The sequence below is a fragment of the Triticum aestivum genome, chromosome 4D (genome assembly GCF_018294505.1).
Source record: "Triticum aestivum cultivar Chinese Spring chromosome 4D, IWGSC CS RefSeq v2.1, whole genome shotgun sequence".
NCBI classification, from domain to species: Eukaryota; Viridiplantae; Streptophyta; class Magnoliopsida; order Poales; family Poaceae; genus Triticum; species Triticum aestivum.
The window spans coordinates 120,346,433-120,418,521 of record NC_057805.1 but is presented as its reverse complement, the minus strand read 5'-3'; positions in this window follow the sequence as shown (position 1 = coordinate 120,418,521).

Below are 72,089 nucleotides of genomic sequence, written 5' to 3'. Positions count from 1 at the left end.
CACTAGCATCGCAGGTGCTTGCTCTAACTTGGCAGCGTGATATGTGGTTGCATGTTGCATATGGTGTCTAGATTGTAATTCTTCTAATCTGGTTAAATTGCATGTGCTATTCTGCTTAGTTTATACATTATACCTGTTAATGTGACATGCCTTCCTGTTTTTAGTACATAGTAGATCTCTCTATTAAGCATGTCCTCACATAAAACTATTGTCTTTCTGTATCCCGCATAAATCAATATGACGAGACACCTTCAGTATATGCAGTGTGATATTAGTTGCATCTTTGATATGATTTATAGCATGCGCTGCTTCTAATTTGTTGAAATGCCATTTATGATGGGACACTTTTAACTTGGCAGAGTCATATTGGTTGCATCTTTCACGTGGTGTCTAGCTTGCATTGCTTCTTATTTGGTGAAATGGTTTCTGCTTAGTTTACACAAATAGTTGTGAATATGCCATGTCATCCTGTTTTTCGTATTATTCCATCCTGGAATCATGTGTTTGCCTTACATCAAAGTAGTGATTGTCAGTATCATGCACGAATGAGTTCTGAAGAGTGAATTTTATTGATTTTTCTTGTCGGTTTTACTTGACAATTCAAAATCAATAAAGCGGAAGGAAGTTAGCAAGGCAGCGGATGAAGGTGCTCCTTGCAAATGGAGGGCCTCTACAGATTCTACTCCTCCATCCCCCTAAGATGATTTCCAAGACAACACATGCATAGACACTCAACGTAGCTGTGGTGGTGATGAGCACGTCTCCCCTAGTGCACCATCACAGGTGCCCCCTCTAACTTGGCACTGTTATATGTGGTTGCATGTTATGTATGATGTCTAGCTTGTATTTCTTCTAATTTTGTTGAATTTCATCTGCTTACTTTACACATTATACTTGTGACTAAGACACGTGTTCCTGTTTCTAGAACATACAATATCTGTCTATCACACCATGTTCTTACATCAAAGTACATTTGTTCTGAAGAACTAAATTGTTATTCGTTTTTCTTGTCGGCTTGACTTAACATGGCACAGAGAAAGAGGAAGCAAGACAGAACGACAGGGAAAGGGAAGCGGAACAATCCTGCAGATTCTGCTGGTACTGATGGTGCAATAAAAGGTCAAAGTCCAGTGGACAATTGTACCGACAGGGTATCCCGTGCTACACGAGCTGCAGAACAAGCCAAACAGAAACAAATATCTGCCACCAAACAAGCAGAGACAACCCTAGTTGTTGCAACACCTTCCACAGTACCACCAGCTGCACGATTTACTCGTTGGTCAACTCAGCTAGCAGCACGTTCGCAAGCTCCCTTGCCACCTGACACTACTTCTTCTGAAGCACTCTTGACACAAGATGAGCTGGCAAGATCAGATGAACTTTGTGAGCTTCAACAGCAAGAAGGTAGTTGCTGGAGTCAAGTTACAGTTGCATGCTTCTTTATATGTAGTCTCACAGTTTGATGTACACTAACACTTCCTATGTTTGTTGTTGGACTAGCACCTAGGCGCAAGAGGAAACAAACTTTAGGGATAATGCTCGATAGGTTAACTAAATCTAGAGGAGGAAGAATGGAGATCCGTTTTGAGGCAGGTTTAAAAAAGGCCACATGATGCTACAGAGTCAGCCAAGTTAGTATCAGAGGCAGCGGTTGCTGTTAGGTGTCATGTACGTATCCTCCCAACATGGATTCAGTACAGGAATGAAAAAGACGAAACCCAGTTCAACACCTTCCTCGACCATTTATCTGTAAGTATGGTTATGTATGGAAACTAGTAATATCATCTTGCTCTGTCCAATACTTTATAGGTTGCTGATAATGTGACTCCCATAATTTTCAACATATGAGGTTCAAGTTGGATAGCCAAGATGATGCAACCAGACAAGCTTGCACCCATGTTTTCAAGTCTGCTCTGCAAAAGTATCGGTATAACTTGAGGAAAACTCACTTTGAAGGCAAGGCTAACAGTGAACTTGCCCAAACATCTCCAGTGGAAAATATATCTGATGAAGACTGGAGAGGCCTCGTTAAACACTGGTCCGATCCGAAGTATCACGTACATTATATATATGTGATCAGATCACATGTTGAAGTCCTATTTACGCATGTGCCACACAAATCTATCTTCTTGTAGGCGAACTATTCAAAGAACAAGGCCGACTGTACGAAAGTGAAATTCCAACAGACGACAGGATCTCGTAGCTATATTGCACACTGCGAGGCTCTTGTAATTAGCTGTTGTTTCACTCTTTTCGATGTACCATATTATCAGATCTATATTGACTTGTTCCAAATGCAGAGGAAAGTCCGCAAGGACCAAAAAGTACCTGAACCAAATGTTGTAGAAATCTTCAAGGACTGTCACACCAGCAAGAAGAAGGGCATCACTACACCAGTCAATGCCGATGTTGTAAGTCCTTAATCCTCATGCCTTTTAACTACTACTTACTCGGACTTGTGCCTTGAACTACATGGTTTGCAGCCAATGTCTATTACTCTTTTCAATTTTATACACAATTGCCTTAGCGTATCATTGCACCTTATAAGGTTTAAAAGAGAGGAGTGATGTTCCTTTGATCTTGACCTGTAATCTAGTTCCGTGCTGGACTTGCCCACACAACGTTACAATTGCCTGTTTGTCTGTTCTCAGTTGTTTTGTGATATGAATGATGTCATACTATGCTTACCGTATTATAAACTTCGTCTCTTTATCCTTAGCCCTCAATACATTGTGAAGAAATAGACAATACATTAGCGATGGTACATGGTCATATGTTTGGAACCTGGTTTTATTATGTACTTTGCAATAAAATACAACTAATATTTTACATGGGTTCACCAGAATAAGTTCTGTATATAGACCAAAGCTATTTTGTTTGTTTTTGCTGCCTCCTTAATATCTTCTATTCTGGTACTACTAATGTAAAACCTCAACTTTTCAGCGAGTTATGGAAAAAAATGGTGGAACCGCCACCTTCTGAAGGTGGCGAGGCAACTATAACCGCCATGTCAGCTCTTGCTGCAGTGGGTCAGTACCTGTCCACTAACAGTGCCAAAAGCATGTTCCTACGTAATACTGGGTTGGTTGTTAAGGCTATCTCGTCCAAACTGCCTCATGATCAAGATATGCAAGCTCAAAACAATGTTGTATCTGCGCTCCAGACACAAGTCCATTCCCTAACAGAGACCCTTTGTGAAACAAGGAGAGACATTGTTCGATGTTGTCAAGATATGCATGGTTTTGAAACCAGACTATCAGACATTTGCTATGTTGTTCAGGAGCCTAGGAAAACTGAAGACGAAGGTTATGGTGCTCCATCAGACAATACAACATGAAAACGTAACAGTCAGGTCAAATGAACTGAGCTTCTGAACTTCTGGTGGTGCATTTATCTGCTAGACTTTTAACTTTTATGCCAACCTTCCTTTTGTTTTATAGTTGTAATTTGTTTTGGTGCGATACAAAATTTATTCTTAACGTGCAGCCACCGGCTGAAGAAAACAGCAAGCCATTTTTGTATAGTGTAGGGTGTTCCCTATATTTGCACTGGTGGCAAACTTTGATGCCCACCGGCTGTAGTTAACATGGGCCTCCTATGGGTCGTAGAAACAATGGGCCTTCTAAGGGCCGTAGAAACAATGGGCCTTCTACGGGGCGTAGAAACAATGGGCCTTATACGGGCCGTAGACACAATGGGCCTTCTACGGGCCGTATCATCAATGGACCTTCTAAGGGCTGTAGAAACAATGGGCCTTCTACGGGGCGTAGAAACAATGGCCTTATACGGGTCGTAGACACAATGGGCCTTCTACGGGTCGTATCATCAATGGGCCTTCTACGGGTCGTATGATCGGTTGGCCAAACATGGGCCAATAACAGACCACATTATGGCTGTAAATGGGCTAGAGTTCAAATCGTCCGTTCATGGGCCGACCATAACGGGTCGTCGTTAATCGGCCATATTTGATGACGCTATGAAAATGGCCCAACGTATTAACGGGCCACAAACGGGCTGACTGTAACCATGGGCTGAATTTGGCCCACAAGCAGAAAATGATAGTAACGGGCCATAAGTAAACGAATGCTGGAAATGAGCCCAAGAATAAATGGGCCCTGAGAAGGCCGAAAGATAACATGGGCTGGAAACGGCCCAACAGAATAATGGGCCGTTAATGGGTATGAAGTGATACACTGTTCATCACGGGCCAGTTTCACCACGTGCCGTTAATGGGTATAAAGTGATACACTGTTCATTACGGGCCAGTTTTACCACGGGCCGTTAATGGGCCGAGATTTACTAAGGGCCTCATATGGGCCGAAAGACGTCATGGGCCATACATGGGCCGGAAGTTAAAATAGGCTGGAATTATATTGGACGGCCCAGATGACGCTACTGGGCCTAATTCGGATAGGCCGTAAACGGGCCCTGGGTTAGCGGGCTGTAAATGGGCTATATGCGAACAGGCCGTTAACAGGCTTGCCGTGGGCCGGCCCGCCACCTTTTGACCAAGTCAAACAGGCCGGCCTTTTCACAGGAATGGGCCTCTATTGGGCCGTGCCACGTGTCGACGTATCATAGGCTCTTTGGGTCCAATGAGTGGATGACATCTGTCCCAACGGTGAGCCGACGCGTGTTTCCTCCAGCCAATGATGATTTTACACGTGGAAAATCCCCATTGGTCGGGTTATTAACGGGTTATCGGATCCAAAATCGGGCCCGATAGCTTAACGGCGTTCCGTTACGGTGGATGCCACATGTCGGTCACCCTTGACGAAAGCACTTCCGTGACGCGCGATTTATCGTCATGGAAGTGGACACTTCCGTGATGATAATTTTGGTAATGTCATGGAACACTTCTAGGACAGCACAGGTATGACTATCTTGATTCTGTCATAAAATCGTCATGGATGTACATGCATGACAAAAAACGCGACCTACTGTGACAAACACGTATCATCACGGAAGTGTATTTTTTTGTAGTGCACACGGTGAATCCCAGAAAAACATTTTGGTTCGTATGTATATCACACACAGTCAATTCAAGGAATACGTTTTCGTTCTTATGTACATCCCACATAGTCAATCTAGGGAAAACGTTTCCGTTCGGACGTACATCCCACATGGTTTTATGTGTATGCTCGTGTGTGAAAGGTGTAACTATCACACACGCTCTGCCTTGGTTAACTGTTTGCTTTCATTAACTACATCACACACGATTTGATGTAGAAAACTGTGTGGCATTGGGCTATCCATCGCAAGCGCTTTTACTGCTAGAACCGTTTGCAAAGGTCCATGACTATCTGTTCTATTTTTATTTGTGCCTGTAATTTATTATTCTAATTGGAAATTTTGAAATACGAAACGTGCAATTCAAATTCTCAGCACAATGGTTCAACAACGAATCCATAAATAAAATTTCTAGTACAATATGTTCAGTAATTACAGGATTATGCAGCAATTAACTATGATGAACCGCGGTATTTAAAGGCGGTAAAGGTGAAGAGACAAGTGTAAATCATTTTGACTGCCGACGACGGTGTTGAAGAAGCGGAATGCCCATAATGTGCCTTCCTGCATGCCATAGGCACGAACCACTTTTGTCCAACCCCTTGTGACGATCGCCCGCCCATCCTTCACCACCCTCAGGAAGACTTCTAGAGCATTATCATGGTAGCATGAATTATATACTTTAACCTTAGTTGCCTCCACTCCGGTCATGTAGTTTGCAAGGTAATCATCAGTAAATAGGTTCGGAAACCACTGAAAAGAGAAAAATATCACATACTGAGGTCTAATAGAGTAACTTCTTATGGGCAGGGGGAAAAGGCAACACATTACTTACCATCCTAAAGTTGTCTTCGACAAAGTGTAAATAAAGAGCTTAATTCCAATCACCCGTTTAACAATCTTTGTTAGTTTCCTCACTTGACGCTTGTTCATGAATATCTCATTGCCCCATACGCAAAAGGGATCGAAGCGTGGATCAGTACCCCTCATATATGTACCTACAAGCAACCAGTAAATGTTAGAAGCTAAACTGAGATTGCACAAATGATGTAAAATACAACTACCTATGTTCCTAAGTACAAGTATTTTTTTAGATTTCAATATGAACTACATACGGATGTATATAGAATTATAGATATAGTTTAGATTAGAATCTAGATTCACTCATTTTGCTCCTTATGTAGTCTATATTGGAATCTCTAAAAATACTTATATTTAGGAATAGATGGTGTATAAGACATGGGATGCAGCTACCTCGACGGCAAACAACAGCATCGCCCATTGTAGCCCTGTGTAAGTACATGGAAAGCCAATGTTAACTACAACAGGGTTAACATCCACCAGAAATAGCAAATGGTAATAAAACGGCATCATCTGTAGTGATATCTTCATTTCGAAAGAGTAGCACGGTAGAAAAGGGACGGATTAAAAAATGGATACAGCTGTTAATTGCAACAGGCTTAACAACATCCTAATTCATGTTTTGTAAGTTTGTAGCCAGTGAAATACAACTCTTTAAAAATGGATACAACTGTTAATTGCAACAGCCGTAATGGCCATTGAAACCGGTACTGATAAAAATGCAATTGGCAGAGTTAAACATCACAGGGCAGGTGCCATCAGAGCAGATAATGGCCCAGTTGTCTATAAAAAGGTAGGGAAAATAGCTCAAACGTGTTAGGCATGTTTACTACAACATGCTTAATACATCGGCAGTACAAAACATAGCCATTAATTGCAACTGGTATTGGTAAGATTGAACTGGTGGGTACATACTTGGTAAGTCCTGAGAGGTAGTTGCTGGGGCACTTCATCTTGGCCAGAGCCCGCCCAAAGTCAGCGACGGCGGAGGCGAGCTGTTCCTCTAGGTCGAAGTGTGGATCAGTGCCACTGACATGTGTACCTACATGTAACCAGTAAATGGTAGAAGTTAAACTACAATGGCACAAATGATGTGAAATACTGTAAGACATGGGATGCAGCTAACCTTGACGACAAACAACAGCATCGGCCGTTATGACCCTACGTAAGTACATGGACAAGCGTGTTAAGTACAATAGGGTTAGCATCCACCAAAAATAGCAAATGGGGCAGCATCTCTAGTATGTCTTCATTGCGGAGAGTAGCATGGTAGCAAATGGACAGATTAAATGGATACAACTGTTAATTGCAACAGGCTTAACAACATCCTAAGTCATGTTTTGTAAGTTTGTAGCCATTGAAATGCAACTGTTTAAAAATGGATTCAACTGTTAATTGCAACAGGCTTACTAGACATTGAAACCGGTACTGATAAAAATGCAATTGGCATAGTTAAACATCACAAGGCAGGTACTGCCAGAGTAGAGAATGGCCCAGATGTCTATAAAAAGGTAGGGATAGTAGCAAAAACGTGTTAGGCATGTTTACTAGAACATGCTTAATACATCGACCGTACAGAACATAGCCATTAATTGCAACTGGTATTGGTAAGATTGAACTGGTGAGTACATACTTGGTAAGTCCTGAGAGGTAGTTGCTGCGGCACTTCATCTTGGCCAGAGCTCGTCCAAAGTCAGCGATGCCGGAGGCGAGCTGTTCCTCCGGGTCGAAGCGTGGATCAGTGCCACTGACATGTGTACCTACAGGCAACCAGTAAATGGGTAGAAGTTAAACTGCAATTGCACAAATTATGTGAAATACTATAAGACATGGGATGCAGCTCACCTCGACGGCAAACAAAAGCATTGGCCGTTATGACCCTACATAAGTACATGGACAGGCATGTTAAGTGCAACAGGGTTAGCATCCACTAAAATAGCAAATGGGTACCATCTCTAGTGATATCCTGAGTCATGTATTGTAATTTTGTTGCTGGTATTGGTGAAATTGAGCTGGACACGGTAATATTTGAACATCACATAGTGTGTAGTACTGAAATAAACAAGGCACGAACATGCTTAATACATCAACCGTACAAATCATAGCCGTCGCAAGTGGTATTGGTAAGATTTAGCTGGTCAGATCTTACCTATTAAGTCCTGGGGGGTAGTCGTTGGGGACTTCATCTGGGCCAGAGCCTGCACCATGTCGGCAGCTGCGGCGGAGGCGAGGTGTTCCTCCGGGTCAACACGCATAGTGGCCATCGCTCCATGGACCGCCATCAGCTCCTGGTGGGGGGATTTGGAGGCATGAGGATGTTTCGCAGGCGCCATTTAAGCAATCGGGCCGGGGACGTGATAGAGATCGATGGGTTACCTGACTAGATCCGAGCAGAACGTAGATGTGGTTGAAGTTGTCGTTGCGGCGGTGGCGGTTTGAGATGCCGGTAGGGGGAGGCGCGAGGGAGGGGGATACTGAGGGGAAGGGGATGTGGTTGGAGGAATAAATTCTGAAATCATGCACCTAATGAAAATTTCGGTGCGAAATTTGAAACTTGGGCGGGGGAAACACACAACGAAGACGAAGCGCGTAAAATACTCGTGTGCGAGAAAAAAGAAAGTTGGCGTCTCCAAAAAAAATGTACACGTGTACTTGATTTTTTTCGGTCAATGGTATGCCTGGTTTATTAGGAAATATCGCACAGGTAACTGACTTATGGGTCATTAATGCAAAAAACGCAGACGGGTACGGCATAGAAACCGTGTGTTTTGTGATCTTCTAATGATTAACGCAAAAAAACGCAGACGGGCACACATGCTAATCAACGCTCAAAGCCCTCAAAAGATGCTCTTACCGACATTATACGTTAATACTACAAACTTAAAGTACTACTAGTAATTTTCTCTAATACTACAAACTTAAACTACTTCTCACATGCTGGCCAAACGCCGGCGTTCTCCTTCCTGGCCTTGTAGGCGGCAGCCCACCGTGCTTCGATCTCCGCCAAGCTCTCCTCACCACGGTGTGCGGCCTCTTTTTTCTAGCGGTGGCGGGACTCTCTTTTCTTGACTGATTTCTGCCTTTTCCGCTCCTTCTGTGCGGCTTTGGCTGCCTCTATATCCACCACCCATTCAGCCATGGCAGCCTCAAAGTCCGCCCATGTAACTGTCTAGCCGGCGGCGGCGATGAACTCGGCGCGGCAAGATGCCAACGCTTCCTTACCGTGTGCGCGGTCACGGGCGGCGAGGAACGCGGCGCGGCGGGATGCCATCGCTTCCTTACCAGTTACTGTGCGCCGCGGTGCCATGGACGACGCCTGGAGAGAGCTCCGGGACGGAGGGGCTGGGCAGCCGTACAGTGTGGTGGTATTCAAGAGCTCAACCACAAACGACAACAGAAATTTGGCTTCCCTTACAATTTTGCTCGTTCATTATAGCACACGGTTCATCTCCGTCGCTTCCGAAAACAGTGTGCGCTGAGCCTATTGTGTGTTGCGTTATGATTGGCCGGAACCCCGGCCACGCGGATCACGCGTGTGGACCATTGGATGCGCTGCGATCGAATGGCAAGCCACGTCCCTCACATCACACCCGTGCACCTGTAGCTGGATTGGATTTATATGCGCTAAATGCCTAGAAAATGCACATAATCCCCTAAATATGGTAAATGAGCCCGGAAAAATGCCAAATTTGAACACGGTGATTTGCAGGGTGTATGTTCGCTGTAGAAAAAAACTCCAGGGGAAAGAACGAAGAGAATTTGGATTCCCCATCAATCTTGAGGATTTCCCTTTCGAAAGCATGGAACTTCCTCGGTGATGGTTCGATTTATGAAGGGCGTGCATGACAACATAAGCCAAACCTTCTCAAATTTTTACCAAGGCATGGTGAGGTCATACCATGGCACCATGCCAGGCGGCATGTTGTTTAAGCATTTATTTCATTTTTATAGTTTAAAACCCAACAAACAGACATTTGTGGTTGACTATTCCCAAATGTTTCATCGAAATGGCTGTCCATTCCTTGTAAAAGGCATGAGAATTTACTAAATGGCACAAGCATGGTTTTCTAGGCCGTTCTTGTGGACCCTTTCATGCATCAATTGTTTGAACTTGAATTATGCGCATTAGTGCCTAGGAAATGCACATAATCCCCTAAATATGGCAAATGAACCCGGAAAAGTGCCAAATTTGAACACTGTGATTTGAAGGTTGTATATTCACCGTAGAAAAAACTCGTGGACAAAGGAAATTTGGACCCCCCCCCTTCAATCTTGGTGATTTCCCCCTTGGAACCATGAAACTTCCTCGATGATGGTTCGATTTATGAAAGGTGCGCATCACGACATAATGAAAACATTCTCCCAATTTTACCAGGGCATGGTGAGGCCATACCATGGCACCAAGCCAGGCGTCATGTTTTCCAACCATGTGTTTCATTTTTTGTATAGTTGTTAACCAAGTAAACGACGCATTTATGGGTGACTATTGCCACACATTTCCTTGAAATATCTGCCCATTCCTTGTAAAAGGCATGAGAATTTACTAAATGGCACGAGCATGGTTTTCTAGGCCGTTCTTATGGACCATTTCATGCATCAATTGTTTGAACTTAAATTATGCGCATTAATGCCTAGGAAATGCACATAATCCCCGAAATATGGCAAATGAACCCAGAAAAGTGCCAAATTTGAACACGGTGATTTGCAGGTTGTATGCTCATCATAGAAAAAAAACTCATGGACAAAGGACAAAGGAAATTTGGACCCCCCTTAATTCTTGGTGATTTCCCCCTCAAAACCATGAAACTTCCTCAGATGATGGTTCATTTTATGAAAGGCGCGCATCACGACATAAGGAAAACATTCTCCAATTTTTACCAGGGGCATGGTGAGGCCATACCATGGCACCACACCAGGCGTCATGTTTTCCAACCATGTGTTTCATTTTTTGTATAGCACGGGCATGGTTTTCTAGACCGTTCTTCTGCACCTTTTCATGCACCGATTGTTCGAATTTGAATTATGTGCATAATTAATGCCTAGAAAATGCACACAATCCCCTAAATATGGTAAATGAGTTCGGAAAAATGTCAAATTTGAACACGTTTCATTTGAGGCGGTATGTTGATCGTTGGAAAAAAACTGAAAGACAAACTAGGACGGAAATATGGATTCCCCTTCAATCTTGGTGATTTCCCTCTCGAAAGCATTGAACTTCCTCGGTGATGGTTCGATTTATGAAGGGCGTGCATGAAGACATAAATCAAACCTTCTCAACTTTTAACCAGGGCACGGTGAGGCCATACCATGGCACCATGCCAGTCGTCAAGTTTTTCAAGCACACATTTCATTGTTCTATAGTTGATAACCCAGTAAATGACGCGTTTGTGGTTGACTCCATTGAAATCCCTGCCCATTCCTTGTAAAAGGCTTGAGAAATTACTAAATACCACGAGTATGGTTTTTCCAGACCGTTCTTGTGCACCCTTTCAAGCACCAATTGTTTGAATTTGAATTACGTGCATTAATGCCTACAAAATGCACACCTAAATATTGCCCGGTAAAGTGTCAAATTTGAACACGGTGATTAGCAGGGTTTATCTTCATCGTAGAAAAAACTCATGGATGAAAGACAAAGGAAATTCAGATTCCCATTCAATCTCGGTGATTTACTATCGCACACGGTTCATCTCCGTCGCCTCTGCGAACCGTGTGTGTTCACTCACACATGCAAAAGGAAAAGAAAACCCTCGCCCACTTCGTCCCCACTCACTCGCCGGGACTCCTCCGCAACTCTGCACCCTAAGCTCGACGGCTGTTGGCGGCGACCGTAGGACGTGCTCCAAACGGCACCGGATTTCGCCTCCACCGCTTTCCGCCGCCTATCTGCACCGACATTCTAGACTCTGGCCGACTGGGGTTTTCTGCGGGATTGGGCCAGGGATTTTTCTCATGGAGAAGGTAATCAACTTAAGTAGAGAAATACTCACTCATCTCTTATCGCAGTCCATCCGTCGCTGTTAATCAACCGGCGGAAATTGTCATGGAATCATTTTTGTTCTAGCTGATTCATGGGTGTTCATTCATGTGTGCACAGTGCAAGCACAAATCAGGCAACTGTGGTCGTGGCCAGTCAGAAACGAAGTTCTATCTCACCATTCCGGATGAGTTCAGGGAGCGCTCGGTATGTTCAACCTCAACCTACCACGGTCGGCATGGCCTAAATTTGTGAACATATACCGTCTGTTGCTACATTATCTATATATTTGCATCAAATCTTTGTTACATTATCTATTTTTAATTCTATATTTTTGTACTTTGCTTGCATCTATATATGGATATGTTCTATCAGTTACTCCCATATTTGCATCTTGCTCGGTTATTTCAATATATCTAATTTACGATCTTAATTTCATTTCAAGCAGTACATCCCTTGCTTTGTAAGAACAGGAGTAGAAGGAAATCTTGGGCTTTACTTTGCTGATGACTCCCAGGATGTCATATTGACAACGCAACATGGATTTACAATGATGGTTAGCGTAATACTCGATAAAGATGGTCACTCCTAATTTAATGCGAACCTTTGGAGAAAAATGTATAAGTGTTATGAACTGAAAGCTGGCAATAAAATTCTAGTGCGTGCACCACAGCCTAGTCTAATTAACATGGATGTTTACTTCCCCAACGTCATCAGCCGATCAAAGTCTGATCGAGGTTAGTGTCCTTTCAACTTTCTCCATGCTGTCATATTACTAGTTAAGCAACCAATTGATCACTATTTAAGCAACCAGTTGTGACATCATATTTTGACTCCGTTCCTAGGCAGTAACAAATTCTGTTTACCAATTTATGCGCACTATATATTCTTCTGCCATGTTCTGAATAAATAATACCTTTCCACCTTTTAAGCAGGATATGTTGGATGCATAGTGAACGATCTGTATGTTACTAAGCGTACCAAATTTCACTGGAAGGAGTTGAAGCATGTCATAAACTTTGTTGATAATCTAATAGAGATAGCACATCGTATGAACGCTGGATTTTGGATGGGATTAATTAGACCTATGGTGCACACACTGAACATGACCAATTGTGTGCACAAAGCGCTGGTAAAAAGTCTTATTTTAATGTTGATGCTCATAAACTATATATATCTTCAACGATATGTTACAATTGTTTTTTATTCTACATGTCAACATAAATTGCCCCCTGTAGCCGTTCCTAGATCGATTTCCCAGCGTGGTCGAATTACACTTGTGCCTGCTAATAACGCCAAAGTGATTGCAAGGTCCTGCATTTCCCGCAAAAATGGAACCATTCAAATTAGCAAGTTCTCGCTTCTCGTGGCAATGCATCCATATTGGAAAATTGGAGACACTGTTCTACTCCTGCTCTACCAAGGCACAGGAGGGCTCTTCCTTTTCATTGACCGAGTCGCCGTGATCAAGCTGCTTCCAGTGGATAGTTGTGGCTGTTGGCCCTCGGCCTCTTAAAATGTGCTAGCTGTTACTATATATATTAAGTATGTAGATATGGACCATATGGTTGTTGGCCCTTAGCCTCTTAAAATGTGATAGTTGTTACTATGTTAAGTATGTAGATATGGACCATATGGTTGTCAAAACCGTGTCACGAAGATCCTCCTTTTGTCGAATAGTGTAACCACTATATATATGTTACTCAAATGTTGTTACCCAAGTTCATAAATTTTCATGGAAAGTATTAGTATCATACATAGTTCATTGAGTTTAAGTGTGTGCCCGATGTCCAGAAGGCATTTGCATATTAACTGTCCATATTGCAAATTCACACACATGTTCACATAAGGAAACGTATGTAACATACTAATCATCGCACACGAGTACTCGCAGACGCATCGTGTGCGATACTCCTAGCCACCGCAAGCAACTAGTTTGCATTTTTCAAAGTTTTTTGTGCACACAGAATCACACACGAAGTAACTGTATTGACCGTCGGTGTTGTAATTTCTCATCGCAAACAGTTCATCCGAGTCGGCTGTTTACCACGTATCACACACATCTTGTTTACACGACTCGTTTGTGTTCTTTTGGATCATCGCAAATAGTTCATCCATGTGAACTGTATGCTGCATATCACACACATCTTGTTAAGTTGAACCATTTCTGTAGTGTTCCCTAATCGAAAACAGTTCGTCCGAGTTAACCATATGCCGTATATCACACACACATTGATATGGCTGCACGTTTCTGTTGTTTTACCTCATCGCAAATAGTTTGAATGGATTAACCGTGTGTCCTGCATCGCACACACATTGTTATGGCTGCCCGTTTCTGTTGTTCTGCCTCATCGCAGACAGTTTGAATGGATTAACCGTATGCCCTTCATCGCACACGCGACTAAAACCTGAACCCTGTTTGATGCATACATCATCGCAAATGTTTTGCACCTTTTTGACGGGTTTTTTACTCCACCGTTTGCGATTATTGCATCGCACACAGTTTTAGCAAAGGGTCTCTGATCGTAGTGTCGCGTTAGTAGTCTCCTGCAGTAGTGACATGTAGACCCATGGTACCCATCTAAAATCTTCTTGTGCCGTGTAGTTTCCCACGCTTTGTATTCTTTCAGTGCTGCTTTGTCTTGAACTGATATGATTTGAACCGTGTCTCTATTTTGATTTGGCAAGACAATGCAGTGACCATAGGACATAGATATATGTTTGTTTGATGCCTTTATTATGAACTACTTGGCAATATAAGACTTGGTAGTTTAATCCTGTCCACCTTACTAATGAACTGGTTCACCAAAATGAGTTTCATATACTAGTACATGCTAAACCTATTATGTGTCTACTTGTTTCTTATTTTAGAATGCTGACAGAATATTGGGGAATAGTGCCTTATTAAGCAATGGTAAAGGAAGTAATGCAGATAAGGTTCAGGATAGTGAGACATCCCTGTTGGTCTCCAACAAAGCTGATAAAACAGCTAAGGAAAACTATCTTGAAGACAGTGAGACAACCCCAAAGTCCTGTCTTGGTTTAGTGTTTGAGTTACTGGCCACTAGCGCTTGCACAAGCTATTCAAACTCACTATCTGAATCAGTCCGGTTTCTTGAGTCTCAACTACAAGCTGAAAGACATCGATCGGCTGTGCTACGACAAGAACCGGAAGTCCCTGGAGCACTCAGATGCATACTTTCTGGTGCAATAACAAGCGTTGGAGGATTTTAGCGCCAAACAGGACAAAGCTAATAAGATTGCTAAGCTTATAGCCAACATGGTGGATACCCAGGATAACGTTTCTTGAGCTCTTCTGAAGTTGTTTCAGTTATGGACTTGTTTTGCTGCCACGTTTATTTGCACTGGTGGCCAATTTAGATGGCTAGTGTATGTAATATGCTGCTTTGTTCCCTATATTTGCACTGGTGGCGAACTTTGATGCCCAGTGGATGTAATATGTGTAATAGCCTAACGTTAGTTTCTTGCTTATTTATTTCCTTATTGTCTTGTTAAGTTGTTTGCTGTAGTCACTATAGTTATTTTTCCGCGTTTTTCTAGTGGCCACAATAACCTATTTTTAGAACTAGGCCACAATAACCATGGCAACACACGGACTGTTGCACTACTGCAGGATGCTGCTAACGCGACACTATGATCAGAGACACTTCGACGAAACTGTGTGCGATGCAATAATCGCAAATGGTGGTGTAAAAGAAAAGTCAAAAAAGGTGCAAAACATTTGCGATGCCGGAGCCATCAAACACGGTTCAGATTTTAGTTGCGTGTGTGATGCAGGGCATACGGTTCAGTTCAATGAACTGTTTGCGATGAGGAGGAACAAAAGAAACAGGTAGCCAGATGAAGGCGTGTGCGATATACAGCATACGGTTCACTCGGATGAACTGTTTTTGATGAAGAGGAACAATAGAAACGGGCAGCTAGATAAAGGTGTGTGCAATTGAGGGGATACGCTTCAGTGGGATTAACTGTTTGCGATTAGGCAACAGAACAGAAACGGGTCAGCCAGATCAAAGTGTCTGCGATTATTAGCAAAAAACGTGTCTGCGATTGATGGCATACACTCCACACGGATGAACTGTTTGCGATTAGCTACAACAAACTGAAACAGTTAGATAGATTAATGTGTGTGCGCTAGACGGGCACACACATTCTAATTAAAAGAAGCGTGCGCGATGGTAATAACGAGCGCGCATGGTTGTTGGAACAAGACGTGTGCGGACGTTGCCTATTGCGGTGCACCCTATGGTGCAAACGCCATGTACGCGACCGAGAAGGCGTACGTGCCCACGTTACGCCTTCTGGGAATAGTGCCGCTCTTATAACCATCCGCAAATTTTGAGCCTGCGTCCCATCACATTCCAAATTGCAAACCTGTTCACACCGATCAAAACCTAAACGGTTTCCCACTTAGGAGCGTATTAGTACTCGGTTATAAAAACTACTACTCCAAGATGACTGCACATTCCTCCTCAACTCCTCATCCACAAAAACAAACAATTCATCATCGTTCCCTTGCGTCTGCCATGGCCAGCGTGAGTTCTAGGTCGAGAGATTGCCACCAGGGAGATGCGAGCATGGAAGCGGAAGCACGTGAGATGTCCCGCCTCACCGCGAACGCAGTCGGCATGTCCTGTCACGCGGTTGTAACAGCACAGAGGTCCCGTCGCGCCACCGAAGCAGCACGGAGGTCCCGCCGCGCCGTCGATGCAGCAGACTGGTCTGGCCGCACCGCGGAAGCAGAAGAGATGTCCCGCCGCGCCGCAAATGCAGCAGAGATGTCCTCCCGCACCGCGGCGGCCTGGGAAAATGTCTCGCGAGCAGGCGAGGACTCTTACAGGCACATGCATGCGATCGTCCATAGCCAGATGGATCAGAACTCCGGCTGGGCGAGGTTGCAGGATGACATGAAAGCTTCTTTTGAACAGGCTACCGGCGTCATCCGGCAACTAAATGAGAGCAATGCGAAGCTCCGGGCCGAGCGTGACCTGCTGAGGGCGAAGATCGTTGGAAGTGCAGAGCAGCAGGAGGAGACCACTGCCTTGTTGAAGAGGACTGGCGTCATCGTCGTGAAACTTATGGACGAGAATGCCATGCTGCGCATCGAGCGCAGAAGGCTGGTGGAGGAATTCATGGATGCTCTCAAGCAGCATCTTGAGGACAAGAAAGATCTCATCACCGCTCGCCATGGAGACTAGTTCCCACGGCCTGCAGCAACGCATCAAGAAAGTAGAGATCTGCGAGCCAAATCGTTGTCTTCCTTCTTCTTTTGCCCTTCTATATTTCAGGCGTTGCCGCATGTGGCTTTTTTAATTATGTTCCTAAATATGTAAGACAATTATTATCCATTGTCATCGTCCTTATATTCATCATGCTTGCTATAAGTCGCAGCCAATGCTATATAGGTCCGTCGGATCTTACATCAAGATCCATGCAAAACTTTCTTTTCAGATTTTCATTTTTCTCTCTTAAATCTCAGTCCAGTGAGACATATAGCCACGCCGTAGAATAGGGGCTCGAGCGCCATTAATGGAGACATTGGGAGGGAGGTGCGCGGCGGGTAGCGGTCAAAGGGCTCTCCTCCCGATGAGCATGTGCAGGGGTCTGATTGCACGCCTCCCGTACACAAATAGCTACCCTGCATGGCACCTCCAAGCCAATAAAAAAAGGGGACGCATGGCGGCACGTAATTGGTAAGTAGAACGCCCATGGTTTCAATAATACTTGTGTTTCCGGTTTGTAACGTGATAGCACTTGTTCCAAAATGACTTTGTTGATTGTTAATGTGTGTGCCTTCGAAATCGGACAGAAAAATTACCACAGCATGTTGGTGCCATGTCATGACACCATGCCAAGTTTCATGATTTCCAGGCGTGTTTTGGATTTACAGGAATTAAAAACCAAGTTTCTCAATCGTTCCGGCCAAGCCACGACGCCCAGATGTTTGAATTTCATTCCCATCTCTTGCATGGGACCTAGAAATTCACCCAAGGACACACATGTGATTTTTCAACCAACTTTGGTGCACTGGAGCATGTGCTTGTAGTTCAAATTTGAATTATGCACATTAAATGCCCAGAAACTCAATTAATGTATAAAAGGCCAAACGAACCCCGAAAAATCCAAAATTAAACACAACACTCCTGTTGTTCTATGTTGACACTAGAAAAATTTTGAAAGCAATAAGAGACAACGGATATCGTTCCGTCCCCAAAGGTGGCACGTTCCCTACCGAAACCATCACGCTTGTTGTGAGAAGCTCTGGTTTGTGAGAAGCTTATACCCAAACCTGCCCCAAATGCGACAAAAAAATTACCACGGCATGTTGATGTCACTCCATGATAGCATGCCAAGTTTCATGAATTTCAGACGAGTTTTGGATTTACTAGAATTTAAAAACCAGGTATCTCAACGTTTTGCCGGCAATCAACAGTGCCCTGGTGTTTGAATTTCATTCCCATCTCTTGCATGGGACCTAGAAATTCACCCAAGGACACACATGTGATTTTTCAACCAACTTTGGCGCACTAGAGCATGTGCTTGTAGTTCAAATTTGAATTATGCACATTAAATGCCCAGAAACTCAATTAATGTATAAAAAAGGCCAAACGAACCCCGAAAAATTCCAAAATTAAACACAACACTCCTGTTGTTCTACGTTGACACTAGAAATTTTTTGAAAGCAATAAGAGGCAACGGATATCGTTTCGTCCCCAAAGGTGGCACGTTCCCTACCAAAACCATCATGCTTGTTGTGAGAAGCTCTAGTTTGTGAGAATCTTATACCCAAACCTGCCCCAAATGGGACAAACATTTTACCACGGCATGTTGATGCCGCTCCATGATAGCATGCCAAGTTTCATGAATTTCAGACAAGTTTTGGATTTACTAGAATTCTAAAACCTGGCATCTCAACGTTTTGCCGGCAATCAAAAGTGCCCTGGTGTTTGAAATTCATTCCCATTTCTTGCATGGGACCTACAAATTCACCCAAGGACACACATGTGATTTTCAACCAACTTTGGTGCACTGGAGCATGTGCTTGTAGTTCAAATTTGAATTATGCACATTAAATGCCCAGAAACCCAATTAATGTATAAAAAAGGCCAAACGAACCCTGAAAATTCCAAAATTAAACACAACACTCATGTTGTTCTATGTTGACACTAGAAAATTTATGAAAGCAATAAGCTGCAACGGATATCGTTCCGTCCCCAAGGGTGGCACGTTCCCTATCGAAACCATCACGCTTGTTGTGAGAAGCTCTGGTTTGTGAGAAGCTTATACCCAAACCTGCCCCAAATGGGACAAAAAAATTACCATGGCAGGTTGATGCCCCTCCATGATAGCATGCCAAGTTTCATGAATTTCAGACGAGTTTTGGATTTACTAGAATTTAAAAACCAAGCATCTCAACATTTTGCCGGCAATCAACAGTTCCCTGGTATTTGAATTTCATTCCCATTTCTTGCATGGGACCTAGAAATTCACCCAAGGACACACATGTGATTTTTCAACCAACTTTGGTGCACTGGAGCATGTGCTTGTAGTTCAAATTTGAATTATGCACATTAAATGCCCAGAAACCCAATTAATGTACAAAAAGGCCAAACGAACCCCGAAAAATTCCAAAATTAAACACAACACTCATGTTGTTCTATGTTGACACTAGAAATTTTTTGAAAGCAATAAGAGGCAACGGATATCGCTTGTCCCCAAAGGTGGCACGTTCCCTACCGAAACCATCGCGCTTGTTGTGAGAAGCTCTGGTTTGTGAGAAGCTTATACCCAAACCTGCCCCAAATGGGACAAAAAGTTTACCACGGCATGTTGATGCCGCTCCATGATAGCATGCAAAGTTTCATGAATTTCAGACGAGTTTTGGATTTACTAGAATTTAAAAACCAGGTATCTCAACATTTTGCCGGCAATCAACAGTGCCCTGATGTTTGAAATTCATTCCCTTTTCTTGCATGGGACCTAAGCATGCACCCAAGGACACAGATTTGATTTTTCAACCAATTTGTATGCACTAGAGCATGTGCATGTATTTCAAATTTGAATTATGCACATAAAATGCCTAGAAAACCAAGTTAATGTATAAAAATGTCCAAACGAACCCCAATAAATTCCAAAACTTAACACAACACTCCTGTTGTTCTATGTTGGCACTAGAAATTTTTTGAAAGCAATAAGAGGCAACGGATATCGTTCCGTCCCCAAAGGTGGCACGTTCCGTACCGAAACCATCACGCTTGTTGTGAGAAGCTCTGGTTTGTGAGAAGCTTATACCCAAACATGTCCCCAAATGGGACAATTTTTTTACCACGGCATGTTGATGCTGCTCCATGATACCATGCCAAGTTTCATGAATTTCAGACGAGTTTTGGATTTACTAGAATTTAAAAACCAGGTATCTCAACTTTTTGCCGGCAATCAACAGTGCCCTTGTGTTTGAAATTCATTCCCATTTCTTGCATGGGACCTAAGCATGCACCCAAGGACACATATTTGATTTTTCAACCAATTTATATGCACCGGAGCATGTGCATGTATTTTAGTTTTGAATTGTGCACCTGAAATGGCTAGAAAACCAGTTTACTAATTCCAAATGTTTTACGACACACATATAGTTGCATGTTCACTGCAGATGAAAGCTCTAGCAATTCAAACACCGTCCATTGCCACAGTGACCCAATTATGTAATACAAATCAAGATGAAAAATCAAGTAGATCCCACGCAGCTTATTATCACCAACCGTGTGAGATGTAGTACAAAATATCCTGGAGCACGATCAGTGTATAGTACACCTATGGCTTACGCAAGAAGGTGCGTTGGCTACAGTCCACAGCCGGCGTGTCAAGCACACTAGCTCGCTCCCCAAATACTCCCGCCTCTGCATCCCTCACAATCTCGAAAATATTACTGCCTCGTAATCTCGAAAATATCTACCGCTTGGAAGGTTTTAATGTTTGATAGCACACGATTAGTATGTGCGGACCGTGTGCGATGTCTGTTACTCCCGCTCTGCTTTAGTCCCTTGATTCAAATTTTTAGTAGCCCCGGCATTTTACTCCTGCCTCTGCATCCCTCGCAATCTCAAAAATATCTGCTTGCCTTGATCCAAATTTTCAGTAGCCTCGCCTTGTTACTCCCGCCTAGTAAAATTTTCAGTTGCCGCTATATTTCCTCAAACACCACCTTGCCCCCCCCCCCGCCCCGCCCCTCCACACACACCACACACTCCCCAAAACCTCCGCTCACACAGAAACACACAACCCTCGAAACCATTGGTAGGTCGCTGCCATCGCCGGCGCCTCCATCCTCAACATCTGCCTGTGTGCCGGGGAGCTCGAGGAGCCAATGGCTAAAAAGAGGTTTATCACAGCCTTTTCGCCCTACGCCAGCAAGGTGGCCGCTGAGGTGTCCCTGTCGTCCTCCGCGGGCTCGATCCGCCGTCGCCGGTCCCCCGATCCGCCCACCGCCGCGCCCCTACGCTGGTTCGAGGACTTCCCTGTCCTCCCTCAGACCCGGCAGCCGATGAGGTCCTACCTCGAGGTCTGACAGCAGTGGTGGGGGACGTGGGTCGTCGAGATTACAGATCGGGAGACCCACACCCGCCGGTGGCTCGGTAGCTTCCAGACAGCCGAGCTCGCGGCCATGGAGTTCGACCGCTGGCAGCTCCGCTACAACGGTGCGGCGGCTAGGCTCATTTTCCCCTTCAGCACAAGTCCGGTCGACCTCGTTCCTCCGGAGCCAGGGTGGTGAGCTCGGTTATGGCGCGGGAGGACCACGAGGCGTGGGAGCGCCTCGAGGCCGAGGCCGTCGACGAGGCCTACATGCAAGAGCTCCGCCGGCAGCATCCGCGGCTCGTGGAGGCGGAGCGGGCGATCTTTGCCGGCGCGGAGGGCGGCAAGGTTATCGCGCTCTCCTCCGATGACGAGGTCAAAGGCGGCGAGGATGGCGGCGCGGAGGGTGGCGAGGTTATCGCGCTCTCCTCTGATGACAAGGTCGAAGGCGGCGGCGACGGCGGCGTGGAGGGCCTCAAGGTGGGCCCTGAGGACGAGGAGATCGACGTCGACGAGTGGAGGAGTGCCTTCCCCAACGACCCCGACGATGGCACCGGATCGGGCCCGGCTCACGGCACACCATACATGACGAGGAAGTATTGGCTTGACCTCTACTTCGACCGAAAATAGTTTAGCTTAGTTTAAATTTATGTTTTATGTTCGGTTATGCAAAACTATCTATCTTTATGTTTAAATGCATGCTACTTTCGGTTGAACCTGCTTTGAACCTGATCAAATTGAAGCTTACAACATTAAGTTTAGGTTATCGACTAGAAAAGGACAAAAAATGTTGGAGTATATATATCCACTAAGGGTTTTAGTCCTTTAACTTTTAGAGGATCGGCTAGAGATGGCCTTATGACTTGTTTATTTCAGTTCTTCACCATGTGATACTCTATATGTGCAACTATTTTCCATGCAGTTCAATTTAATCAATAACAGTTTCAACAATACCACTATGAATTATGATATTTGGTTGTTGTTAAGGATATTGCAGTTAACATGCCTTTTCTTTTTTTAACAATAACTAGTGTACTTTAGACCTGCACAATACCAGTTTGAATGACTATTTTCTTGTTTTTAAATGTTTTGCCTGATGCAGTTAACACACCTTTCCACTTCTTGTTTTGCTTAACTAGCGTGCTTATGTCGGCACACTGAAGCTATCATTTGTAGATTATGTTGTCTACCATGGATATATTGAAGGAAATATACCCTAGAGGCAATAATAAAGTTGTTATTTATATTTCCTTATATCATGATAAATGTTTATTATTCATGCTAGAATTGTATTAACCAGAAACTTAGTACATGTGTCAATGCATAGGCAAAACAGAGTGTCCCTTGTATGCCTCTACTTGGCTAGCTCATTAATCAAAAGATGGTTATGTTTCCTGACCATAGACATGTGTTGTCATTTGATGAACGGGATCACATCATGAGAGAATGATGTGATGGAAAAGACCCATCTGTTAGCTTAGCATAATGATCGTTGAGTTTTTATTGCTATTGCTTTCTTCATGACTTACACATGTTCCTCTGACTATGAGATTACGCAACTCCTGAATACCGGAGGAACACAATGTGTGCTATCAAACGTCACAACGTAACTGGGTGATTATAAAGATGCTCTATAGGTGTCTCCGAAGGTGTTTGTTGGGTTGGCATAGATCGAGATTAGGATTTTTCAGTCCGTGTATCGGAAAGGTATCTCTGGGCCCTCTCGGTAATGCACATCACTATAAGCCTTGCAAGCAATGTGACTAATGAGGTAGTTGCAGGATGATGCATTACGGATCGAGTAAAGAGACTTGCCGGTAACGAGATTGAACTAGGTATGATGATACCGGCGATCGAATCTCGGGCAAGTAACATACCGATGACAAAGGGAACAACGTATGTTGTTATGCGGTTTGACCGATAAAGATCTTCGTAGAATATGTAGGAGCCAATATGAGCATCCAGGTTCCGCTATTGGTTATTGACCGGAGATGTGTCTCGGTCATGTCTACATAGTTCTCGAACCCGTAGGGTCCGCACGCTTAACATTCGATGACGATTTGTATTATGAGTTATGTGATTCGATGTACCGAAGGTTGTTCGGAGTCCCGGATGAGATCACGGACATGACGAGGAGTCTCGAAATGGTCGAGATGTAAAGATCGATATATTGGAAGGCTATATTCGGACATCGGAAAGGTTCCGAGTGATTCGGGTATTTTTTGAAGTACATGAGAGTTATGGGAATTCGCCGGGGAAGTAATGGGCCTTAATGGGCTTTAGTGGAAAGGAGAGGAGGGCCTCAAGGGGTGGTCGTGCGCCCCCCCCCCCCCCACCATGGGCTGGTTCGAATTGGACTAGGAGGGGGGTGCCGCCCTCTTTCCTTCTCCTACTAGGAATAGGAAAGAGGAGGGGAATCCTACTTGGACTGGGGAGTCCTAGTAGGATTCCCCACACCTGGCGCGCCCCCTAGGGCTGGCCACCTCTCCCCCCCCTCCTTTATATACGTGGCCAGAGGGCACCCCATAGACGCACAAGTTGATTGTTTAGCCGTGTGCGGTGCCCCCCTCCACAGATTTCCACCTCGGTCATATCGTTGTAGTGCTTAGGCGAAGCCCTGCGTCGGTAAGTTCATCATCACCGTCATCACGCCGTCGTGCTGACGAAACTCTCCCTCGGCCTCAGCTGGATCAAGAGTATGAGGGACGTCACGAAGCTGAATGTGTGCAGATCGCGGAGGTGCCGTGCGTTCGGTACTTGATCGGTTGGATCGCGAAGACGTTCGACTACATCAACCACGTTACTTAACGCTTCCACTTTTGGTCTACGAGGGTACGTGGACAACACTCTCCCCTCTCATTGCTATGCATCACCTAGATAGATCTTGCGTGATCGTAGGAAAATTTTGAAATTACTGCGTTCCCCAACAGTGCCATCCGAGCCAGGTCTATGCGTACATGTTATATGCACGAGTAGAACACAAAGAGTTGTGGGCGATAATAGGCATACTGCTTACCAGCATGTCATACTTTGATTCGGCGGTATTGTTGGATGAAGCCGCTCAGGCTGACATTACGCATGCGCTTACGCGAGACTGGTTCTACCGACGTGCTTCGCACACAGGTGGCTAGTGGGTGTCTGTTTCTCAACTTTAGTTGAATCGAGTGTGACTACACCCGGTCCTTGTTGAAGGTTAAAACAACAAACTTGACGAGAAATTGTTGTGGTTTTGATGTGTAGGTAAGAACGGTTCTTGCTAAGCCCATAGCAGCCATGTAAAACTTGCAACAAAAAAGTAGAGGATGTCTAACTTGTTTTTGCAGGGCATATTGTGATGTGATATGGTCAAGACGTGATTATATAAATTGTTTTATGAGATGATCATATTTTGTAACACAGTTATCGGCAACTGGCAGGAGCCATATGGTTGTCGCTTTATTGTATGAAATGCAATCGCCATGTAATTGATTTACTTTATCACTAAGCGGTAGCGATAGTCGTAGAAGCAATAGTTGGCGAGACGACAACGATGCTTCGATGGAGATCAAGGTGTCAAGCCGGTGACGATGGTGATCATGATGGTGCTTTGGAGATGGAGATCAAAGGCACAAGATGATGATGGCCATATCATATCACTTATATTGATTGCATGTGATGTTTATCCTTTATGCATCTTATTTTTCTTAGTTCGGCAGTAGCATTATAAGATGATCTCTCACTAAATTTCAAGGTATAAGTGTTCTCCCTGAGTATGTACCATTGCGATAGTTCGTCGTGCCAAGACACCACGTGATGATCGGGTGTGATAAGCTCTACGTTCACATACAACAGGTGCAAGCCAGTTTTGCACATGCAGAATACTCGGGTTAAACTTGAAGAGACTAGCATATGCAGATATGGCCTTGGAACACTGAGACCGAAAGGTCGAGCGTGAATCATATAGTAGATATGATCAACATAGTGATGTTCACCATTGAAAACTACTCCATCTCATGTGATGATCGGACATGGTTTAGTTGATATGGATCACGTGATCACTTAGATGATTAGAGGGATGTCTATCTAAGTGGGAGTTCTTAAGTAATATGATTAATTGAACTTTAATTTATCATGAACTTAGTCCTGATAGTATTTGCATAACTATGTTGTAGATCAATAGCTCGCGATGTAGCTCCCCATTTTTTTATATGTTCCTAGAGAAAAACTATGTTGAAAGATGATAGTAGCAATGATGCGGACTAGGTCCGTGATCTGAGGATTATCCTCATTGCTCCACAGAAGAATTATGTCCTTGATGCACCGCTAGGTGACGGACCTATTGCAGGAGCAGATGCAGACGTTATGAACATTTGGCAAAGCTGGGTATGATGACTACTTAATAGTTTAGTGCACCATGCTTTACGGCTTAGAACTGGGACTTCAAAAACGTTTTAAACGCCATAGAGCATATAAGATGTTCTAAGAGTTGAAATTGGTATTTCATACTCATGCCCGTGTCGAGAGGTATGAGACCTCTGACAGTAATTTGCCTAAAAGATGGAGGAGAATAGCTCAACCAGTGAGCATGTGCTCAGATTGTCTGGGTACTACAATTGCTTGAATCAAGTGGGAGTTAATCTTCCAGATAAGATAGTAATTGACAAAGTTCTCTAGTCACTATCACCAAGTTACTAGAACTTAGTGATGAACTATAATATGCAAGGGAAGACGAAAGTAATTCCCAAGCTCTTCGCGATGCTGAAATCGGCGAAGGTAGAAATCAAGAAATAGCATCAAGTGTTGATGGTTAACAAGACCACTAGTTTCAAGAAAAGGGCAAAGGGAAAGAAAGAGGAACTTCAAATAAGAATAGCAAGCAAGTTGTTGCTCCCATGTAGAAGCCCAAAGCTAGACCCAAGCCCATAACTATGTTGTAGATCAATAGCTCGCGATGTAGCTCCCCATTTTTTTATATGTTCCTAGAGAAAAACTATGTTGAAAGATGATAGTAGCAATGATGCGGACTAGGTCCGTGATCTGAGGATTATCCTCATTGCTCCACAGAAGAATTATGTCCTTGATGCACCGCTAGGTGACGGACCTATTGCAGGAGCAGATGCAGACGTTATGAACATTTGGCAAAGCTGGGTATGATGACTACTTAATAGTTTAGTGCACCATGCTTTACGGCTTAGAACTGGGACTTCAAAAACGTTTTAAACGCCACAGAGCATATAAGATGTTCTAAGAGTTGAAATTGGTATTTCATACTCATGCCCGTGTCGAGAGGTATGAGACCTCTGACAGTAATTTGCCTAAAAGATGGAGGAGAATAGCTCAACCAGTGAGCATGTGCTCAGATTGTCTGGGTACTACAATTGCTTGAATCAAGTGGGAGTTAATCTTCCAGATAAGATAGTAATTGACAAAGTTCTCTAGTCACTATCACCAAGTTACTAGAACTTAGTGATGAACTATAATATGCAAGGGAAGACGAAAGTAATTCCCAAGCTCTTCGCGATGCTGAAATCGGCGAAGGTAGAAATCAAGAAATAGCATCAAGTGTTGATGGTTAACAAGACCACTAGTTTCAAGAAAAGGGCAAAGGGAAAGAAAGAGGAACTTCAAATAAGAATAGCAAGCAAGTTGTTGCTCCCATGTAGAAGCCCAAAGCTAGACCCAAGCCTAGAACTGAGTGCTTCTACTGCAAAGGAAATGGTCACTGGAAGTGGAACTGCCCTAGATATTTGGCGGATAAGAAGGATGGCAAAGTGAACAAAAGTATATTTGATATACATGTTATTGATGTGTACTTTACTAGTGTTTATAGCAACCCCTCAGTATTTGATACTGGTTTAGTTGCTAAGAGTAGTAACTAAAAAGAGGAGTTGCAGAGTGAACACACACTAGTTATGGGCAAAGTGACGATGTGTGTTGGAAATGATTCCAAGGTTGATAAGATCACCATCGCACACTCCCTCTACCTTCGAGATTAGTGTTGGACCAAAATAAATGTTATTTCGTGTTTGCGTTGAGCATGAATATGATTGGATCATGTTTATTGCAATACGGTTATTCATTTAAGTCAAAGAATAATTGTTGTTCTGTTTACATGAATAAAACCTTCTATGGTCATACACTTAATATAAATGGTTTATTGAATCTCGATCGTAATGATACACATATTCATAATATTGATGCCAAAAGATGCAAAGTTCATAATGATAGTGCAACATATTTGTGGCACTGCCGTTTAGGTCATATTGGTGTAAAGCGCATGAAGAAACTCCATGCTAATGGGCTTTTGGAATCACCTTATTATGAATCACTTGATGCTTGCGAACCATGCCTCATGGGCAAGATGACTAAGACTCCGTTCTCCGGAACAATGGAGTGAGCAACAGACTTGTTGGAAATAATATATACTGATGTATGCGGTCCGATGAGTGTTGAGGCTCGCGGCGGGTATCGTTGTTTTCTAACCTTCACAGATGATTTGAGCAGATATGGGTATATCTACTTGATGAAACATAAAGTCTGAAACATTTGAAAAGTTCAAAGAATTTCAGAGTGAAGTGGAAAATCATCGTAACAAGAAAATGAAGTTTCTACGATCTGATCGTGGAGGCGAATATTTGAGTTACGAGTTTGGTCTTCATTTGAAACAATGTGAAATAGTTTCGCAACTCATGCCACCTGGAACACCACAGCGTAATGGTGTGTCCAAACGTCATAACCGTACTTTATTAGATATGGTGCGATCTATGATGTCTCTTACCGATTTACCACTATCGTTTTGGGGTTATGCATTGTAGACAGCTGCATTCACGTTAAATAGGGCACCATCTAAATCCGTTGAGACGACACCAAATGAATTGTGGTTTGGCAAGAAACCTAAGCTGTCATTTCTTAAAAGTTTGGGGCGGCGATGCTTATGTGAAAAGTTTCAACCTGATAAGCTCGAACCCAAATCGGAGAAATGTATCTTCATAGGATACCCAAAGGAAACTATTCGGAACACCTTCTATCACATATCCGAAGGCAAGATATTCGTTGCTAAAATGGATACTTTCTAGAGAAGGAGTTTCTCTCGAAAGAAGTGAGTGGGAGGAAAGTAGAACTTGAAGAGGTAATTGTACCTTCTCCCGAATTGGAAAGTAGTTCATCACAGAAATCAGTTCCAGTGATTCCTACACCAATTAGTGAGGAAGCTAATGCTGATGATCATGAAACTTCAGATCAAGTTACTACCGAACCTCGTAGGTAAACCAGAGTACGGTCTGCACCAAAGTGGTACGGTAATCCTGTTCTGGAAGTCATGTTACTAGACTGAGGGAGTCCTGGATTAGGGGGTCCTCTGATAGCCGGACTATATCCTTTGGCCGGACTGTTGGACTATGAAGATACAAGATTGAAGACTTCGACACGTGTCCGGATGGGACTCTCCTTGGCGTGGAAGGCAAGCTTGGCAATACGGATATGTAGATCTCCTCCCTTGTAACCGACTCTGGGTAACCCTAGCCCCCTCCGGTGTCTATATAAACCGGAGGGTTTAGTCCGTAGGACAACAACAATCATACCATAGGCTAGCTTCTAGGGTTTAGCCTCTTCTATCTCGTGGTAGATCAACTCTTGTAATACTCATATCATCAAGACCAATCAAGCAGGAAGTAGGGTATTACCTCCATCGAGAGGGCCCGAACCTAAGTAAACATCGTGTCCCCCGCCTCCTGTTACCATCCGCCTTAGACGCACAGTTCGGGACCCCCTACCCGAGATCCGCCGGTTTTGACACCAACATTGGTGCTTTTATTGAGAGTTCCACTGTGCCGTCACCACAAGGTTTGATGGCTCCTTCGATCATCAGCAACGATGCAATCCAGGGTGAGGTTTTCCTCCCCGGACAGATCTTCGTATTCGGCGGCTTCGCACTGCGGGCCAACTCACTTGGCCATCTAGAGGAGATCGAGAGCTACGCCCCTGGCCGTCAGGTCAGGTTTGGAAACTTGAACTATACTGCCGACATCCACGGAGACTTGATCTTCAATGGATTCGAGCCCATGTCAGGTGCGCCGCTCAGTTACGACGAGCATGACTTAGCTCTGCCGTCAGACAGGGTCCGGGAGATCACACCTGCAACCACTCCGGCCTTTAATCCAAAACAAATTGCGCCATCTGAGGACGGGTGGATGGACCCCGCCACGAAGGCCGCACACTCAGTGGCGATAGAGCCGAATACTGACTTCACCTCCTACGAGACCCGTGTTGCCGAACCGTTGGATTCGTCCCCGGCCATGGGCTCCGAGCCGCCTGCGTCTGTGCCTATCGAATCCGATTGGGCACCGATCATGGAGTTTAGCTCCGCAGATATCTTTCAGCACTTGCCCTTTGGCGACGTGCTAAACTCGTTGAGGTCTCTCTCCCTGTTAGGAGACCCTTGGCCGAACTATGTACGGCTAGAATGGGATGCGGACGACGAAGAAATTCGCTGCCCACCCACCACCCACTTAGTAGCCTCTGTTGACGATTTAACCGACATGCACGACTTCGGCTCCAAAGACATCGACGGTATGGACGACCATGCAGGAGACGAACAAGAACCACCGCCCATAGGGCGCTGGACTGCCACCTCATCATATGATATATACATGGTAGACACCCCCAAAGAAGGCGATGGCGATAGGACAGCGGAGGATAATCCCCCCAAGAAGCAATCCAAGCACCGACTTCAGCGGCGCCGCTCTAAGTCCCGCCATAGCAAAAGCAGTGATACCGGTACAAGAGACAATAACACTCCGGATAGTGCCGAAGACGATGACAATCCCCCCAGCTAGACCTAGAGCGGGAGGATGAACAAGCTAGCCCTCCGGAACAGGCAGCAGACGGGGAATCGGAGGATGACAATTACATGCCTCTCTCCGAAGACGAGGTGAGCCTCGGCGATGAAGAATTTATCGTGCCTGAGGATCCCGTCGAACAGGAGCGCTTCAAGCGCCGGCTTATAGCCACAGCAAACAGCCTGAAGAAAAAGCAACAACAGCTTCGAGCTGATCAAGATCTGCTAGCGGATAGATGGACTGAAGTCCTTGCGGCCGAGGAATACGAACTCGAACGCCCAACCAAGAGTTACCCAAAGCGCAGGTTGCTACCCCAACTCGAGGAGGAAGCATTAAAACCTACATTACCAGCGTATGATATGGCTGATCGGCCACCTCATGGCCGAGACAGAGGGGCATATCAGCCCGAAGTCCAGCCCGCACCCCGTCGCCAGACAAACAAAAACACTAAGGCCCGGGGCAACACGCGGGACCTGCTAGACGTATTGGAAAACAAAGCAGGACATACAAGATCGATCTACGGATCACGGGGTTGCGCCCTAACGCGTGACGACTATCGTCACGCCGGATACACTAAAAGCAAATCCGGCCGGGCCGAATACAGTAGACAAGACTCGTATGAACTGCGTCGTGACATAGCCCGGCACAGAGGCGCCGCACACCCCCTATGCTTCACCGATGAAGTAATGGATCATGAATTCCCAGAAGGATTCAAACCCATGAACATTGAGTCATACGATGGCACAATAGACCCCGCGGTATGGATCGAGGATTTCCTCCTCCACATCCACATGGCACGCGGTGACGATCTACATGCCATCAAGTACCTCCCACTAAAACTCAAAGGACCAGCTCGGCATTGGCTGAATAGCCTGCCAGCAAACTCCATTGGTAGTTGGGAGAATTTGGAAGATGCATTCCTTGACAACTTCCAGGGCACTTATGTGCGACCACCAGATGCTGATGACTTGAGCCACATAACCCAACAGCCTGGCGAATCGGCCAGGAAATTCTGGACTCGGATCTTAACAAAAAAGAACCAAATCGTCGATTGTCCAGATGCCGAGGCCTTAGCGGCATTTAAACATAACATCCGGGACGAGTGGCTTGCCCGACACCTCGGCCAAGAGAAGCCGAAGTCCATGGCAGCCCTCACGACACTCATGACCCGCTTTTGCGCGGGCGAGGACAGCTGGCTGGCTCGCAGCAACAAGACATCAAGGAATCCTGGCACCTCAGATGCCAAAGATACTAACGGCAGACCACGTCGCAATAGACACAAGCGCCGCAACAACGGCGATAATGCTGAAGACATAGCAGTCAATGCCAGATTTAGTGGCTCTAAATCCGGTCAGCAGAAAAGGCCGTTCAAAAGAAGCAATCCGGGCCCGTCCAGTTTGGACCGCATACTCGATCGCTCGTGTCAAATTCACGGCACCCCCGATAAGCCAGCCAATCACACCAACAGAGAGTGCTGGGTGTTCAAGCAGGTCGGCAAGTTGAATGCCGAAAACAAGGACAAGGGGCTGCATAGCAACGACGAGGAGGAGCCTCGGCCACCGAACACAGGAGGACAGAAGAGGTTCCCTCCACAAGTGAAAACGGTGAACATGATATACGCAACCCATATTCCCAAGAGGGAACGGAAGCGTGCACTAAGGGACATCTATGCGATGGAGCCAGTCGCCCCAAAGTTCAACCCATGGTCTTCTTGTCCGATCACTTTCGATCGTAGGGACCACCCCACTAGTATCCGTCATGGCTTCGGCCGCATTGGTCCTTGATCCCATCATTCACGGATTTCACCTCACCCGAGTCCTTATGGACGGCGGCAGTAGCCTGAACTTGCTTTATCAGGATACAGTGCGCAAAACGGGTATAGACCCCTGAAGGATCAAACCCACTAAAACCACCTTTAAAGGTGTCATCCCAGGTGTAGAGGCCCGTTGCACGGGCTCAATCACACTGGAAGTGGTCTTCAGATCTCTGGATGACTTCCAAAGCGAGGAGTTAATCTTCGATATCGTCCCGTTCCGCAGTGGCTATCACGCATTGCTCGGACGAACCGCATTTGCCAGATTCAATGTGGTGCCGCATTATGCATACCTCAAGCTCAAAATGCCAGGACCTCGTGGGGTTATAACAGTCAATGGAAACACAGAACGCTCGCTCCGCACGGAGGAGCACACTGCGGCCCTCGCAGCAGAAGCACAAAGCAGCCTTTTAAGGCAAACCGCCAATTCGGCGATAAAGCCCCCGGACACCTTCAAGCGAGTCCGGAGTAACCTGCAACAGGATCGCCTGGCACATTCAGAGCTCGCCTAGCAATTCGGCCTCCGTCCTAGTCCGAGTCAAGCGACGAAATATGTGCCGCGCGTACATAATTACGCACTAAAAATACCATGGGCATAGGCGGGGGCACGGCCAGGACACGCCCCACAATGCGGCTCAACCGCCTCAGGGGTTGTATACCTTTATCATTTTCTCTCTTTCAGGACCTTACTCTCTGGAAGCCCTTTTCGGCAGTCTGATTGCTGGACGCATTACGGGAAGGAAATACCAAGGAGGCAAGAAGCTAAGATGTACAAGGGAATCCCCAGGTGGTCTCTGATAACGATCGAAATACCTGTTTTAAATACCCATACGCAGCTTGCCTTTGGATAGGACATGTCAAATAGTCCTATTCTTGGCTTATTGCACTACTTGTATCCGTACGCTTCGACGTATTATTTAAATAACAATACATAGCATTAGTCCATTATTGCATTACCCTTTCTTTTTTCTCTTGTCTGTTTATTTACGACAAATTGCACCCGTACATTCTGGTACGACCAGTACGCCAGGGGCTTTAGTATACCCCATAAATACGGCGTGAGAAGTCCGAACACTTTCGACAGTGCGGCACCCTGAACTTATAGCATTATATGCATCAGCTCCGAATCATGTCTTGGGTCAATAGTTGGGTTTGCCCGGCTCCCATGTTTTGGTACCTTATGTTCCGCAAAATCGGCTAAGGTAGCACTGGGAGAACTACTGCGATTGTGTCCCGGTTCTTCCGGACGAGCACCTCAGTAGAGAAAGCCGAAAACTGACTGTCATGATAAGGCGAGAGCTGGTCGCTGTTTGAGAGGTCTCAAGTCCTTAAAGACTTTTTCCGCTTCGGGCGAGGAGTCGGCCTTGCCCGACTTAGGCGTACATAGCGCCCCAAATTCGGCCTTCGGAATACTAGGGGCTTCGCCAAAATTTAAAATTGTAGACTTCTATGGCTATGTGAGTGTGATAAAGCCTTATGGTCCGATTGCCTGGTTCGTTGCGCTGAACACCTCCCTCGAAGGACCCAAAATTGGGACAAAGAGTGCTCAGATTTATCCCGAACACCCCAGTACTAGTTACATGTGGGCAGAAGCCGATGACTGGCCAACTCTCAGATTTTATAAACGGGCACACAGAAGGTAATATTTTAAATTCACAAGCGTTGCATAGCGCAAATAAACTCGTTTCATATTACAGGATCGCATGAGTACATTTATTAGAATATTATATCCTTCGCACATTCATCCGCCACAAGGCGAGCACCCTTCAGGACACTTTCATAATACTTTTCGGGGTGGCGATGCTCCTTGCCTTCCGGCGGCCCCTCCTTCACCAGCTTTTCGGCGTCCAGCTTCGCCCAGTGCACCTTCGCCCGGGCAGAAGCCCTGCGTGCACCCTCGATGCAGATGGACCGCTTTATGACTTCAAGCCGTGGGCAGGCATTCACAAGCCGCCTCACCAGACCGAAGTAGCTATCAGGCAGGGGCTCGCCAGGCCACATCCGGACTATAAGACCCTTCATGGCCTGTTCGGCCGCCTTGTGGAGCTCGACCAGTTGCTTCAGCTGGTCGCTCAAGGGCATTGGGTGTTCGGTCCTAGTATACTGAGACCAGAACAACTTCTCCGTCGAGCTCCCCTCCTCGGCCCGGTAGAACTCCGCGGCATCTGACACACTGTGGGGTAGATCCGCGAACGCTCCTGGAGAGCTCCGAACTCGGGTAAGTAAAAAGAAAGTTTCCTTCACATGCTTGCTTTGCATAATGAATGCCTTACCCGCCGCTATCTTCTTAACCGCCTCAATTTCCTGGAGGGCCTTTTGGGCTTCGCCCTTGGCATGTTGTGCGCTTTCGAGGGCCTTCGCAAGCTCGGGCCCTTGCATCTTCGAGTCAAGCTCCAAGGACTCATGCTTCTTGACGAGAGCCTGGAGCTCTTGCTGCACCTCGCCTACTCGGGCTTCTTGTTTCTCTCGCTCGCTGTGCTCCTTGGCCGCTTTGTCTTCGGCCTCGGATAGCGCCTTCTGCAGGGCCGCCACTTCGGTCGTGGCCCCTAGCAAAATTCATGACGATCCTATTATTCCAAAACCAAATTTTTCTTTATAATATACAGACGGGGTATCACTTACCTTTGTTCTCTTTGAGCTGCCTCTTGGTAAGGCCGAGCTCTTCCTTGGACCGCTCAAGGTCCCGCTTCAGTGCGGCGACCTCCGCAGTACGTGCGGCAGCGGCCAGCAGTGAAGCCTGCATACGTACATAGACATATTATGATTAGACTCCTGCGATTTTTTGATCCTCTATTCGGCCTTCCTTCACGAACGCCAAACAGAGCATCAGGGGCTACTGTCTATGCGGTAACATTCTATTATAATTTGATTACTTACCTCAAAGCCTGTTAGGAGGCTGGCACAGGCTTCAGTCAGTCCGTTCTTGGCGGACTGAACCCTCTTGACCACCGCGCCCATAATGGTGCGGTGCTCTTCGTCAATGGAAGCGCCGCGAAGCACTTCTAGCAAGTTGTCCGATGCCTCTGGATGAACAGAGGCCATCGGCACAGACGGCTTGCCCCCCTTAGCAAGGGGTTGCCTGACAGAATCCGGAACCACTGGAGGTTCCGGCGCCGTATTCGGCTTGGGGCTAGACTTGCTGCCCCCGGCGTTAGGGCCCAAGGGAATCTTGCCCCTCGTGCGCCCAGCGCCTGGAATGTCGCCTTGGGGCGCCTCCAGAACTGTCTCCCCCTGGTTCAGTTCCCTTTGAGACAACACCTCAGCATCGTCCGTAGGGTGGGGGGAGAGGGCGGTCGGGAGAGAATCGCTGTTCATATCCGACGAGCCCAAAGAATCATCCGACGAAGATACGTCGATGTGGGCTCGGGATGGGCTGCATAATCATGCGCAGCGTGATAAGAAACAGTACTATAAGACGTATCAAGAATTATTATGATATCCGGATACTCACGACTTCGCCAGGGGCTTGTCCCTGGGTAACCACTCCTCGTTGCTGAAAGCGGCCGTTGTGGAGCAGTTCGGGAGGAGGGTCCTTCCCTTCTTGGACCCTTCGGCCTCCCCTGATGGGGCGGCCTTCCTTTGCTTGCCCCCCGGCTGGGGGGGAGAACTTTCCTCTTCCTCCTCCTCGTTTTCGTGGGAGGAGTGCGCCTCGGTGTTTTTGGACGATGAGTCCGATATAACCTTGCGCCGGAGACCCTTCCTGGTCCCCGTGGCCTTTTTCTTGGCCTTCTTCGTCGGCGCCTCATAAGGCGCCGGAACCAGCATCTCCGTTAGGAGAGCATCTACTGGATCTTCGGGCAGGGGGGCTGGACAATCGATCTGCTCCGCTGTAGCTACCCAGTCCTGTTAAATAGCATGGAGGCTTAGATCCCGCACGTGGTTAAACTGGGGAAAATGAACATCTGATGAGATATAGAAGACTTACTGGATTGGCAGGGCGCTTTGCGCTGAGTCCGCGGCCCTCGGTAAGGGGAGGAGGTACCTCGGCACCCTTGAACAGCACCTTCCAGACGTCCTTGTGCATCGTGTCGAAGAGCCTTCGCAGCGTCTGGTGCTCGGCCGGGTCGAACTCCCACAAATTGAATGCCCGTCTTTGACATGGGAGGATCCGGCGGAAGAGCATGACTTGGACCACGTTGACGAGCTTGATTTTCTTGCTCGTCATGTTTTTGATGCATGTCTGGAGTCCGGTCAGCTCTATCGAGGAACCCCAAGACAGGCCCTTCTCTTTCCAGGAGGTGAGCCGCATGGGGATTCCAGATCGAAATTCGGGGGCCGCCACCCAGTTGGTGTCGCGCGGCTCGGTGATGTAGAACCACCCTGATTGCCACCCCTTTATGGTCTCCACATAGGAGCCTTCGAGCCAGGTGACGTTGGGCATTTTTCCCACCATGGCGCCTCCGCACTCCGCTTGCTGGCCGACCACCACCTTCGGTTTAACATTGAAGGTCTTCAGCCACAGGCTGAAGTGGGGCTTGATGCGGAGGAAGGCCTCGCACACGACGATAAACACCGAGATGTTGAGAATGAAATTGGGGGCGAGATCGTGAAAGTCCAGCCCGTAGTAAAACATGAGCCCGCGGACGAACGGGTGGAGGGGAAATCCCAGTCCACGGACGAAGTGGGTAAGAAAAACCACCCTCTCATGGGGTTCTGGAGTAGGGACGATCTGCCCCGCATCTGGCAACCGGTGTGTGATATCCGCGGCCAGATATCCGGCTCCCCGTAGCTTTGTGATGTCCTCCTCCGTAACGGAGGAGACCATCCACTTGCCTCCCGCTCCGGACATGCTTGGAGTGGTTTGAGGAGAAAAACACGAACTTGGGTGCTGGAGCTCGAGTGCGTGGGAATGGATGAGCAAGGAGGAAGAAGGCGTGGGTGAAAAGGGTGAATCCTTGTCCTTTTGTAAGGGCAGAAGAAGCTATGCGCCTCCCCACCTACCTGGTAAACTCGCTTATTCCCCAAGCGCCGTAATTGATGGCGTGGTTGGGTTACCCACACCCATATTGATGAGAATCCCGTGATAAGGGGACACGATCTCTGCTTCGACAAGACGTGCCAAGAAAACCGCCTCGCGATATGTGCAGTGGCTGGTTGTGAAAAACGGTTCGAATAATGACCGGGTTGTGATGTGATGTCATGCTGCAGAATGTGTCAGCAGATTAGATTTGTGGAAATATTATTCTCTCTACGGTGGTATGTGGAATTTGTTTTGCAGAGTCGGACACTATGCTTGTGTTCAAAATCTTCTATGGAGCATCCGCAGGAAGAACCCACCTTGCAATGCCGAAGACAATCTACGCGCCGGACTCATCATCATTCAAGCCTGGTTCAGGGGCTACTGAGGGCGTCCTGGATTAGGGGGTCCTCGGACAGCCGGACTATATCCTTTGGCCGGACTATTGGACTATGAAGATACAAGATTGAAGACTTTGACCCGTGTCCGGATGGGACTCTCCTTGGCGTGGAAGGCAAGCTTGGCAATACGGATATGTAGATCTCCTCCCTTGTAACCAACTCTGGGTAACCCTAGCCCCCTCCGGTGTCTATATAAACCGGAGGGTTTAGTTCGTAGGACAACAACAATCATACCATAGGCTAGCTTCTAGGGTTTAGCCTCTTCGATCTCGTGCTAGATCAACTCTTGTAATACTCATATCATCAAGATCAATCAAGCAGGAAGTAGGGTATTACCTCCATTGAGAGGGCCCAAACCAGGGTAAACATCGTGTCCCCCGCCTCCTGTTACCATCCGCCTTGGACGCACAGTTCGGGACCCCCTACCCGAGATCCGCCGGTTTTGACACCGACATAGACCATGAGGAACTTGCGAGCTATGAGGAAGCGATGATGAGCCCAGATTCCGCGAAATGGCTTGAGGCCATGAACTCTGAGATGAGATCCATGTATGAGAACAAAGTATGGACTTTGATTGACTTGCTCGTTGATCGGTGCACCATTGAGAATAAATGGATCTTCAAGAGGAAGACGGACGCTGATAGTAGTATTACTATCTACAAAGCTCGACTTGTCACAAAAGGTTTTCGACAAGTTCAAGGTGTTGACTATGATGAGATTTTCTCACTCGTAGCGATGCTTAAAGTCTGTCCGAATCATGTTAGCAATTGCCACATTATGAAATCTGGCAAATGGATGTCAAAACTACATTCCTTAATGGATTTCTTCAAGAAGAGTTGTATATGATACAAACAGAAGGTTTTGTCAATCCTAAAGGTGCTAACAAAATGTGCAAGCTCCAGCGATCCATCTATGGACTGGTGCAAGCATCTCGGAGTTGGAATATATGCTTTGATAAGTTGATCAAAGCATATAGTTTTATACAGACTTGCGGTGAAGCCTGTATTTACAAGAACGTGAGTGGGAGCACTACAGCCTTTCTGATAAGTATATGTGAATGACATATTGTTGATCAGAAATGATGTAGAATTTTCTGGAAAGCATAAAGGAGTGTTTGAAAGGAGTTTTTCAAAGAAAGACCTCGGTGAAGCTGCTTACATATTAGGCATCAAGATCTATAGAGATAGATCAAGACACTTGATAAGATTTTTCAATGAGTACATACCTTGACAAGATTTTTGAAGTAGTTCAAAATGGAACAGTTAAAGAAGGAGTTCTTGCCTATATTGCAAGGTGTAAAGTTGAGTAAGACTCAAAACACGACAACGGCAGAAAAATAGAAAGAGAATGAAAGTCATTCCCTATCCCTCAGCCATAGGTTCTATAAAGTATGCTATGTTGTGTACCAAACCTTTTGTGTACCTTGCCATGAGTTTGGCAAAGGGGTACGATATTGATCCAGGAGTGGATCACTTGACAGCGGTCAAAATTATCCTTAGAAGACTAAGGAGATATTTGTCGGAGTAAATGGCACGGGTAGCCTAACCGACTCCCACTGGCTCTTCGAAAAATTATCAAGCCGTTTAGGCCTTCAAGCATACAAAGCATAGGGCCGCCTTCCCCCGGTCGGCTAACCCCAGGGCCGACTCCCAGAAGGCGACCCAGCCTCAGAAACCCCCCCCCCCAAGAAAGATACGAGATAGCCGACTCCAGGGAGCCGGCCCCAAGAGGACCGACTCCCAGAAGCCGGCCATGAAGAAAGCCGGCCAAGACTGCACCTACTAAGACTATACCCACGTAATGGGGTTAGGATGGGGCGTGGCCGCAGTACAGCCCACTACCCCCGAATCCCGAAACAGGCATGGCCACAGGGCGCCGTACGGGCAAGCCATCCCCCGTCCAGCGCGGCACTGTAGCCATGTTGGCCTCGATGTCACCCACGACAGGTGCCAGTACGACCCGTGGGCAGTGGGCCCCTATGCCAGAGAGACATCTGAAGACGGCCTGGCCTCCTCTAGTCGGCCAGGGATGTGGCCGGCTCCCAATAGCCGGCTACCTCCCTCCCTCGAAGCATGCGCCCCATTAAGGAGACAAGGCGAGGTAAGGCTACAGTGAGAGCTCGCAAGGCGGTGACACTGTAGCCATGCTTACCTCGACAAAGCCCTCGTCATCAGAGGCGAGGCAACAGTAACCAGCCACCGACAAAGCCCCCAAGCAGTGGGGCCGGCCTGCCGGCCAAGAGGCCGGCAGCCGGCGGGACCCACCAGTCGGCGGGCCCCAATGACCGACGGAGAAGCCGGTGAGCATAGACACTGACGGCTTGGACCCGCGCCCAGCCGGATTACCATTGTACCCCTGGGGGTAGGCCTATATAAACCCCCCAGGACACCCATGCAAAGGGTTGATCTCATAGAATTCCACACACCACATAGAGAGAAAGGGAGAGCTAGCCTTGCCCTTCTTCCTCTAGCCAAACAGCTCAAGGAGCACTTCTAGCTACTTGTATTGATCTAGTGATCATGCGCAGACCCCGCAGAGCAGGACTAGGGGTGTTATCTCCACGGAGAGCCCCGAACCTGGGTAAGATCCACCGGCGTGCATGTCTTCACCTCATCCCGTTTCCAGGCACTGGCGATGTTTTACTGGCTCCCACAATGATAATCCACCCGTTGGCATATGTCGCACCTACCACCCGACATTTGGCGCCCACCGTGGGGCCGGGTGCACCGTCGTCCGGAGACCTGTTCTGGACGGGAACCATTTTTCTCCCCGCGAGCGCAGCCAGCCTAATACGCCTGACGGTGCTTGCCCCGACGCGCTGCAAGGCGTCGACGACGCCTGCGCGGCAAGCTGCCTCGCCGATCTTCTTGGCGAGACTCGCATCTCCGATGAGCCCGCGTTCGACGCAGGCACGGACTACCCCGAGAGCCGCCTCGTCAGCCTCCTCGACCAGCTTCACGTCTCCAGCGAGCTTGCTGTAGACTTGGAGTCGGTCGACTCCACCGACCCGATGCTTGTCGACTCCGACACGACATCGTTCGATGGCTACCCCTCCGACGTGGTAGTCTTCGACAACCCTCTCCCTCAAGCTGACAGCGACAGCAGCGCTGTCACTGAGGTGCTGGTCATCAGCCACGTCGCCGACTCGGGCGAGAACGCCCACGACGCCCTACAAGCGGCGATGCATGACTTGTCCGTCCCCATCCCGGCCAATGCCGACGCCGAGACCCTGGAGGCACGCCGCCTCGCCCTCATCGCGGAGGGCCAGAAGATAGCGTCCATGAGATGCCTCACCGAGGCCCACCAGCGCGAAGTCGACCGCGCCGCTTTTGGTACGCCGCCTCACGGCGGGCCGAGCCGAGTTGGCCTCGTCAAGAAGTGCGGCGCGGCCATCGCCAGCGTGCTGGGGGCGGACCGCCCCGTTTATGCCACACCGCTCAAAAATCTGCGAGCTGCTCAGGCGGCAGCAGAAGAGCTGATTGGGCTGGGGGCTGATGAGCTCCCCTACATGACAAGGCGCATCGAGCAGCTGATTGATGCGGCCGCAGACCGGCACGAAGCCGGCGCCCGCGCTGAGAGCCCTCCCCCGCGCCGAGAGCACGCCGTGACATCCCGATCGCCGACTGCGAGCGGCGCCCGCGCAAGGAAGGACAAGGAACCGGCTGCTAGCCGCAGCCGGACTCGAATCACCATCGAGCGCGATGCGGAAGGCCGCCCTCGAGCAGTGGAGCGCCAAGGCGATCTGCCTCCTCCCCCGCCTCGTGGGGAGAGATGTCTCACCCCACCGCCTGTCACCCATCTGACTCTCGGTGGCCGACTAGGCCGCCGCGAGGGAGTCAGCGAGAACGACGCCCGCCACCGGATCGACCGCCTAGCTCGATCCCTGGCGCTAGAAGAAGAAGATGATGTCGGCCCGCCATGCTTTGGCCCCCGCATCCGCGACGAACCCTTCCCCAAAGGGTTCTCGCTCCCCAGAGACACGCCCAAGTACAACGGCTCTGTGAAGCCGGAAGATTGGCTCATCGACTACTCTACCGCCGTCAGCATTGCGAACGGCAATAGGCGCGTAGCCGTGAAGTACGTCCCTCTCATGCTGCAAGGCACGGCACGCACCTGGCTCAACAGCCTCAAGCCCTACAGCGTCAACAGCTGGCTGGACTTCACGGAAGTCTTCGTCCGCAACTTCACCAGCACGTACAAGCGGCCTCCCAAGCCCCGCTAGCTCTCCTTATGCGTCCAGGGGCCCAGCGAATCGACCCGCGACTACCTCATGCGATGGGCCGAGCTCCGCAACTCCTGCGAGGGGGTGCACGAGGTGCAGGCCATCGAATACTTCACTGCCGGGTGCCGAGAGGGCACCCTCCTCATGCACCGACTCCTCTGCGATGAGCCGGCTACCCTCGACGAGCTGCTGGTCATTGCAGACAAGTACACCACAGCCGACTCCTCGATGAAGACCGAGCTCCGAGTGGACGCCTCTGGGAAGGTGGTTGCTCTGGCTCCTAAGACGCCAGCTGGTGACTCTAATCGGCGCCCCTACCAGAACGACCACAAGCGCAAGGCCCCTATGCCGCCTACCACCAGTCGGCAGGTGGCCACAGTCGAAGACGAGCAGCCCGTAGAGCGGCCCGCTCCCAAGAAGAAGTGCGGCAGGCCGGCTTGGCAGTCGGCCTTCTCCTACGAGCAGACTCTCGATGCCCCTGCAAGTTCCACAGCGGCGCGAAGCCGTCCAACCACACGACCCGAAAGTGCCACTGGCTCACCCAGATCTCCAAGGGCGAGGAGCTGGTGCCGCCTCCACCTCCCGGCCCGCCGCCTCCAGCCCCCCAGCAGTCGGAGCCATTCAAGATGAGTTCCCTGATGAGCACGCCGCCTACGTCGTCTTCACAAGCCAGGTTGAAGACAAGCGCAGCCGGCACCGACAGCACCAAGAGGTCAACGCAGTCGCCTCCAGCAACCCCGAGTTCATGCATTGGTCCGAAAGGCCTACCAACTGGAGCCGGGCCGATCACCCAGAGGTGATTTCGTCCCCTGGCTCCTACGCATTGGTGTTGGATGTCACCCTCGCAACAGAGAGGCGGGCTGCCCGATTCTCCCGCGTTCTGATTGATGGCGGAAGCAGTATCAACATACTGTACCGTGACACCATGGAGAAGTTGAACCTCAAGGCGAAGCAGCTCATGCCAAGCCGGACCGTTTTCCATGGCATCGTACCCGGCCTGTCCTGTTCCCCGATCGGCAAGATCAAGATGGATGTCCTCTTCGGAGACAAGGATCACTTTCGCCGAGAAGCAATCTGGTTCGAGGTAGTGGATCTGGAAAGCCCTTACCACGCCTTGCTTGGCCGACCTGCTCTGGCCAAGTTCATGGTTGTGCCCCACTACGCCTACCTGAAGATGAAGATGATGAGCTCGAAGGGGATCATCACTGTAGCCGGAGACTACAAGAAGTCCATCGAGTGCGCAGCAGCCCGCAGCCGGCTGGCCGAGTCCCTCGTAGTGGCGGAAGAGAAGAAGATGCTGGAGCGAGTTGTGGCCATGGCCGGCAAGCAGCCGGCCTTGTCCCCCAACCCCAAGGAATATGATGCGCAGGGCTCCTTCTAGCCGGCCAAGGAGACGAAGATACCTCTGGACCCGGAGAACCCGGAGAGGTTTGAAGTCATTGGTGCAAACCTGGATAGTAAATAGGAAGGCGAGCTCATCGACTTCCTCCGTGAGAATCGAGATATCTTTGCATGGTCCCCAAAGGACATGCCGGGTGTTCCGAAGGATTTCGCCATGCACAAGTTACACGTCGGAGCCGACGCGAAGCCGGTCAAGCAGCCTCTCCGCCGACTGTCAGAAGAGAAGAGAAGAATCGTAGGAGAAGAGATAGCCCGGCTCCTTGCTGCCGGCTTTATTATGGAAGTGTTTTTTCCAGAGTGGCTTGCCAACCCAGTCTTGGTGTTGAAGAAAAACAACAAATGGCGTATGTGTATAGACTACACTAGCCTCAACAAGGCCTGCCCAAAAGATCCGTTTGCTCTGCCATGGATTGATCAAGTGATAGACTCCACAGCCGGATGCGAGCTGTTGAGTTTCTTGGATGCCTACTCAGGATACCACCAGATTAAGTTGGACCCAACAGACCGCCTGAAGACCGCCTTCATCACACCATTGGGAGCTTTCTGTTACCTGACTATGACATTCGGCTTGAGGAATGCCGGTGCCACTTTTCAGCGTTGCATGCAGAAATGCCTCCGCAAGCAACTCGGCAGAAATGCCCACGTCTACGTAGACGATATTGTGGTGAAGACAGAGAAGCACGGCACCCTGCTGGAAGACCTCAAAGAAACATTTGCCAACTTGCGCCGATTCCAGATCAAGCTCAACCCCGAGAAATGCGTGTTCGGAGTACCAGCCGGCCAGCTTCTAGGCTTTCTGGTCTCCGAACGCGGCATTGAGTGCAACCCTGTGAAGATCAAGGCCATTGAGAGAATGGAGATTCCCACCAAGTTGCGAGACGTGCAGAAGTTCACTGGGTGCCTGGCCTCCCTAAACCGCTTTATCAGCCGGCTAGGAGAGAAGGCTCTCCCCCTGTACCGACTCATGAAGAAATCCACTCATTTCGAGTGGAATGACCAAGCAGACCAAGCCTTCCATGAGTTGAAGAAGATGCTGACCACTCCACCTGTCCTGGCGGCGCCGACTGAGAAGGAGCCCATGCTCCTCTACATTTCCGCAACTAGCTGAGTGGTCAGTACAGTCATCATGGTCCAGCGCCCAGAAGAAGGCCGAGCCCAGCTAGTCCAGAGGCCGGTATATTATCTAAGCGAAGTACTGTCCAGCTCAAAGCAAAACTACCCACACTACCAGAAGATGTGCTATGGAGTGTACTTCGCTGCCAAGAAGCTGAAGCCCTACTTTCAAGAGCATCCCATCATGGTCGTATGCACCGCCCCGCTTGCCGAGATCATAGGCAGCCGGGATGCATCCGGCCGGGTGGCTAAATGGGCCATTGCGCTTGCACCTTACACAATCTTCTACCAGCCCCGCATCACCATCAAGTCCCAAGCATTGGCCGACTTCCTCGTCGACTCGGCCGAGACCCAGTACCTACCGCCGGCTCCCGACTCTACTCATTGGCGGATGCACTTCGAAGGGTCCAAGATGCGCACCGGCTTGGGAGCCGGCATCGTCCTCACCTCTCCCAAAGGCGACAAGCTCAGATACACACTGCAAATCCACTTTGCCGCCTCCAACAACGTGGCTGAATACGAGGCGCTCATACACGGGCTCCAGCTAGCCAAAGAGCTCGGCATACGCCGGATCCTGTGTTATGGCGACTCGGACTTGGTGGTCCAGCAGTCATCTGGCGACTGGGACGCCAAGGATGCAAACATGGCAAGCTATCAATTCCTCGTCCAGCAGATCAGTGGGTACTTCGAAGGGTGCGAGTTCCTTCACGTGCCACGGGCCGACAACGACCAGGCAGACGCCCTGGCATGGATCGGCTCTACCCGACAGGCTATACCAACCGGTGTCTCTCTCCAGCGCGTCCTCAAACCATCTATCAAGCCGTCTCCAGAGTCGGACTCTATCTTCGTACCACCCGCCCCCGATGCTGCCGGATCCGACTGGAGGAACCCAGCAGGCGGCTCGGGGACTTCGACGAGCGGCCCGGGGACGGCCGCAGTCGCACCCGGCTCGGGGACTTCAGAACCCGGCCTGGGGACTGCAGCAGTCGGCCCGGGGACTGCAGCGACACAAGAAGCGGTGGCCGACTCCAACTCTCCACCACCCAACCCACCCATCCGAGTCACAGTGGCCGTACTAACAGTAGAAGAAGTCACAGCTCCATCATGGGCCCAGCCCATCCTCAACTTCCTAGTCAACAGAGAGCTGCCGACTGATGAGATCTCGGCAAGACTAGTGCAACGCTGAGCCGGAGCATATGCAATAATAAACAGAGAACTTGTCAAGCGTAGCGTCACTGGGGTCTTCCAGCGCTGCGTCGAGCCAAAAAAGGGTGTAGCAATCCTCAAGGATATCCACCAAGGCGAATACGGCCACCACGCAGCCTCAAGATCACTTGTGGCCAAAGCCTTCCGCCACGGTTTCTTCTGGCCGACTGCCTTGGAAGATGCCAAAGAAATAGTCACATGCTGCAAAGGATGCCAAGTCTTCAGTTCCAAACAACACCTGCCGGCTTCCGCACTCAAGACCATTCCCCTCACCTGGCCCTTTGCCATCTGGGGGCTGGACATGGTGGGCCCATTCAAGACAGCCCGCGGCGGCTTGACACATCTGCTTGTTGCCGTGGACAAATTTACCAAGTGGGTCAAAGCGAAGCCGATCAAGAAGTTGAAAGGGCCGACGACCGTGACATTTATTGCCGACATCACTACTCGATATGGCGTGTCGCACAGCATCATCACCAACAACGGCACAAACTTTGCCAAAGGAGCACTGGCACGTTTCTGCGCGACACAAGGCATCCGACTGGACTTAGCGTCCGTTTCCCACCCGCAGTCAAACGGCAAGGTCAAGCGAGCAAACGGCCTCATCCTCTCTGGCATCAAGCCCCGCCTGGTCGTACCACTGGAGCGCTTGGCCGGCTGCTGGCTCGACGAGCTGCCGGCTGTCCTCTGGAGTCTGCGTACTACCCCAAACAAGTCAACCGGCTTCACTCCGTTCTTCCTTGTATATGGTGCCGAGGCCGTCATCCCAACTGACATCGAGTTCGACTCGCCTCGGGTCACCATGTACACAGAAGCGGAGGCCAAGGAAGCGCGAGAAGACGGCATCGACCTGCTGGAAGAAGGCCGGCTGTTAGCACTCAGCCGGTCCGCCATCTACCAGCAGGGTTTGCGCCGTTACCACAACCGGAAGGTCAAGCCAAGATCCTTCCAAGAGGGCGACCTTGTGCTTCGGCTGATCCAGCGAACAGCCGGCCAGCACAAGCTCTCGGCCCCTTGGGAAGGCCCTTTCGTCATCAGCAAGGCACTAGGCAATGACTCCTACTACTTGATCGACGCACAAAAACCAAGAGCACACAAGAGGGATGATTCCGGCAAGGAGTCGGAGCAACCATGGAACGCAAACCTCCTGAGAAGATTTTACAGTTGAAAGCAGTATGTATCATGCTACCGTTCTTTTTTAAATATGAGACAAACGGGGCCCCCGAGGCACACTCGGGAACTGCCCTCCTTTATCTATGAATGACGAGTGTCATACTCATGAATGTATTATTACATTTGGTTTTTTGTCCGGCACCGGGTTCGAATAGTCGGCCCGGGGACTGGCCGCCTTAAGTTATATTAAAAGTTCTACCTGAAGTCAGACAACTAGTGTGCCGGCACCCGAGGAATCTCTTGTCGAAAGTCGTAGCTCGAAGAACCGACTGTCCGACTGGCAAGAGCCAAAGGCAGAAAGGATGCCCACACGAAAAACGGCTAAGGACCAACGAACTTATATAATGCAAAGACGGCCTCCAACCACGCCTACCGGCTATCAAAAGAGCCGGCTGGCCGGCCTCCCAATCACTTCGCTATAATCCAACAAACCTAGAGTACTTGCCCTCCCAAGCACTTCCCCAGCCACAGATTGCAAAGCAGCTGTCCGGCTGGGAAGGCGGCAACCAAGGGAGGGCGGCAAAGGAAACAGCCGAAGGATGAAAAGCAAAGAACAAGGGAAAGCCAAACGCATGCATAATTATATTTACACATAAGGCCCCCAACAGGCCGACAGTCAATATAGTTCGAATACACCCCCAGTGGGTGGAATTGTGCAAACTTAACAAAATACTGTGCCAAGAATGGTGAAACAGGAAAGTAGAGGCAGCAGACTAGACTAAGGGCGCAGCAGGGGAGCCGGGCTGGTCGGTGGAGACGGCGCCACCGGATGGAGGAGTGGCCGGCTGGCGGGTCTCGGCTTGATCATCGCCGGCTGCAGGCGGTGCACCCACGCGTGCCTTGTTGCTGGAGGCATGGTCAAGCTGAGGCTGACCGGCCGCTCCACCATCTGGCGCGGCGTCTTCACCTTCCTCCTCCTCCTCCTCGCCCTCGTCGCTAGAGTCGATCTCCTCCGCCGAGTCCTCGCTGTCTGCCGGGTTCAGCCCGAACCACTCCTCCGGCTGGGTAACGCCGTTGTCGTCCACCTCAAGAGCGAAGGTGCTGGTGTCGGTGTAGTCGGCAATCGCCGAAGCCCACTGGATGATAGCCGGCCGCGCCGGCTCCACCTCCGTGTCGGCCTCCTGCCGCCAGGTGGCCAGCTGGTCCAGACTCAGCTCGGGATACCAGGCCTTGGCGAACTCCAGCGCCCGCCTGGCGCTGGACCGAGCTGCAGAAGCCGTCCAGGCCTCGAAGCGGCCGACTGCCACCTCCAGCCAGTCGGCAGTCCGACTGGGGGTGCGGGGAATCACCTCACCAGGCCAGAGAGCGGCCAACACCTGCGCCCCAACACGCTGAAGCCGGCGGAGCATGCGATGAGCCGGCCGGAGGCGGGCCTGAATCGCCAAGAGCTACTCCTCCAGCGACCGGCGAGCGTTCGGCGCGATCTCGGCGCCAGCTTGCCTTCGTGCCTCGCGGTGGGCCTCGACGACCTGGTTGGCGGTGGTAGAGTAGCCAGGGAAGTACTCTACGCAAGAAAGAAAGAGAAAGAAGAGAAAAACACCAAGTCAGAAAATGAGCCAAACGGCAAGTGGCAAGCAAGGACGAAGAAGAAGGCGGCCTACCGTCAACCAAGTCTTCGATCTGGCCATAGCCGTTGATCAGCGTCTGCTTCGCTTCGTCCCAGCTGGCCGCCTCTGTCTCATACTCGGCTTGGAGGGCGGCCTCGCTGTCCTGCACCGCCTTCAGGGCCGCCTTGTGGCTCTTCTCCTGGTCGGCCAACCTCTTTGTCAGGCGGTCACGCTCCTGTGCCAAGGTGTCAAACTCGGCCTCCTTAGCATGGAGGGCGGCCTGAGCCCCGCCCAGCTGCTCCCTCAGACTGGCGTTGGCCGCTGCAGGGATGGCAAAAAAGAAAGAAGCAATAAGGAAGAAGTCGTCAAGGAAGATCCGACCCGACTGCTCAGCAGTCGGCCCGAATCTCGGGGACTACACCCAGTGGGTGCGCTGACGCGCCCGCACGTGAGATAAAAGACGAAGCACTTACCCCGGCTCTCAGATAGGTCAGCATTCTTCTGGGTCAGCTCCCGAGCCTGGGAGTTGAAGGCAGCCGCGCGGAGGTTGTGGTAGTCCTGCAATACAGGCAGAGGAGCGAATGAGAACAAGATAGCAAAACAAAGCCCACTAAGAAGTTCCAAGCCGCCTGCTCAGCAGCCGACTCGGAACTCGGGGACTACACCCAGTGGGTGCGCTGACGCGCCCCCACGGAAGAAACCAAGATCAAAAAGGCAAAAATAGGAAGACTAACTCGAATGGCCGCCCGCGTCGCAAGGAACTCGTCATTGTATTTCCTCAGCGCCGCAGCCTGGGACTGAAGCCGGTTCCGGACGTCCTGTGCTGCCATGTTCACCACAGCCGTCCCTCCACCCGGCATCCACCCCGAGCTGGCGCTGGCCGCCTCCACGTCTTGGGCCGACGAACTGAGGCCCTCGGCTTTCTGCGGGTCTGATGCGGCCTTCCCCGTGCGCTGGCGCGATGGCGACCGGACCACCAGGTCCATCCTCGCAGCCGGCTCGCCCCCAGCCGATTGCGCAGGCGGCACATTAGGCCGGCCGCCTTGAGCCGCCCCAGTCGGCGGGGCCGGTGCCGCCTCCCTCTCCGGGACGACGATGTCGTCCTCCCTCTCCAATCCCGGCTGGTCGCCGCCGGCTTCCTCTGGTGGGGGCTCTGGGGCCTCAGCCGCCGCGACGCGCAGAGGGGTGACGAGCAAGGCCCCCTCCGCTATTGCCGCAGCCTCCACTTGGGCCTTAGCCGCTGCGTCGGCGCGCGCCTTCGCCGCCTCCTCCTCCTGTGCCGCCTTGGCGGCAGCCGCCCTCATCTCCTCCGCGTCCCCTTCCTCCCGTGCCTCCCGCGCGTTTCGCTCCGCCGCCGCCTGAAGCTCGGCGTGGGGGTCCACGCGGTGGGTGCTCCCGGATCCTCCCGGCGATCCAATGACGAAGGCGGCAGCAACCCGCTCGAGCGAAAGCGGAGCCCTGATTTTTTTTGAGAAAAGGGCAAGGATTCAGAAATCACCAAGAAAAGAAGAAAGAATGTACAAAGAAATATACACTTACGCCGACACCATCTGCGGCTGCTTCACCACCTTGCGGAAGCGGGCCGCCTTCGCGGCCGCCTCATCCCGCCTGGTCGCCGCCGCCCCACCCTTGGGCTTCTTCGGCCGGCTCCCGAACAAGCCCGACGCGGCACGGCGCTTCTGCCCGCCGCCCCGAGTAGGCGGCGCGGCGGAGGAACCCGCGCCGTGGCCAGACGCCGGCTGGCGGCGTGGGACGACTTCCGCCTCGTCGTCATCCGGCGAGTCGTCGAAACTGGCTCCAAGCCCGGGCCGCCTGCTTCGCCGCCGGCTTCGCCGCCACCCGCCTCGGTGTTGTCCTCCATGGCGGCCGCCCCCAAGTTGTGGTCCTCCAGGTCATGCTCCGCCCGGTCGGGGAGGAATCGGCGCTCCGCCTCCGACCCGGCTGCAGGTCGAAGGAGAGGGCTCTGCCAAGGTGTGCCGACTGGTCAGAGACGGCTAGAAGGAATTCGGCAACAAAACTAAGAAAAGAAAAGGAAAAAGAAAACATACCGTGGGCGGAGGATGCGCACAGGAATATGGCTCCTTGCCAAACCGCCACTCTGCAGAGAGCTTGCAGTTCGCAAGGTAATTCACCATGTGGGCCACCTCGTCGTGCGGCATGTCCTTGGTGCACATCCGACTCGGATCGAGCTGGCCGCTCATCTGACAGATCAGGTGAGGGCGGCTCTGAAGCGGAAGCACCCGGCGCGCGACGAAGGGGGCCAGCAAGTCGGACCCAGTCAGGCCCTCCGACTGGATCATCACCCGCAGTCGGGCGACGGCCGCGGCTCCAGCCGGCGTCAGCGTCACGGCCCGGTAGGACCAGTGGGGACGCCTCCCAGCCGGCGGGCCGGCTACGTAAGCCGGCAAGTTGACGTAGTCGCTTTGTGGGGCGACGTTCTTCACGTAGAAATATGACTTCTGCCAGCGCTTCACCGACTGGATTAACGTGATGACGGGGAAGTGTGACACCCCAAAATTTTGACCTTTGCTGTATTAATTAAAAAATTTGCCAGGAAATAAAACTTTCCCATTTGTCTTGATTCACCCTCTTGATTTGTGTGGATTTTTTCCTCAAGTGGAAATTTTCCAAAAGGATTGTTGAATTTGTATACACTCTAATAAAACAATTCTTTATCAGTGGATTTAAATTGCAAGATTTGTTTTCTCAGAGCTTTGTTCTTTTAAAATGAATTCTTTTGGATTTGGAGCCTGTTTTGCACTGTAACCATTTGATAAATGCTTTTAAAATTCCCACCAAAATTTGGGGATGTCATGTGATGTTCCCACATCACTTTTATGCAAAAATATCTTTTGGCCATTGGAGATTTTGAGCTCTACACCAACTTTTCCAATCTGGTCCAGTAGGCATTTCTGCACTGCCACCTATTTAAAAATTTCTTTAAAAATTATTCCAAGTGTTTGGAGATATCAGTTGATGCATACAATTCATCTTCATGCAAAAAACCCAGTGTTGTTCTTTGAAAAATTTGAGTAAAACAACCTCTTTTTCATTCTGGTCCAGTTTGGTGATTTGAACTACAACCCTATTTTATTTTGCTCTGGTGCCCATGACCCTTTTTCCTACTTGTAGCCCTCCCTTCAAAACCCTTAAGTCCAGGAGAGTGGACTCATTGGAGGTTTTTAAGTGCATGCAATGAACCATTTTTCTTTCTGTCCAAAACTGGAGTTTTGCAAAGCTTGCACTAACAAGTTTCTGGTTTTGCCCATATGATCTTGCCTTCATCTTCCACACCTAAAGAGACCCTGATCTGGAGATTTTGGCCACTCCAAGAGTTGCCTAAGTACACTTGGCATTTTGTCGAACACTTGGTGTGCACAGTCAGTTTTGGGCATGTTTCCTAGTTTCCACTGTGATCTTGCTCCAATGACCCAGCAACCATGTCCACTGAACTCCTCGCTATCTCTATCCTAGTCCTGTTGATTGCCAGCCCCACCCTCGCGCTCTAGACCGCCCTGGCATTTCGTCGAGCAGGTTCCGTGCGTGCTCTGGGCGCGCCCAGAGCGCACGTTTTGCACGCGCGCGCACTGAGCCGTCGCGCTGCACTGCCGCACTCGACGCAACCCGTCCCTGGCCCCCTGCTCACCTGCTGAGCAGCGCACTAGCCTCGCCCACTCCCCACGCCACCCCTAGCGCCCTACAGCGCCACTAGCAGATCGTTTGGCGGCACGCCGGCGTCGGCAGCGAGCCTCTGCCATGGTCGGCGCCGCCCAAACCACACCAGCGCGCCAGCTGCCCCTGTGAACAGCTCGGTCTTATCCCGAAGCTCGTCGGCACGCGCTCGTCGCCGCCACGTCGCCCTGCAGCTACAGCACGGCTGTCGCCGGCGATCTTATCCTCAGCCGCCGCGGCCCAGCCCCGAGCGCCTATTTAAAGGGTCCCCGAGCTCGTTCAAGACCCCAGGCGACCTCAGACTTTCCTCCTAGCGCTCCCCAAGCAGTGGATCGACCCTAAGTGGCCATCTTCCTCGTCTCCGGCCAGTGCGGCCGCCGCCAAGCTCCGGTGCGATACGTCGCAACCAGCCACTCCCCCGCCCAACCAACGCCACCAATAGCTTCCCCTTGTCCTTGCGGAGCCGCCCAACGCCTCAACCTCGATCGGAGACCACCGGAGCCCAAAACTCACTCCACTCCCGTAGCCCTCTCCGCCGCGGAGCTCGCCGCCGGTGACTTACTCCGCCCCCGCCTGCCCAACGACCACCAAGAAGACCGCCCCAGTCTGGCCGTTCCATCCCCGCCCTCGGGTGCCCGTAAAGAGCCACCGTTCATCGACGGCGATCGCCGGAGGCCGCCACCGTTCGGGCAGAGAGAGAGAGGAGGGAGGGAAGAACGGTCAAACCTGACCAGTGGGCCCTCTGGACCCACTGTCAGTGACCCGCGCGCCTGTCTCCTCTGATTAAGTGAAGACGCAGACGTCCTGAGTACGTTTCCTCTGCTGCGAAAGCGTATTTCTCTCGAAGCGTTTTCCTTTTTCTGGTTTTATTAAAAACAGAACTTTGACCAGACTTTGACTGGCTATATCTTTTAAAATAAAACTCCAAATGAGTTGATTCTTTTTCCTACCTCTCTCAATTTTCATCTAGTTTATTTTAAGATTTATTTCAAAAATATTTGGGACAACTTTTTGTACTGGTTTTTGAAATAGTTGTTATTTGGATATTTTGCAAATAGGGATAATGGAGAGAAGAGAAAGCTTTCAAAAAGTGCATCCTTTGCATACTCTTGAAGGCAAGCATTTCTGAACTCTGGCATAATATTTTGTTGTGGTGTTCTGATACGATTACAACACCATTTGACTTGGAGTATGTGTTATCTTTATGTAACGATAAAGTCTCGTGCATGAGTGCTTTTTGGAGATATTTTGTGGTCAGCAATGGATACGCTAGTGTTTTGGATCATCCTCGTGAGCTCCTCATGCATACCGGAAGGAAGCCGGGAAAGTCGTGGTCTTGGGTAGACACGAGCTTGTCCCTAGTCCCTCGTCGCGACGAGTATGTCCGGTATGGCATGGTGAGGCTTGATGAGTGGTGATTTATTCCATTAATGGTAATATTGTTGGAGGGTACTTGGACCACCTGAGTCGGTCGTAGGTCGAGTCTTGATCAGTAGCTTCCCTATTTGTTGGTACCACCACTTGTCCCTGTCGCAGACGGGGTATGGTTCAGTAAGTTGTCAACCCCTTACCAAAGCACACACCGTACAGAGAGGCCATAGTGGAAGATACCGGAGGACTCCGGTAGGCATGCCACTTGGTCTGGGGGCATGGGTGTTTCCGGTTGGGACCGAGAGGGGGGGCACCCCTTAGAGCACGCGAATATAAATTTGATCCCATGCTACGTCGAGGTTGTAGCCTCCCCACTTAGAGTTTTGCTTGGCAGGTGTCGTGGGTGATTCCAGACACCGGTGAGTTAAGCTGGTGTGTGCAGGTCGGGCGTGTTTTCAATTAAAAGGCCATAGGCGGAATTAGTCCCGATGGGCTAAATAAATCCGTTACTCGTGGGTAAAGAGTACACCCTCTGCAGAGGTCATATCTATTTGGATAGCCATGTTCGTGAGTAAGGACTTCAGTCTGAGATGGGTCTAGTGACGGTTTTCGGATGGAGACACGGTTAACTGGATCATGGTAACCGTATTCGGATGGAAAATGGCTACACTAGATCATGGTAACGGTATTCGGGTGGAGAACGATTTAGCTAGAGCTCAGTGACGGTCTTCGGATGGAGAAACGGCTAGACTAGATTTTGTTTATGGCCTGTGACATCTGAGGATCATGTTTCATTTTTATTATGGACTAACCATTTACTTTATGTATTTTTTGAGTATCCCTGGGATGGTTCTACCTCCTGGATATTCATTGTGATTATTCTTTTATAAGCCCTTTATGTGGTGTCGCTCAGACGCCCGACTGCGGCATGTTTGTTACTTATTTATCCTTTATAAGCCCTTTATGTGGTGTCGCTCAGACGCCCGACTGCGGCATTTTTATTTTATATGCAACTTTTCGAGGAGTCATTTCAGACACTCGGTCCGTGCATTCTATTTTTTTACTCCCGTATTGCATGATCATATGTTTCCTGCAGGCGTGCATCACAGAGTTTTGTTTAATTCGTGACAGACGTTTTCATCATGAAAAAATTTCGGAGCATTATCGTCTCTTATTACATTATACCCGTGTTCTTAATGTTTGCGAGTACATTCAAACGTACTCACTGGCTTGTCCCTGGCTATTGTCTTGGCCAGATTCCTTGCTTGGTGATAAGCATTGCGATGACAGCCACGGAACCTACGCTATGTCGATAGCAGCCTCGCGAAGATAGGAGTTATCCTGGTCAGCTGTTCTTGTGGGAAATGGAGTCCCATAGACGCAGATGAACCACAAACCGCTTCCGCCATCAACCACTAGTAACCAAGTGTTGTACTCCTAGGCCACATTGGTCTTGTACCACATATTTTGTACTTTGCTTGGAAATTCTTGTATCAAGTTGGTACCTCATCAGCTAACAGTAATCCTGGGGCTGGTGAGCACAAAGGCCGCTTTCTGGGAAATTTATATCCCAAAAATCCGGTCGTGACAGGAAGGGGTTGTCGGCCGCCGGCCTCCGCATCGCGATGAAGGCGCCGCTCTGGGCCGGCACGCCCTGCATGCGGGTGCCCAGCTTAGATTGGAAGAACTCCCCCAGAGCTCGAGGGTGGGGAGAACGCCAAGGAAGCCTTCGCACAAGGTAATGAAGGCGGACAGCAGCACCACCGTGTTCGGGGTGAGGTGGTGTGACTGGAGTTGATAGAAGTCGAGGAAGGAGCGGAAGAAAGCGCTCGCCGGCAAGCCGATGCCGCGCAGGAAATGCGAGCGGAAGACTACCCGCTCGCCTTCCTCCGGCTCCGGCGTGATCTCCTTCGCAGGCGCGAGGCGGACCCGCACCTGGTCCGCGTCGGGTAACCGCCGCGTCTTACGGAGGAACTCGATATGGTCCATGTGGATGTTGGAGCCGTCCCAGTCCCCGCCGTACTGCATGGTGGCGAGAAGCTAGCGAGGAAGAGTGCGTCGGCGGAGAAATCACGGCCCTGCGGCGGCAGAGCTGCGGGGCGGAGTGAAGAATGGTGGGACGGCGCGGCGGCGAGGCGCTGCTGCAAGGGAAAGCAAGAGGAAGAAGATGGCGGAGAGGAGAGGAGCGTGCGAGCGTCTGCCGCTTCCCCCTCCTCCCCCTACTTATAGCCTCGTGCGGCGAAGCCGAGGAGGCGAGGTGTGGGGAGGAACGTGGGATTAACTGCGCCCACTCCCCCACGTCCCGCGATTATTGCGCCCTAACGGCGTGCGGAAACCGCCGCCGGAAGACGTGTGGACGGCTTTGGGCCGCAAAGAATCCGCGCCTGGGCCTAGGCGTAGGAGTGGTGGGCCCTCGGCCTGCGGCGACGTCTTGTCGCGCGCATGGGTTGGCAGGCTCTTTTCAGCCAAGGGACGCCACGTGGTTCGCAGGCGGCGAGCGGCTGGCCCGCAGCCCGGCGCACGCGCCAACAGACTCCCGCCTTCCGACTTTAAAATTTTCGCCAAGACGGCGCGCCCAACCGAAGCCGGCTCCCAGCTGCTGGCTCATCAAGATAAGAAGCTGACCGAGCTTCTCGACCTCCTCTCAGCCTCGAAGCCCAACCAGCTTCGGGGACTACTATCGGAGTAAATGGCCACGGGTAGCCTAACCGAGTCCCCCTGGCTCTTCGAAAAATTATCAGGTCGTTCAGGCCTTCAAGCATACAAAGCATAGGGCCGCCTTCCCCCGGCCGGCTATCCCCAGGGCCGACTCCCAGAAGGCGACCCAGCCTCAGAAACCTCCCCCAAGAAAGATACGAGATAGCCGACTCCAGGGAGCCGGCCCCAAGAGGACCGACTCCCAGAAGCCGGCCATGAAGAAAGCCGGCCAAGACTGCACCTACTAAGACTGTACCCACGTAACGGCGATATGATGGGGCGTGGCCGCAGTACAGCCCACTACCCCCGAATCCCGGAATAGGCATGGCCACAGGGCGCCGTACGGGCCAGCCATCCCCCGTCCGGCGCGGCACTGTAGCCATGTTGGCCTCGCTGTCACCCACGACAGGTGCCAGTACGGCCCGTGGGCGGCGGGCCCCTTTGCCAGAGAGACATCTGAAGACGGCCTGGCCTCCTCTAGTCGGCCAGGGATGTGGCCGGCTCCCAATAGCCGGCTACCTCCCTCCCTCGAAGCATGCGCCCCATTAAGGAGACAAGACGAGGTAAGGCTACAGTGAGAGCTCGCAAGGCGGTGACACTGTAGCCACGCTTACCTCGACAAATCCCTCGTCATCAGAGGCGAGGCAACAGTAACCAGCCGCCGACAAAGCCCCCAAGCAGTGGGGCCGGCCTGCCGGCCAAGAGGCCTACAGCCAGCGGGCCCCAATGACCGGCGGAGAAGCCGGCGAGCATAGACACTGACGGCTGGGACCCGCGCCCATCTGGATTACCATTGTACCCCTGGGGGTAGGCCTATATAAACCCCCCAGGACACCCATGCAAAGGGTTGATCTCATAGAATTCCACACACCACATAGAGAGAAAGGGAGAGCTAGCCTTGCCCTTCTTCTTCCTCTAGCCAAACAGCTCAAGGAGCACTTGTAGCTACTTGTATTGATCTAGTGATCATGCGGAGACCCCGCAGAGCAGGACTAGGGGTGTTATCTCCACGGAGAGCCCCGAACCTGGGTAAGATCCGCCGGCGTGCATGTCTTCGCCTCATCCCGTTTCCAAGCACCGGCGATGTTTTACTGGCTCCCACAATGATAAGCCACCCGTTGGCATATGTCGCACCTACCACCCGACAATATTTCTCGGTTATGGAGGTGATAAAGAGTTCATCATAAAGAGTTACGCTGATGCAAGCTTTTACACCGATCCGGATGACTCTGAGTCTCAATCTGGATACATATTGAAAGTGGGAGAAATTAGCTAGAGTAGCTCCATGCAAAGCATTGCAGACATAGAAAATTTGCAAAATACATACGGCTCTGAATATGACAGACCCATTGACTAAGCTTCTCTCACAAGCAAAACATGATCACGCCTTAGTACTCTTTGGGTGTTAAGCACATAGAGATGTGAACTAGATTATTGACTCTAGTAAACCCCTTTGGGTATTAGTCACATGACGATGTGAACTAATCACATGGTGATGTGAACTATTGGTGTTAAATCACATGGCGATGTGAACTAGATTATTGACTCTAGTGCAAGTGGGAGACTAAACGAAATATGCCCTAGAGGCAATAATAAAGTTGTTATTTATATTTCCTTATATCATGATAAATGTTTATTATTCATGCTAGAATTGTATTAACCAGAAACTTAGTACATGTGTGAATACATAGACAAAACAGAGTGTCCCTAGTATGCCTCTACTTGACTAGCTCGTTAATCAAAAGATGGTTATGTTTCCTGACCATAGACATGTGTTGTCATTTGATGAATGGGATCACATCATTAGAGAATGATGTGATGGACAAGACCCATCTGTTAGCTTAGCATAATGATCGTTGAGTTTTTATTCCTATTGCTTTCTTCATGACTTATACATGTTCCTCTGACTATGAGATTATGCAACTCCCGAATACCGGAGGAACACCTTGTGTGCTATCAAACGTCACAACGTAACTGGGTGATTATAAAGATGCTCTATAGGTGTCTCCGAATGTGTTTGTTGGGTTGGCATAGATCGAGATTAGGATTCGTCACTCCGTGTATCGGAGATGTATCTCTGGGCCCTCTCGGTAATGCACATCACTATAAGCCTTGCAAACAATGTGACTAATGAGTTAGTTACGGGATGATGCATTACGGAACGAGTAAAGAGACTTGCCGGTAACGAGATTGAACTAGGTATGATGATACCGACGATCGAATCTCGGGCAAGTAACATACCAATGACAAAGGGAACAATGTATGTTGTTATGCGGTTTGACCGATAAAGATCTTCGTAGAATATGTAGGAGCCAATATGAGCATCCAGGTTCCGCTATTGGTTATTGACCGGAGATGTGTCTCGATCATGTCTACATAGTTCTCGAACCCGTAGGGTCCGCACGCTTAACGTTCGATGACGATTTGTATTATGAGTTATGTGATTTGATGTACCGAAGGTTGTTCGGAGTCCCGGATGAGATCACGGACATGATGAGGAGTCTCGAAATGGTCGAGACATAAAGATCGATATATTGGAAGGCTATATTCGGACATCGGAAAGGTTCTGAGTGACTCGGGTATTTTTCGGAGTACCGGAGATTTACGGGAATTTGGCGGGGAAGTAATGGGCCTTAATGGGCTTTAGTGGATAGGAGAGGAGGGCCTCAAGGGGTGGCCGCCCCCTCCCCCCATGGGCTGGTCTGAATTGGACTAGGAGGGGGCAGCGCCCCTCTCTGTGACACCCAAGTTTTTATTTGGATTTTTCAAAAGATTTTTTTTATTTGACTTGAGGGAGGTGATTTAATTTTTTTTTCAAAAGAACTCTCCCTTTCAAATATTTTTTTTATGGCAAAAGTTTTATTTGGATTCACCCAACATCTATCTTTGGTCTTGGAGGTTCTTGCTTTTCATTTGGACTCAAGACAAAATACTTTTCACTTGGGAAAATGCCTTTTGAAAATCTCTTTGAAATTTGCACTATGGCTTTTGGAATAATCCTTTACCACTTTCAACATTTCCCTCTTGCCATGGCCTTAGTGCAAATACTCTCTCCTAACCCTCCCCTCATCTTTGGATCATGTTTGGCATCTAATCCAGCAAGTTGAACCTCCCCTATGTTTATTTTCCATTTAAATCTTATTCAAATAAATTTCTGTCTTCTATTCTATCCATTGGTGATTTACAAAGGAACTCTACTTTCTGTTTTGATTTTTGCCCCCAAACCAACTCTCCTCCCTAGTCCTTTGAACCCTCAACCAAGATCCATGAAGATCCACTGGTCTTCAGTTCAAATTTTTCAAACTACACTTGCTGCAAGTTTGGACCAGATTTGTCAAATTTGGTGAAATTCATTCAAATCCTTCTCCAAAAATTCCAAGTAAAATCAGGCAGCCTCTGGGTGCATTGAGTGGTCACCTCACCAAGTTACAGCCCCAAAAAAAGTTATCTCATAGCCAAATCCTTCTGTCGAACACCTGCAGTGCATTGTCAATGTCAAGTTTCAGTTAAGTTCAGAGAACTGCAGTGCACTGTCGTTTTCTTCAGAACCCGACGTCGATCTCACCAGTGCCACTGTGTCGCCTTGCTCCTCGTCCCCTCCCCCTTGTTCCTGCACCGCACGAATGCCTGGCACCTTACGGACGTCGGCGACGAGCAGCAGAAGGTGCGCCGCCCCGTGACCGACGCCAGCGGCGGCTTTGCGGCCGCCAGCGGGAGGCACGGCGCTGACGGCGCCACCCAGCGCCGCCCAAGCCACCGGAGCTCGCCGCGTGGCCTTCCACTCCCCCGAACACGCTGCCGCTCTCGTCGTGAACCGCAGGGCGCGGAGCGCGCTCTCTGCCGCCGTCGAGCCCGTGCGGTCACCTCACCGTGGACCGACGCCATTACGCCAAGACCAACTCCGTTTAGCTGTGGAATGACACCAGTAACCTCCACTGATGCTGCCTGGCCACTCAAACCTCCTGCCAATCCACTGCATCGCCGTAATCGCTCGCCGGAGATTCTCCGTTCACGGCCACCCCGTCGATCCGCCTATAAATAGAGGCCCCGAGCTTCAACTCGAGCACCCACCATCCCTGCACTCCACTTAGAGCACGCCTAGCCACTGGAAGAGCCCCGAGGAGGTCTCCTTCCTCGACTCCGGCCGCCGCGACCCGCCACGGGATCCAGCTCGATTCACCCCCGTGTGTACACCTCCGCCTCCCTTCTCTTGCCAGTAGCTCCACTATGCATCCCTCCCTCTGACCCGCGCTTCAATTCGAAGTTTGCAGCCCTCCACCGGAGTTCCCCCACCATCACCCAAGCCGCCGTCCGCCGGAGATAGTGTCGCCGTCGACGTGGTGCTCCCCGTTGGTCGAGTCCACCACCCACCGACGCGGAAGAACAAGCTGAAGCTCTTGGTACCCTCCAATCCTCCTAACTCGCCGTGGTTCGACGCCGGCGTCCACCGCAGTCTTCGGGCGCCGGCGAGCTTTTCAAACCTGACATGTGGACCCCGCATGTAAGCCTCTGTTATATTCTCCCTCGAACCATTTTCTGTTGGCGCCTTCGGGCAAATACGCTTTCCCTCTTGAGCTTGCGCATTTCCAATCGAACCGTTTTCTGTTTTCTCAGTTAAAACCCTGGAACTTTTCTGTTTCATTACAGATAAGTCCCTGGACAGAAACCTTTATAACTTTTTAATAAAAATGGATTTTTGAGTGATTCTTTGTTTGACAATCTTCAAATTTTGTCTAGTTTTATTATGGGATTTATTTGAAAAATATTTGGAGAAGTTTCTGGGCACCCATTGGTTTTCACGTTAGTACCCGTTTTTCGTGATTGCCGTAGGTTCCGGAAGAGGTGACGGAGCCGCGAACTTCGCCGAGCTAGACTCCGACTTCTCCGAACCAGGCAAGCATGTTTGAACATTTGATATGATAAGTGTTTTGCATGTTTGCTTGAAAGTTTGTGCGTGGCATATGAGTGTCGGTAAATACCTCGTTGCTTGTAAGGCAACTACCCGCATGTTCCAAAGTTGCGATGATCTCTGATGAGAGATGGCCTAATCATGTGGTGACATGAAGGGCAGCAAGGTGGTACTGTTGTAGCATACCAGCCTTGCGTCATCCGACTTTCTCCGACGTTAACGTGGACGGAGTCACGTTATCGTTCTTTTCCCCGCATGTTCCAAAGTTGCGATGATCTCTGATGAGAGATGGCCTAATCATGTGGTGACATGAAGGGCAGCAAGGTGGTACTGTTGTAGCATACCAGCCTTGCGCCATCCGACTTTCTCCGACGTTAACATGGACGGAGTCACGTTATCGTTCCTTCCCCCTTCCGTGCTACCACATGTTTCATTTGCCAGGATGCGGTTTAGTAAGTTGGTAACCTCTTTACGTGTACACACCAAACAGAGAGGCCGGGATGATGGTACCTTGGCCCAGGATTAAAGCCAGTCATCCGGTCAGGGGGCATGGGTGTTTCCGGTTGGGACCGAGAGGGGGGGCACCCCCTTAGAGCGCGCGTATAGAAATTTGATCCCATGCTACGCGAGGTTGTAGCCTCCCCGTCTCAAGGTTTTTCTTGAACGTTGCTGAGGGTGATCCCTGGCTTCGGAAGGTTGAATTGGGTGTGTACTGGTTAGACGTGTTTCTTCCAAAACGCCGTAGACGGAACTAGTCCCCGTGACTACTGAAATCCGTTGGCTGTGGTTAAGTGCAAACTCTGCAGAGTCAATTCCTTCCAAGTCATCGTATCCATGATCAAGTAGTGAATTCAGTATATCCATATCTATCCGCGTGGAAAACTTGTCCCCGGTGAACGAGCTCAAGTGGTAAGTCCAGTTTAATTATTATTCCTGTGGATGGACTAATTTTCTTTTGTTTGTCTCGTACTTGCAGTAATTTATGTTCCCGAACTATTAAATTATTGAACTGCAATATAAGCCCTTTAGGTGATGTCGCTCAGACGTCCGACTGCGGCGTGTCTTTTACTTTAAATATAAGCCCTTTATGTGATGTCGCTCAGACGTCCGACTGTGGCATGCACTGCTTTTATTTTCTGTTATGAGTCCTTTATGTGGTGTCGCCCCGACGCCCGACTGTGGCATTGTCATTTCTACAGTTTCCTCTCGAGGAGTCTTTCAGACACTCGTTTGGCACCAGTATTATTATTCTCGCAGTTTCCTCTCGAGGAGTCTTTCAGACACTCGTTTGGCACCAGTATTGCTATTCTGCAGTTTCCGCTCGAGGCGTCATTCAGACCCTCGCTTGGCACCCAGTATTTATTATCTCTATGTCTGAACGCACTGGATAAATTGTTCATATGCTTCATGTTTACATTTGTTATATCTTATGTCCGAACTGTCTTGTGAGTACTTTCATAGTACTCACCTGGCTTGTTGATTTGGCCAGATGTTGACGAAGGCGATCTCTTGGATGAAGAGTTTGATAGCGCGTCCGACGCCTAGAGGAGTCCCAGTCAGTCCTGCGCGATCCCGGATTTTGGTCACTTGTATTATATACGCTTCCGCCACCCGCAATAAGTCTCCTCGAGCCTCACTCCGACGCTCGAAGAGCTGTAGTCTTCAGGAGTCATATCACTCGCTTCGCGGTGATATTTCCACCACCGTTATTATCGTGAGTTAGTAGTATGCCACCCTATCCGCCGTCTTGCTTTATCGGCGTGCATGTAATAGATTGTTGGGCAGTCTCCGCTCAACCTTGTATTATATTTAGTACTCCTGGTATTTTTCTTCTGTGACCAAGATATTGTCTACCAGTGAGAAGGAATTCTTCCTTACTGGTCCGTAAAAGGGATTGGTCTCTCAATAATTATTTTATTGAAAAACCGGTCGTGACAAGCTTGGTATCAGAGCCAGGCTGACTGTAGGAAGCCACTAGGTGCGATCGCTAATCGGTTGTTAGCGTTTTTTGTGCTTTTTCAGCATTTTGCAATTGTAGCTATTTTCTGTTGGTCATCATAAATTTATGACATGACTACTCAGAATTTTTGCCTACTTTTGTAGATGGCTGGCAGCAGCTGTGAGAATCGAGTGTTCACGAACGTGCCCGAGGGGTTTGTCAAGCTCCTCGTCTCCATCACCAAGCTCGCGATCGGGCCAGCAGCTCGCCCGGAGTTCACGCTCTACCAGCACAAGCTCAGTGACGACGTGTCTATGCACCAAGCTGTGGTGCAATTCAAGGGAGGACGTTCTGCAGCTCGCCACTTCCGTTTTGTGGGAAGGGCCATGCCTACGAAGACGCATGCCATGCAGATGGCTGCCCGTGAGGCGATAGCTCGCCTTCGGGACATCCTTCCTACGATGAAGACTCGTCGCTACCGCTACCTCCCATGCCATGTGCCATACACCAGCCACTATGCGTTCGCCTGCCATCGGGGAGAGCGAGATGAAGCCATCGAGATGGTTGTGGAGTATCTCAAGGCTCTGGAGGAGTCTTTCGACAACCTCGTGGACGATCTTGTGGTTGCCCGCATGGACTTAGTCCGGGGCGGTCCTGCCAGCAGGAAGGAGCTTCTCAACACGGCGCCGCCTATGACATTCGTCTCGTCTTCAGCCTCGTATGCACCGGCCGTTTTGGCCACTGCTCGCCGTCTGCCTACCACTGAGGAGTTCGACCGAGTCATCGCTCCTACTCCAGTCAGAGCCGCACCGCCTGCCGCACCCGCTCTACCACCAGTCGCCCCCGCACCATCACCGCAGCGCAGCGTTGCGCGCCAGGAGCCAGCTAGAGAGGAGGTGGAGGTTGATTCTCCTGGACCGCTGAGTCTTGCCATCGGCAAGGGAAAGGAAATCTTCACCATCTCCGACTGAGAGCGCCGAGTAACCGCGCGTTATGCCTGCTTGTATGATGTGCTGTTTTATCTGTACGCTAGTTTGTATTGGTGTGTTTGCTGCCTTCCGGAGTAGTACGCTAGTCTAAATAACATGTCGGGATGTGTACGCGCATCCTGAGTGCTGTATCGTGTGTTTGCTTTTCGCATGTAAGATAGTTGCTAAGCAGTTCTTCTCCATGCAAAAATCGCTTATGTTTTCTTGAAAACCTTGAGATCTTTTAAATTTGTTGCCTTTGCAAGATCTTCCTTGTGCTGCACAGTTTTTCTCATGGGTTTTGCACAATAATACCCCAGTCTGGAAAAATGTCTCGCCCGTGGACTCGCTCCATGCCCAATCAGCCAGAAGAGGTTTACGGGACACAGACTAGCAACAATTTCACTCAGGGTCAGTCCAGTCAACACGACAGCGAAGCAGCCCTGTCTCAAGTATGCCGTCTCTTCGAGCAAAGCCAGCAACAGCACCGAGAGATGATGAATCATGTCATCAATATGGGAAACCACCGTGAGCCCTATCAACAGCATTCCAAGTTATCTGAGTTACAGAAGACGCGCCCCTCAACTTTTGCTCACACCGATAGGCCGCTGGAAGCCGATGATTGGCTTCGTGACATTGAAAGGAAGCTGATCATTGCTCAGTGTTCAGATCATGAGAAGGTGCTTTATGCACCACACTACCTTACTGGAGCAGCTGCAGCATGGTGGGAAAATTTCCTACACATGCATCCCAGTGAACACAACATCACCTGGGAAGAGTTCAAGGAAGGCTTCCATGGGGCACACATCCCCAGGAGCATCCTAAAGATCAAGAAGAGGGAGTTTGATGACCTGGAGCAGAGAGGCATGTCAGTAACAGAATACAATGGTCAGTTTACCCAGCTGTCTCGTTATGCCTACGACGAGCACATGACAGAAAATAAGAAGATGGAAAAATTCCTGGACGGCCTGGCACCAGCGCTAAGATGCCAACTGATTGTACACACCTTTCCGGATTTTAAGACTCTGGTGGACAAGGCCATTACCTTGGAAAATGAGTGCCGTAGCTTGGAAGATATCCGTAAACGAAAGAGGGACAAGACGACTCTTCCTCGCAACAACCGAGGCAAGACTGAGGTTCCACGGACAGACACAAGGAGATCCATGACTACTGAACCAAGGCCCGTCGGACAGTTTCATGCCAGGGACAAGGAGTACACATACCGTCCAGGGGTCACCTGCTATGCTTGTGGTGAAGAAGGGCGTTATGCTAAACAATGCCCAAAGCCAAAGAACCCGGCACCCAAGCCAAACAATGGTGGGAACAATCCAGCCCCCAAGCGCAGCAATTTCAACCCCAACAACAACCACAGGAAGGGTCACCTGAACCATGTGACCAGGGAAGAGGCGCAGAATGCCCCAGACATCGTGCTCGGTATGTTCCCTGTCAACACAGTACCTGCCACGATTTTGTTTGATTCTGGAGCTTCCCATTCGTTCATTTCGAAGAGTTTTGTTTTGCAACATGGTTTTCCGATACTCCCCTTGGAAAAATCTATGATCATCAAGTCCCCCGGAAATAAGCAAATCGCTCAGGGTTACTGCCGAGGAGTGGTCATTGAGTTCGAAGGACTACAATTCCACGCGAATCTCATCGTGTTGGAGAGTAAGGGACTGGATGTCATTTTAGGGATGGACTGGTTGACCACCAACAAAGGATTCATCGACTGTTTCAATCGGACAGTGATTCTCACTCACCATCACGGCAAGACAATAAGGGTTTCCGCTCAAGAAAGGCCACGATCACAGCAACCAAAACTGAACAAAATGGACATTGCAGAACTGAGAAAAGTTCCAGTGGTATGCGAGTTTCCTGATGTGTTCCCTGAAGAACTACCAGGCATGCCACCAGACCGAGAGATAGAATTCAGCATCGAACTAGCACCTGGCACCGCTCCCATCTATAAGAAGCCATATAGAATGGCACCCTCAGAATTGGTGGAGTTGAAGAAGCAGATAAAATAATTATTGGACAAAGGGTTTATTCGAGCCAGCTCCTCACCTTGGGGTTCGCCTGTGTTGTTCGCAAAGAAAAAGGATGGGACACTGAGACTATGTATAGACTATCGAGCCCTCAATATGGTCACCATCAAAAACAAATATCCGATGTCAAGGATAAATGATTTGTTTGACCAGCTCGCACAAGCCAAGGTATTCTCAACGATTGATTTGAGATCGGGATATCACCAATTGAAAGTACGGACAGAAGATATCCCCAAGACAGCATTCACTTCCAGATATGGGTTATACGAGTTTACAGTGATGCCTTTTGGACTAACGAACGCCCCCGCATATTTCGTCCACCTCATGAACAAAGTGTTCATGAAATTCATGGACAAATTTGTGGTGGTATTCATTGACGATATTCTGGTTTACTCCAGGACACCAGAAGAGCATGCTGAGCACCTCAGAATTGTTTTGGGAGAATTGAGGAAACATCAGTTGTACGCCAAATTTAGCAAGTGCGAATTTTGGCTAAGACAAGTTGGTTTCTTAGGCCATATACTGAACCAAGAAGGCGTGGCCGTAGACCCAGAAAAAGTCAAGGCCATACTGGACTGGAAACCACCCACCAACGTTACTGATGTGCGGAGTTTCCTAGGAATGGCCGGATATTACAGAAGATTTATTGAAGGATTCTCCACTGTGGCAAAACCAATGACACAGTTGCTCAAGAAGGACAAGAAATTTGAATGGACGGAAGCATGCGAGACAAGCTTCCAAGAACTCAAGAAGAAGCTGACAACCGCACCGGTCTTAACTGTGCCAGACATACACTAGAGCTTTGAAGTGTATTGTGACGCGCCCCAAAAAGGTCTCGGATGTGTACTAATGCAGGATGGCAAAGTAGTCGCATATGCCTCACGGCAACTGCAAAAACATGAGGAAAATTACCCAACACATGACTTGGAGCTAGCAGCAGTTATTCATGCACTCAAGGAGTGGAGGCACTTTCTGTTGGGGAATTGCTGTGAAATATATACGGACCATAAGAGCCTCAAATATATCTTCACACAGCCAGAGCTGAATTTACGACAATGACGCTGGTTGGAATTGGTCAAGGACTATGATGTCGGCATTCACTACCATCCAGGGAAAGCAAATGTAGTGGCAGATGCCCTTAGTCGAAACCCCAGCCCAGACAATGACGGTCCGCAAAACTTGAGGCCTGAGTTTCAGCAAGAGTTCACTAGGCTCAACATGATGTTAGTTTCTGAGGGCACCGTGACAAATCTAGAGATACAACCCACCCTGGTGGAACAGATTAAGAAGGCTCAATAGGGACATCCCAGCATCGAAGGCATAAAGAAGAAAATGAACCTTGGTAAGGCTTCGGAGTTCGTCACCGACAGTGAAGGGACACTATGGTACGGAGACAGACTTTGCGTACCAAACATTGAGGAACTCAAGCAACAAATCTTAACCGAAAGCCACACCGCTCCGTACTCGATCCATCCTGGAGGAACCAAAATGTACAAGGACCTTCAGGAAAGATTTTGGTGGCACGGTATGAAAAGAGATATAGCCACATTTATTGCTTGTTGCGATTCATGTCAGTGCATTAAGGCCGAGCATCAAGGCCGAGCATCAAAAGCCAGCAGGGCTACTCCAGCCAAACAGGATACCGGAGTGGAAATGGGATGAAATAGGAATGGATTTCATCGTCGGACTACCCCGATCACAACGTGGGAATGACGCCATATGGGTCATCACAGACCGACTAACCAAGGTTGCTCATTTCATTCCCGTGAAGACTACCTACTCCACACAAAGACTGGCCAAACTTTATCTCTCCCGTATAGTTTGCTTGCACGGAGTCCCAAAGACTATAATATCAGACCGAGGCACCCAATTCGTCTCCAAATTTTGGGATCACCTACAACAAGCCCTGGGCACGCAACTAACTTTCAGTACAGCTTACCACCCCCAGACTGATGGACAAACGGAACGTGTAAACCAAATCCTAGAGGATATGCTAAGAGCCTGTGTGCTCACCTATGGATCCAGTTGGGAAGAGAGTTTGCCATATGCCGAATTTGCTTACAACAACAGTTACCAAGCCAGCTTACAAATGGCACCCTTTGAAGCATTGTACGGACGAAGGTGTCGTACCCCACTGAATTGGTCAGAAACAGGTGACAGCCGTATCTTCGGCCTGGACATGCTTAAAGAGGCCGAGGAGAAAGTTAAACAAATCAGGGACAGACTCAAGACAGCACAGAGCCGACAAAAGAGCTACTATGATCAGAAGCATCGTGAGGTCAGCTTTGAACCCGGTGATTCCGTATACCTCCGAGTATCTCCTATGAGGGGTCTGCAACGGTTCAAAATTAAGGGGAAGCTAGCCCCAAGATTTATTGGACCATTTAGTGTAAAGGCACGAAGAGGCACGGTAGCCTACCAACTAGACCTACCCAAGGAGCTGTCAGACGTCCATGACGTATTCCACGTCTCACAGTTGAGGAAATGTGTGAGTGACCCAGAGAAGCATGTACCTCATGAGAACATTGATATGCAGCCAGATCTCACCTACAAAGAAAGACCAGTAAAGATTTTAGAAGAGTCTGAACGGAGGACCCGTCAGAAAACGACAAGATTTTTCAGGGTTCAGTGGAGCAACCACACTGAGGATGAAGCTACATGGGAAAGGGAAGATTTCCTCCGGGCAGAGTATCCATATCTATTTGAGGATCAGCAGAAATCTCGAGGACGAGATTTTTCCTAAGGGGGTAGGTGTTGTGACACCCAAGTTTTTATTTGGATTTTTCAAAAGATTTTTTAATTTGACTTGAGGGAGGTGATTTAAATTTTTTTTTTCAAAAGAACTCTCCCTTTCAAATATTTTTTTATGGCAAAAGTTTTATTTGGATTCACCCAACATCTATCTTTGGTCTTGGAGGTTCTTGCTTTTCATTTGGACTCAAGACAAAATACTTTTCACTTGGGACAATGCCTTTTGAAAATCTCTTTGAAATTTGCACTATGGCTTTTGGAATAATCCTTTACCACTTTCAACATTTCCCTCTTGCCATGGCCTTAGTGCAAATACTCTCTCCTAACCCTCCCCTCATCTTTGGATCATGTTTGGCATCTAATCCAGCAAGTTGAACCTCCCCTATGTTTATTTTCCATTTAAATCTTATTCAAATAAATTTCTGTCTTCTATTCTATCCATTGGTGATTTACAAAGGAACTCTACTTTCTGTTTTGATTTTTTCCCCCAAACCAACTCTCCTCCCTAGTCCTTTGAACCCTCAACCAAGATCCATGAAGATCCACTGGTATTCAGTTCAAATTTTTCAAACTACACTTGCTGCAAGTTTGGACCAGATTTGTCAAATTTGGTGAAATTCATTCAAATCCTCCTCCAAAAATTCCAAGTAAAATCAGGCAGCCTCTGGATGCATTGAGTGGTCACCTCACCAAGTTACAGCCCTAGAAAAATTTATCTCATAGCCAAATCCTTCTGTCGAACACCTGCAGTGCATTGTCAATGTCAAGTTTCAGTTAAGTTCAGAGAACTGCAGTGCACTGTCGTTTTCTTCAGAACCCGACGTCGATCTCACCAGTGCCACTGTGTCGCCTTGCTCCTCGTCCCCTCCCCCTTGTTCCTGCACCGCACGAATGCCTGGCACCTTACGGACGTCGGCGACGAGCAGCAGAAGGTGCGCCGCCCCGTGACCGACGCCAGCGGCGGCTTTGCGGCCGCCAGCGGGTGTCTCGTACTTGCAGTAATTTATGTTCCCGAACTATTAAATTATTGAACTGCAATATAAGCCCTTTAGGTGACGTTGCTCAGACATCCGACTGCGGTGTGTCTTTTACTTTAAATATAAGCCCTTTATGTGATGTCGCTCAGACGTCCGACTGTGGCACACACTGCTTTTATTTTCTGTTATGAGTCCTTTATGTGGTGTCGCCCCGACGCCCGACTGTGGCATTGTCATTTCTGCAGTTTCCTCTCGAGGAGTCTTTCAGACACTCGTTTGGCACCAGTATTATTATTCTCGCAGTTTCCTCTCGAGGAGTCTTTCAGACACTCGTTTGGCACCAGTATTACTATTCTGCAGTTTCCGCTCGAGGCGTCATTCAGACCCTCGCTTGGCACCCAGTATTTATTATCTCTATGTCTGAACGCACTGGATAAATTGTTCATATGCTTCATGTTTACATTTGTTATATCTTATGTCCGAACTGTCTTGCGAGTACTTTCATAGTACTCACCTGGCTTGTTGATTTGGCCAAATGTTGACGAAGGCGATCTCTTGGATGAAGAGTTTGATAGCGCGTCCGACGCCTAGAGGAGTCCCAGTCAGTCCTGCGCGATCCCGGATTTTGGTCACTTGTATTATATACGCTTCCGCCACCCGCAATAAGTCTCCTCGAGCCTCACTCCGACGCTCGAAGAGCTGTAGTCTTCAGGAGTCATATCACTCGCTTCGCGGTGATATTTCCACCACCGTTATTATCGTGAGTTAGTAGTATGCCACCCTATCCGCCGTCTTGCTTTATCGGCGTGCATGTAATAGATTGTTGGGCAGTCTCCGCTCAACCTTGTATTATATTTAGTACTCCTGGTATTTTTCTTCTGTGACCAAGATATTATCTACCAGTGAGAAGGAATGCTTCCTTACTGGTCCGTAAAAGGGATTGGTCTCTCAATAATTATTTTATTGAAAAACCGGTCGTGACACTCTCTTTCCTTCTCCCCCCTTCTCCCTTCCCTTCCTTCTCCTACTAGGAATAGAAAAGAGGAGGCGAATCCTACTTGGACTGGGGAGTCCTAGTAGGATTCCCCACACCTGGCGCACCCCCTAGGGCCGGCCACCTCTTCCCGCCCCTCCTTTATATACGTGGACAGGGGGCACCCCATAGACACACAAGTTGATTGTTTAGCCGTGTGCGGTGGCCCCCTCCATAGATTTCCACCTCGGTCATATCATTGTAGTGCTTAGGCGAAGCCCTGCATTGGTAACTTCATCATCACCATCATCACGCCGCCGTGCTGACGAAACTCTCCCTCGGCCTCAGCTGGATCAACAGTACGAGGGACGTCAATGAGTTGAACGCGTGCAGATCGCGGAGGTGCCGTGCGTTTGGTACTTGATCGGTTGGATCGCGAAGACGTTCGACTACATCAACCGCGTTAATTAACGCTTCCGCTTTCGGTCTACGGGGGTACGTGGACAACACTCTCCCCTCTCATTGCTATGCATCACCTAGATAGATCTTGCGTGATCATAGGAAAATTTTGAAATTACTGTGTTCCCCAACATATATTTGGTTGATGTTTAGCCTGTTGTGCGTAACATGCCTTTATATGTACTCATGCAGGACAATATTGAGAACAGTGTTGTTTTCCATCAAGGTTATTTTCATCGCATTGCTTATATGTACTCACTGTTCAGGATATCGGTAGCTGGTACCATATAGCCTGGGGCTGATAAGGGATTAATCATCGAATCGGACATTTCACTGAATATATCTGTAACCCATTTATCAGTAGGTTAACTAGGGCCATATTTAATATATTTGAGGCTACATAGCAACATACATTGTACTGAATGACTAAATATGCAATCCTAGGCTACATAGCAACAAAGAAGAGTGTTACCTTAATGTTATGATGATGTCTAGATATACATGTAATAAAATCTTATATAATGGGATGGAGGGAGTGTTGTACTACATCATTTTTCAATTGTTGTTTAGCTTCTAATATTAACTTGGTGCTTTTAGGTACATATATCATTGCCAAAGTTCCACACTTCGACCCTTTCTGGGGCAATGAGATATTCATGAACCAGCATCAAGTGAGGAAACAGATAAAGATTGTTACTAAAATGGGTCCAAAGACGTCAATAAAACTATTTGTTTACACTTTATGCAAGACAACAGTGAACTGCAGGATGGTAAGTAAGAACCCTGTAGCCTTCTTTTTACTGCCCGTAATGAGTTGTGTTAGATGACAATGTCTAAATCTTTTTTCCTTTGGAGTGGATCCTGAAGCAGTTTACTCAAGATTACCTCTCACATTACATGATTGGCGGTCGGCCATCACAAGGGGTTGGACTAGAGTCCTGCATGCCTTCTGCATCCAGGAGAGCACAATAGGGCCATTCCGCTTCACCTTGTTCAGCAACCGGAATGTCTGTCGCCTCTTTCTTTACCATCTGTAATACTACAAGTATAGAACCCTGGTTCATCATTCTTTATTTGGTGCTTATGTAATTCTTAAACATATGTACCTGTGAATCGAATAATGCATTGGTTGTTTGAACCTGATGGATATGAATAAAGCTAAAGCCTACTTTCAAGCTTAAATTAGGTACAATTTTAAATAGCAGCAATTAAATTAGGGCGAAATTAGGGTGTGCACGTCATTACG